Source organism: Astatotilapia calliptera, chromosome 4 (assembly GCF_900246225.1).
Source record: "Astatotilapia calliptera chromosome 4, fAstCal1.2, whole genome shotgun sequence".
In the NCBI taxonomy this organism is placed as follows: domain Eukaryota; kingdom Metazoa; phylum Chordata; class Actinopteri; order Cichliformes; family Cichlidae; genus Astatotilapia; species Astatotilapia calliptera.
This window is the reverse complement of record NC_039305.1, coordinates 7530933-7601286: the sequence shown is the minus strand read 5'-3', so window position 1 is coordinate 7601286 and position 70354 is coordinate 7530933. Positions and strand designations below refer to the sequence as shown.

Below are 70354 nucleotides of genomic sequence, written 5' to 3'. Positions count from 1 at the left end.
AACAAGGTTCTTCAGAGATCTGTATAGCACAGGATTAATCACAACTGAATGTTAAGGAGAAATACTTTTTAAAAAAAACTTCAAAATGCAATTACAAGAGAAATACCACTGTAGCCTTTTCTTCTGAACATGTTCTGTTTAAAAACAATTAAATAATACAAAGTGCTAATTAATTAAGAGTTGACAAAGCTTAAAATAGTTGTTACAACTTTTTACTTGCATGCCGCAGTTTCAAGTTTTTGGTACAAAATAATTCATGCAGCATCGATGATTTCAAAGTGCAAAACAGATCCAAAGTCACTTTACAGAGCAGTTAGCGAGCATGCCAAGTAGGACCAGAGTCACTCCATAAAGCTGTAACGAAGTTTGTTGAAAACCCTAAAGGCTTTTCATACTCAAGGTGTACCAAGCAAGAACAAGAAAAAAACAAACAAAACTTTGTATAGAGAATACACACATACACATCCATCACGTCCACAGAGTACACTGGCAGGCGTGGAACTATAAAAATTCACAATCATGCTTTTGGACTTTTTTTTTTAAACCAAATATTAATAATCATTCGAAATTTACCAGAAAAAAAAAATAAATCAAAAATGAGGTAACGGCTTGTAAACATGTTTTTTACTTTGTTCAAGTTGGCAACGACAAATTCACTCAAAATATTCAACAGATCGGCCCACGTGTAAACAGCTGCCCTTATTTTACGCACAGACTTTACGCACAAACATTGGTCGTTGGACTACTTTCCTGTAGTCCTTTTTTTTTCGGTAGGTCATGTTTTTGCATATCTTAGTCACAAGGACACACTTTGATAAGTACATGCAGATGTAGATCTTGATCTGCTGTTCGAAATGTGCAACAGATCTCCATACCGGTTCTCCATCCATCTCTCCATCTAGGTGAACTAGCTGAGCCCAATCATAACAGTTTCCACGTCTTTGGAGGGTCTCCGGTCTCTTACCAGAAAGTTAATCATACTTTCCGACTTAATCATCAGGTTGCACCCAAGAAAAAATACACCGAACACTACAGTGAGTGACAACACGCACAGCACTGCGATTTGCACCACACGCATCACGAAGAGTTTGCGCTCGTCTTGCAGCAGTACCAGGGACCCTCCGCCGTCGCCGGTCACCACGCTGTCGGTTGCATTGCCGGAGTATGTTGCCAGTGTCCCAGCGAGGCTCTGACTGCCGTTAAACATTGCGTCCTGGGTAACGTTGAAGAGGGAAACATTCATCTTTTGTTGTGGGTTGTTAGCAGCAAATCACGCGACTCCAACTGGTAGGCAGGGAGTTTCACTATAAAACCCCGACACCGAGCAAAACTTAGTGTCATATGACTACTGAGACAAAAAATAAGAGGAAGGTATCGAGAAATAACTAGCTTTTGAAGTCCAGTTCTGCAGCCAAACATCGAGGTTTGCCAAAGCTTGAGTGCGTAATGACCACATCCACATCACCGCACCGCTACAGTCAGAGAGTGTCGATCAAGTAATAACCCAACTATGGTAAGTTTCTTTAATTCAGAGTCCAAGTTTCTCTAAGTCTTAGCGAGTCTTCTGCACAGGAAGGAAGGTGCAAAATGGTGTTCCCCGATGGTGTATTAAGAGACACTCCCTGCGCACCCGAGCTCGCCTGCGAGCGTTTTCTTCCACTGTGCCAAATCTCTCGTGCCTTTTAAAGTGATGATGAATTCTCCGTGGACCACAACACCGCTCCTCAATAGAGAATGCGGTCAGGTGGCTTTCCATAAAGCGCTACTGAATACACAAAAAAGGAGAGAAGGAAGGAAAGAAAGAAAAAAAAAAGAAAGGAAGAAAATAGTTTTCCCTACTTGTTTTTTTACTGCCACCTGTTTCAAATTCATTTTTATTGTTTGTTTGTTTGTTTGTTTGTTTTTATACGGATCTGAGTAGTGTAACAGTTCTAGCTTAACAAATATGAAGATGTTTGTTAAAAAGCATGTAAATGTATTTCAGGTACACCACAAATGGGGTTAAATTGCTTATTAAAAGATATTCTGATCTCCTTGAGGAACATAGTATCCATGTATGCACATTTTAAAAGCTGTATAAATCTCCCTAGTACTGATTGGGGCATTAACTGTGGTGGCTTCTTGGGAAAATATTTACCTTGATGAACATTGTGTTCAGTGAGAAATAAGTTGACCGCCTGCACTGAAAAATAAATGAGAGGTGTTAATTGATTCTAATTGGGTTTTTTTTTTTAGTTGTTGTTGTTTCTGAATAAGATGTGACTATGGTTTAGGAGGTGAGAGAGGCAGCAGTATTTGCAAGCTGTAACTTGGAAATGAAGACTTGAGCTAATAAACTTCTCTGTGTTTTCCTCCAGGCTGCTGCTGAAATTCAATTTCTGAGCTCATATTTATTGGAATGTGTTACTCAAATATTACTTTGACGTTCAGGTGTAAACTGTTGGTGGCATGAAACAGAAATGAGAGCTTTCATGCAATTGTATCAGTTAAAGATTTTTTTAATATACTGGAATATCGTTCTATATTAATAATGTTATCCTCCTTCACTCGTTCACACATAATGCGAGGTTTCATTTTGGTCAGTGACTAATATATGAAAGTATTTGTGTAGTTTCTTATTGCGATGTAGGAGTTTTAATCAGAAATTAACCTTTAAAAATTGCTGAAAAGAAGTACTATAATCAAAGTAGAGAGTATTAAGCTGCCTTGGCTGAATAGGCACCAATTCAATATTTATTATCTCACAGCTGCTGTGACTTCCTCAAACTGCTGATATACGACACAGTTATGCATGAGCACATTCAAATTTTAAAGCAAAGAAAAAAATGTTTTTTCTATTTTATTCTAATACCTCACTTGTTTGGTTGTGAGATAACCGCGATACATTTCAGCAGATTAATGAAAGAAAAGAAAAGTCATCCTCACGCATTATAAAACTTACCAAGAGTTGTGTGCAGAGTCTGTCAGATTAATCTTCTGTTTGTCTAAAAACAAAGGCCATGAAATTCAATTTGGGGTGCTCCTGATTTCTGGGTAAGCAGCTTTCAGCCAGCGACTGACAGGCATGTGTACAAACAATGATTCGCTCAATCACAAATACTTTCCATGAGCCTGGGGGTGGTTTACTTTCAGATAATTTATTAATGGCTGACAACAGAAGAACAATGAGTAGTTTTTTGTGTACAATAAGATCAAATCATCTCATTAGCCTTTCGATTTGGTTGCTGCAAATTGATTGCCAGCATATAAATCAGTGCTGTACAATCTGACTTTGTTCTATTATTCACTTTAGTGTGATTATAGAAAGCAGCTTGTACTAACACCTAATCTCTCTGTCAATATGTACCAATGCTTCCTTGAGGCTTTAAACTACAGAACTTCAAAGAATGTGCAAATGATGAAAAAGTAGTTGCAAAATCAGCAGGAGGAAACTTCAGTTATTCTTCTGAACTAATTAGCAAATTCTGACGCACAAGTACAAAGAGCTCGTCGTGTCATTATATTAAGTGGTTTTTCAAGAAGTTTTGCACGTTAGAAGCTTCTTAGACTTCATTAACCTGTTGCATATTTAAACTTCAAACTCAGCAGAGCGTCAGAGGCTTTCCTGTGAATGCCTCAGATTTCATTGATGCACCAGTCACAGGAAGAGACATAACTGGAGGTTATTGTTAGTATAACTGTAGATGAAAATATATTCATATGAGAATGCATACATGAATGTGAGTGCCCGACTTGTTCCTAAGCAACAGTAGACCTGTGAGCCCAGTGACAGATGGTTGGTGAAGTTATTTTGGTTTAGAGGAGAAAGAGAGGGAGGGAGCGGTGAGGTGCCTGGACGGAGCAGAAGGGGGGAAATGTTTCCACTTAACATGAGGGAATTGGCAGCCTAGCAACACAAACTAAGTGAAGACATCCCTAGCAACAAAGATTTGGTGTTTGACCCCACCCACGTCCCTACCGTTCCTTATCCATACATCATTTTTTCTCTGAGTTGCTGACACAGGGCCTACATTCACCTTTTCAAACCCTTCCAACACAAAGATAACCAAAATTCCTCAAAACATCCTCCCCATTAATTATGAGATTTCTAATATGTCCAGTTATTAGCAAATCAAAAAACACATGGAAGGATTCATTTCCATTTCCATTTAAAAAGTGTGTTTTGATATTAAATATGAATAAATACATTATCACAGAAGAAAATGTTTTCGGCATTTCTTGTAGATTAAACACAGGCTGATAAATTTTGTTTTCTTTTTTTTTTTTTTTTTTTTTTTTTTTTTTTTTTTCTAAATTTTGTTTTCTGTGGATGGGGTCAGGCAGGTCATCAAAATTCAGGGGGCTGATCTGGTGTGAAATAACTAAATTCCCGCAGTGTAACCAAGTTACAGCTACTTGGCCAACCTTAGCTTGATACCTGAAGAAAACTAATATCTGGGAGGAAATACTTGCTGTCCAGCTAACTTGTTAAACTACTTAATCAGCTAATTATGCCCCATAATATTAACTCATGTATTATTTGTGGATCTGTCACATCAAAGTTAACTTTATTATCTTGATCAGGTATACAATATAAACTTAATTAGGTACACCTTGCCAGCAGTTTCATCCCCCCTTTCCTTCAGAACTACTTTAATTCCTCAAGGCATGAATTCAAGAAGGAGTTAGCAACATTCCTCTGTGATTTTGGTTCATTTTGACATGATTGCATCACACAGATGCCAGCTGCACATAATTTTGTTTTATCTGCTCCCTCATTCACAAGTGGTCACAAAGCAGATGGATAATCATATTTGATTTGGGGGAGATTTTAACACCAAATTCCCTTCCTGATGCAACCCTCCCAGGGATTTTTGTCTCCTCTTGGTCCTTAGGGATCTCTTATGTGATAGCCAAATGTGCTAACCTCTATGTTATGGAGCCGCAGTTCTCAGTTGCATATCCATGCCATGAATCGCTTGAAATCTGGTGACTGTGGAGATGATGATTTGAATAATTTAAGTACCTCATTGTCATGTCCAGGAAACCAGTCTGAGTTGATTTTGTGACATAGCATGTTATCTTGCACCCATCAAAAGGTGGGTACATGCTGGTTATAAAGGAGTGTTTGTCAGCAATACTCAGGTACATTCAGAAATTTAAATCTTGTCAGCCACCCAGAGTGCACCAAGAAAATATCTTCCAAATGTTACACCACTCCATATTGACAAGGTAGCTTCACAGAGTTGCTGAAGATATGCTGGCTGCTCTATTGGATTAAGAGCTGGTGACTGTGGAGAGTATTTGAGTACTTTGAATGCACTGTCATATATCATATTCAAGAAACCAGTTTTAGATGATTTGAACTTTGTGGGAATGTATGTTATCCTGCCAGAAGCAGCTACTGGAAAATGTATATGTTGCAGTGAAGTCAGATGCAGAGACGTCAGCAACAATACTCAAGGCTAAAGGGTCCAACATGTGCAAATAAAATGTTTCTCACACCATTACACCACCAACAATTGCAGCATAAATCCAAACTATTCAGGCAAGGCAAATTTTCCCAATTTCGTTTAAATTCACCTGAATCCCCGTTCTGATGCTCAGTTGGAATTCAGCAGGTTTTCTTGGCCATGCTTAAATGTCTAAATGTTATTGGCTCCTATGTGTTTGGCCAGTTAGACATTTGCCTTAATGATCAGTTGATAGGTGCACCTAACAAAGTGTTTGGCAAATCAAAGCACAACATAAAACAAGGCAACAATACATATAACAGTACAGGACTGTCTCGGGTGGTTTATTTCTCATCATTGCTTGGCTCATGAGAGCTTGCTCGCACATACTGCAAGCTGCAGCTCCCTTTGCCTGTCATTAATAACAGTGGATTTACACCACTTGCACAGAAAACCTGGAGGAGCTAAACACCTATAGGACTCACAGTTACACATGATTATATTATAATAATTATACATTGACGTAAATGACATGGATACAGACCTTACACAAAACAATCATTAAAGTTATTTTTAAGAAGATAGTGACTTCTTTAGTTTATATACAAGTGGATATTAGACTCTCTAAGAATGTGTGTTGTCTGCTGTTTATTTAAGACACAGTTTGCAGAACTTATAAATTTAATTTAAGAATTTCCTCTCCTGTGCAGACATCTCATGCTCTCAGATGCCACCCATTAACCTCATTTCCACTTAGTCATAACCCCACATCTCAGTAAGCAGGCTACCATGATGTGCCTCGTCATTTCTGCCTGTTTACTCTCAATGTTCAGCCACTTTGTCATCTTCAAGCCCTTTTTTCCCTCAGCTGTCTCTATATGTAACAGCAGGCAACATTAGAGTTCCCACGGTTCTGAAGTCTTTAAAAAACAACAACAGAAAATCCCCCTTTCCATTTGTCCACCCCTCGTGTGTTCTCAGTTGAATGTTTTTTTATTTATTTTTACTTTTTTCACATATAAGCTATCATCCCCCGGGAGGCAAGTGTAAGCCGCAGAGCCGGAGGAGCTAGTGTAGGAGGAAGATCAGATAGCAAAACTTCATAACGCATATACACATTTTCCCACGTCAGTGACTGTGGGGCGCATTTCATAAGCTGGCTGACCACACACCTGAAATACACCTTAAAAGCTCATATCCCCGATTTGACCTTCCCACCTGCCAGCTAAACCCACGAAAGCAGGAAATGGTAAGCTGAGTGCAGTTAACCAAAAGCTGATTTTGCCCGAGTGTGATTGTGTTTGGATATTGGTCCAGTGTGACAGCATTTCAGACTCAGCGAAAAGCTTAAAGGGCTCCAGATAGATCTGTAACATAGGTCAGAACCCCTCCACCCCCTTTCTTCCTCCTGCTCCACTCCTTGCTTCTTGTTCAGTCTTAATTGGCTGCCATCTGACCCAGTCGGCAGCTTTTTATTCAGGACAACTGGCGCTATGCTCATCCCAATATGTCACTCATCTGTGGGTGAAATCTCCACAGATGGCTCTAGAGCCAATAGATCCAAATCAGTCAATACTGAAGTTTGGTTTTCATTGCCTGCAGTGTATTACCTGCACACTGCACCCACACCCACAGCTTAATACCAGTAGAACAGTTAACTATTATAGCTTTTCTACTCATTTCTCTATTTCTGTCATTTCTTCTAGTGGCAATTCTTGGACACTGATAGCAGTATCTTAGCAACCAGACAGAGATTAAGAACGGGACACAGGGATAAAGATTCAATAAATGGACAAATGTTCAGATAAGAAGCATTGTCTGCTTCTACAAGCACGACCATACATAAACACACCGCTGCCACCACAGACTTCCCAGGGTTGATTTCTGTAGGAAATTGTTTATCCAATTTCTTCCTCATTTTTAAAATGTATTTATTTAAGTAACTTACTTGTTCGATTGTTATAGAAGCTGGCACATGTCCAAGTCCTCCAACATTTACTGGAATCGAAGGAGGTCTACCGTGGCATGAAGCTGTGAAACTCAAGTCTCTAGTGAACTTTTAATAATAGCTTGAAGCAAAGCCAGACATTAAAACAAAATCAGGAAAGGCCTGCAAGTAGTTGCCACTTACTTATTGCTGTTAATCTATCGCCATTTACTCTATTTTCTCTTTTAGGGATTCTATAAAATCTTATAGAACCCCACATGATATGTCATGTGTTTCTAGTTTTGCCAGAACACATTTCACATTTTGAGGCGACTGTTATATGCTGTACTCCTGTCGGTCCAGTAGAGGGCATGAAGGCATGCAAAGCGAATAACATTTAACAGGATTTAACAGCCACTTTAAGCAGTTTTGTTTTGTTTGTTTTTTTGCATATACTATTATATATTGTACATATATTTATTAGTTTCAGATTTAGCCATTCGTATATTTTGCCTGTTTATGTTATTGTATTTTGCACAACTCTGTTACTTGTGAAGCTCGCACACAAGAATTTCACTCGCATGTGCTGTACCAATGTACCTGCACATGTGATGTGACAATAAAAGTGATTTGATTTGATTTGACATGCAAAGCAACACAAATCACCAGCTGAGGTTTTCACAGCAAGCCACCGTACAAGCTCTATTTAATCACAGGGCTCTAATGAGTAAAGCTTAAACTTGTAGTCTGCCACTGCAGTTCAGGTTTCTGACTAATAGGCATTTGTAGTCTATGTTGTAAGCTCACACTCGCAAGTGATAAAATAATGCATTCATTCTGGTGGGAACTCTTTTTTATAGGCATTTTTGCAAAAGTTGACCATTCTTAGAGTATAATAATCTAGTGATTAGCGCAATTTTGTTGCACGTGTACAACGACAGTGAAGAGCTATTTTATTCTGTTGATGGAATTCTCTTTGACGTCCCTCATATCATTTCCACCAAAAGCAATATTTAACTAAAAATGTATTTATTTCTTATGAAGCGTTGCCAAACCGCTGATGTTCTCAAAATCTAATCACGGTTTCATTTCATCACTTGTTTGAGCCACAGCTTTCAGAGTTCTGCAGACCTGCTTAAGAAATGTCTCTAGAAGGTACAAAGACTCCTAATTTCAGTCCGATGAGTCACTTTCTCTACTTCTGCGAAATGAAGAAGGATTTGTGTGCTTGATTTCTGACGACACTCGTTGCTCTTGTAACCCTGCAAGTAATCCATCAGCACCGATGGTTATCAAACAACTAAGAGAGCAGTCTAAACATGTCACGGGACAAATACTGTACACACTGTGGATGGGAGTTTGTTACAGTATTAGGCGGTGGGTTATGACCCAACATGCAGAATGAGGAAGCGTGAAGTTGCACAGACACATACGACTCACTTCAGATCCCGGTTCATTTGCTGTCCAGTCATGGGGACTTTAACAGACCGTCTAGCTATACTGGTTCTCCTTTTGTCCACAGCATCAAACGTCTGCGGTAAGATGGTTTAATGAATAATATTTTATTCAGCCTTAGGCTATTTTTTTTCACCTGCCGATGTGTATTTTTGTCTCATGTCTCTGAAAGCATAAAGTCGATACATGTGCGTGTGATCACAGTTATTTAATAACCTACAATTTTCTGAAAAGGAAAAATAAAACCGCAGCTGAATATCTTAACTAGATAGGCGCTGCTGTTTAGGATCTGTAATTGCGCTGCTTCCTCGTAGCTTTCACCACCTCTCCTTATAAGGGAGTGAAAATAGTCGGGATGTGTGTCCCATTGGAAGGTGACCTGCTCTGGCTTCTCTGTACTCCACATTATAACGCTCATTATTTCAACTTAACTAATATTTTTTTCTTTTCTTTTCTTTTCTTTTCTTTTCTTTTCTTTACTTTTCTTTTCTTTTCTTTTCTTTTCACTTGTCATCAGTTCAACTTAAATACCTTAGCACTCACACTAACTTTTGATTTCACTGATGATCATTTTTGCTTGTTACAAAACAAAGCCAATCAATGAATGAACTTAAGTTTTGTGAATGAAAAGCAACATACAATCAGGTGAGTGTAGTAAGCAAGTGCATTTACATGAGATGATCTTTGACTATGTCTGACTATAATTACTTATTGGCACTTATTTATGAACTGAATGAACTTAGGTCATGTTTTTATATAATGCTTATTCTCTCAGATCATTTACTTTAGCTCACATTTAACAAACTTGTCACTGCTGACCGTGTTTCAGTGTTAATCTACAATCAGCCACACCCAAAGGCCTCACAAGAGAATGCACTGAAAAGGGAGTGGACTTCATTATTCTTCTAACTTTTTACACATTCAACTCAATTTGAAGAATTTAATTATATCCTCTTAGACTGTATCAAACACTTAGAATCTTATAGTATCTGAAAAGAGCTAAGTAGCATCTTAGTGCTACTTCGTGTAAAACCAGTCAACAAACTGGTTGGAAAGTTAGAAAGACACTATACTCTATAGTATTCCATGTATTTTTACATTTTTCTGGGTGTCATTTTCACAGATTCCAATGTATGCACATCACGAGGGGTCACAACATGTCAACAGTGTCTGGCTGTTCACCCGAGCTGTGCATGGTGTTCTCAGGAGGTAAAAACACACACATAGACACGGTTTCTACTCACTCCTCCCCCTCACTCCTCAGTGAAGCAAGTTAGAACTGAAATCTCATTCCCCACCAGCTTGCTTCATTCCATCACCCTCTAAAGCTTTTTCATGGTACCTAGTCAACACAGATATACACCCTAGGCTCTCAAGCATAATTAAGAGAAAATTGTCCTGCTGCGTCCAAATAGCCAGGACAGGCACCTCCACAGATATTGGTTATTTGTTTGGCAATTTTCTTGTTGTTGTTTTTTGTTTTTGTTGTTGGGGGGGGTTAACATCCAGATGCCTAAAGGGATTCATCATAATGTCTGGAGACTGGGGTTCTTTTGTTTGTTAAGAAAATGTATAAACCACTACACTATGGAGCCACTTACTGTTGTATTATATACATTAAATTAACTAATGAATGCAAAAGGCCCAACAGAATGGCTGTGATTGTTTCAGGAGTTTGGGAAAGGGGCATCTGGCAAATCTCGCTGTGACCTAAAAGAGAATCTACTGAAAGAAGGATGCAGCGCAGCGTCACTGGAGTTTCCCTCCAGCACCCTCACTATTCAGCAGGATGTGCCGCTTAGTGACAAGGCATCAGGAACAGCTAAAGATGTTACTCAGATCAAGCCTCAAAAACTCCAGATGACTCTAAGACTAGGTATGTTAACACCCAACCAGATATCATCTGTATAAAGATCAGGAGATACATGCAACAGCACCATTATGCAACCAGCCATAAAGAGTCATTATTATTGTTCTACATGTAGAAATAGCATGACGGATGTAAACTGATATTAATATTACATCTTTTTCTCCTGGTAGTAGACACCTTTTGAGTTAATTGTGCTGTGTAGTTAATCAGTTTTATCCTCTGTCCCTTGTCCAACCCTGTGGTCCTCTTCTTGTTCCCCTCAGGTGATGCCAAACGTTTCACTGTGTCTGTGAAACAGGTGGAGGATTATCCCGTGGACCTCTACTATCTGATGGATCTCTCATATTCAATGAACGATGACTTGGCTCGCCTCGTCACCTTGGGCAATGATCTTGCTGCAGCCATGGGCAAAAAAACAAGCAACCTGCATATGGGGTTTGGGGCCTTTGTGGACAAGACTATGTCCCCATACATGTACACTTTTCCTTCACAGGCAATCAGTAATCCGTGCTATGGGTAGGTATGATGCAGGCTGTTGTTAGGTTTAAAGTAGATAAGGAGCTCTGGTGGAGATTTTTCTACCAGATGTGTTTAGCAACTTGAAATTGATTTTCCTTTTTCACTGATTCACTTTCCCACTATCTCACGCTTAATATAAACAGGATTGGTGTACAATGCCAGGCTCAGTTCAGTTTCAAGAATGTGCTGTCACTGACAGAGAAGGTATCTCGTTTCACTGAGGAGGTGAGGAAACAGCAGATATCGAGAAACAGGGATGCTCCAGAGGGTGGATTTGATGCTGTCATGCAGGCGGTGGTGTGCAAGGTATAAATAGCATAAATATGTCAACTACAGATACACGTCCTCAGAGATTTTGCAACACAGTATGACCCTATGGAAAAGAAAAAGAATGTTTTCTTTTCCTATTAGCTGATGTTATATACACATAAGTCTCTAAACATATACTTTTCTATTATCAGCTCCTTTTGAGTTTTTTTTAACACATATTGGTAGTTTTTTCAACTTAATTATACATTTGCTGTATGCTTTATCTTTTTTTTATGGTATATTTAACTTTTTATATTATATTTTATATTATATTTGTGTATCCATCATAATTAGGATAAGATTGGCTGGCGTCCGGATGCGTCACATCTTCTGGTGTTTACCACTGATGCCAAAACTCATATTGCTCTGGATGCGCGCATAGCTGGTGTTGTCCAACCGAATGATGGAGAGTGTCACCTTGATAGTGACAATCTTTACAACAAATCTACAGTGCTGGTAAAGAGAGACAGTTAAATGCATAATTTTAAATGTTTTTGGACAAAGTGCTGCTTTTCCAAACTATGTTCTTCTGGTGTCTTCCAGGACTATCCCTCTTTGGGGCTATTAACGGAAAAAATGACCGCAAACAACATAAATTTAGTTTTTGCTGTGACCAACGAAGTGATACCAATTTACGATGTAAGGAAAATGGACTGCTTGTGTCACGTGATAAATTTACTATTGTAAAAAACTTTCACTATCTTACCACCATGTCTCTATTGCCAGGAATACAGTAAGCTTATTCCAGGCACAACCGTGGGAACTCTGTCTGGTGATTCTGGGAATGTTATTCAGCTTATTGAGCAGGCATATGCGGTAAGGAGTTTTTGAGGTTGGAAAGACAAGTAGAATTTGCAAAATAATGTTGTCTATTTGATCTGTAAAGGTACACTAGAACCAATATGTGATTTATACCTTTAATCTGAGCAGAAAATTCGGTCTAAAGTGGAGCTGGAGCTGTTGAATGTCCCAGAGGAGTTAAATCTTTCTTTCAACGCCACTTGTCTAAATGGAGAGGTCATCCCTGGAATTAAGTCCTGTACTGGCCTCAAGATTGGAGACACAGTAAGTAACGGTTCAGGAATCTTCAGTATGCATCCAGTATTTCTACACAGACTATCAAAGAGGCATTTCTTCCTCTTCAGGTGTCATTCAGTGTTGAGGCTCAGTTGCGGAGCTGTCCTAAGGAGAAGAGTCGCACCTTTACCATCAAACCTCTTGGCTTCAAAGATGCCCTTGAGGTTACGGTGGATTTTGCCTGTGGTTGTGAGTGTGAGGCAAAGGCACAAGCCAACAGCCCCCTCTGTAGCAACGGCAACGGGACCTTCAGCTGTGGTGTTTGTCAGTGTCACCCAGGTCGGCTGGGCCCGCATTGTGAGTGCTCACTTGAAGACTACAGTCCATCTGATAATGCCAACTGCATCCGGGAACCAGAGGGCCCAATCTGCAGTGGAAGAGGGAACTGTCTGTGTGGACAGTGCTCGTGTCATACAAGAGAGTTTGGTCAGGTGTGGGGAAAGTACTGTCAATGCGATGACTTCAATTGTCTGCGCTTTAAAGGAGCTCTGTGTTCTGGTGAGTAAATTGTCGTTGTTGTTTTTTTTTTATCGTCAAATCTTAAACCATCAGTTTAACATTTTGCAATAGCACAAAACCTGATGCACAAACTGAAATCAAAGTAAACCTGCAGTGGTATGTGCAAGTATATTATTCTAAAATCATGACATTTAAAAAGTCTGTAGTAAGGATCTAGAGAAATTCTAGAGACTTTGCAAAAATGTCCAGGTTATTAAAACATCAAGCATATTTTCTTAGTTTTGCGGTTATGTTTCCATGCTGATTTGGGGATTTACACAAAATCCCCCTTCACTCAATCAGCTTTTGAAAATATCAAATCATGGGCATTGAACTACCTGCAGGGCACTAAAGATACACAAGATAATATTATATCATATTAAAAGCTGTTTTCTTCACTAAGAGCAGGAAAAATGAAGTTTCTCTTCCCTTTTCTTTCCTTGCTCTGAGGCTTTGTTGTATGCTTTCTTCCTTTCTCTCTTTGTATATAAACATATCTCAGTTGGTTTACATAGTTTTCCTATTACATAGGTAGATAAGCCAAAAAACTAGGCTACTTAAAGTGCCTGTGCCATCATTAAGACAGTCTTTTCTTGCTTATAACAGACATGTAAATTAGTACAAAATTATTAAACATAAGCAATCATACTTATCAAATGACCAACGCTTTGTCAGACCTGCAAATATTATGTCTGTGCTCTGTAGAAGGCCAGTCAGAGAACACACCCATTTACTGCTATGTTTTTGTGATATGCAATTGCTATCTCTATCATTCCCAAATGCAAGTTGGTGCAACTCACTACAGAGTTACTCAATTACAATAATAAAACTTTAGTAAGCTTTGTCCTTGAGTAATTTATTGTTGCAGCATTTTGGCTCTATGATTGGTAAGAAGGAGTATGACTAATAGTAGAACAGGAAACTGCTCTTTAAAAGAAATAAGGAAACTTTTCCTATTAGGGTTAGTACTCATTCTGTGTTTACTCAAACTTTGGAGTAAACATGTCAAGTACACGGACTTGTGTTACTGAGGTACCTCTTCTTTCTACGGTAATGAGGACGCGAATACCATGAATCACGTACTTACAAGCAAAGCTCATGGAGCTATAAGAAAGTGCATTCAGACACAATAAGTTAGCCTGAAAGATCCTGTCAGCTTTCATTACAGGACGTGTAAGAAAAATCCATTTTAGAGATGTTAGTCAGTCACCCACATTTTTTAAAGTATATTATTGAAATTGGAGACAGTTAGTAGTCCACTGTAATTTTCAGTAAAGTGCAGAAATATGACACGAAAGCCCCAAATTAGGCATGCATCCTCTGGAATCAAGTTTTACCTGAAATAAACATACATTGCCAAGCTGATATCCAAATGTGACATACTTGTGTCAACAAGGCAAATGCTCACACAGGTTCTTTCTTAAGGAAGATTAACTTTTGCAGACACAAAGCCAGCACTGGTGTAAGTCAGTCTATAGAGCATTAGTGCTAAACCGCAGTGTGCAGAAGTGGTATTTAAAGCATGAGTGTCCCTTGTCTGCATCTTAGTTGAAGCTACCACGACACAGGGCATAAAAAAAGTTAAATCTCTGTGACGTTCCCTGTGGGTGTGCAGATCTCCTACTGATATGAAGCTGTTTCAGGGCTCAAGAACAGGAGCCAGCAAGCACAGCCCCAGGGAGCACAAATAGGAGGGAGGAGACTACAGCAAAGTTTACATTCCTCTGCTGATTTTTGTTTTTTTACCTTTCCTCATCAGTACACGTTACTAGATTCTGTTTCCGCTTGTTCTCCAACAATGTAAGGTTATGTTTTAGTACTCTGTCTTTGTCCCTGTCCTTGTCCTGTTATCGTGGCCCCACTATTAACCTGTGCTCTGGGATTTGTTTAATTGACTGAATTATTGTGCTTGCTCACAAAGAAATGAGCATGATGTAAAACTAAAAACCCCTTTTCATGTTTGTGAATCATCTTTCAGTTAATGAAAGCAGCACAAATACTGACTCCTATTAAGTGTTGTGTAGAGAAAAACAAAAACTAACTTGTGACTCAAAGCATTTTTCTTGTTTCCAAAGCCTTTATACATATCTCAGCTCTTATGTTGTTGACAGAGTTACTGAGAAAGATTACACAACAACTCCACCGCCGGGCTTTATATGTGAAATTGTTAACCATTAACACGGACGGCCCTGCTTAAAACACATTTTAAAAAGAAAAGCCTCAGCTGACAGGGTGAACACGGTGGAATTGTTTGTCGAAGCTTTGTTGATTTGTTTTGAGCTCTGGAATTAGTTACCCTTACACCTTCTGTGATCTTTCAGCACTAGTCACTCCCCCTGTCTGATCCAGATGGACTGTGACTCACTCGCTTGGCTCATAATCATCCAATGCCAGTTTAGTTTCCTACCCTGTTGTCGCTGGAGCTCTGCAATAATATCCAAGGTGGTGTAATGTGCTGATGTGGGGTGTTGCACAGTAATGCAGGAAGAAAAGCTCACCAACCAATCTTCTCAGGAAATGGATGACAGCTTCCTAAAATGACTGGATATTTCCATGCTTTCATGTGCTTCACAACATCTGAGGATGTTTGTGTCACTCTGTGTGTGCCTGCTTGCCCGATGGGATCAGGAATCATTAAACTGTACTTTCACAATAGAACATTTTCTGCCCTTCTCACAGTGGGGATGATTAAGGGAAATGCGTGACTCCCATTGCTGAGTAATTCAGATGCAAAAACAGCTACCAAGTTATTGCTTAACACAGCAGCATTTTCAAGGGAAGATTAGAATGATGTGGGAAGAAATCTGAAACAGATGATTGTTTTCAAACGCTGACTAGTCTTTTTTATTATTTAAACAAAACAGTTCAAGCAAAGGTCATGACAAAGGAGGCAAAGTTATCATTTTTTACAATGAATGACAATGAAGACCTAAATATAGACCTAAAACAATTAAGCAATAAAACCACATCACTTAAAACATAGTACATACACTCTTTACTTCTGGGGCCCCCCATGTGCAGCAGCCTGTTACAGCAGCTCTGCTCATTTCTGAGCTTCTTTCTTATTTCATCTTTATTTTCTCGTAATTTTTAACTGAAGTTTTAGCAATTGGATTCTGCATGTACTACTGTTTCATGCTAGTTCTGGTCATTTTTCTAACAAATTTCCCACGAGTGGGTCTAATAAAGGTTTATCTCTCTCTCAAACACTCACTCTCTAATTCCACTTCCTTCAAAGAACATTACAGTGACCTTGCATTCATTTCATGAAGAATAACACTCATCCTATCTAAGCACACTAATTAGGTAAGTATACACACAGACAAATGTGCACACAGATTCATTTATATTTATGCAAGTAGTATTTTGTAGGTTTGTGTCCCTCTTGTAGTTGTGCACTTAAACTGTATATTTTTGATTTCAAGTATTACAGAATAAATTTGAGCACTTTTATAGTCTAACCAAAAACTCACTTTATACCACAAATGACACTGTCTTTTTACAGAAACGTGCACACCTTACAGTCACACCTTGACCTAAATGAACCTACCTAGGTCTAGCCAGTCAGGCTGAAACCTATATTTAATCCCAGGATCTTTTTGCTGTGCCTCTACCATGTTAGACACTGCATCACCATGCTGCCACAAAGAATTAGCTTTTCATTCTTTTTCATTCTTTCAGGTCACGGGAAATGTGATTGTGGGGTGTGCAAGTGTGACGCAGGATGGAAAGGAGAAAACTGCAACTGCACCACGCGCACAGACACCTGCATGTCCAGCAGTGGTTTCCTGTGCAGCAGCCGGGGTATCTGTGATTGTGGAGTTTGCCTTTGCACTCAGCCTGGTGCCTACGGAGCCACCTGTGAGAAATGCCCCACCTGCCCTGATGCCTGCACGCTAAAAAAGTGAGTTAATCAGAGATGAAAAAACAACAGAAAAATCATATGAGAACTTGTAATTTTCAACCAAATGTAGACACATTTTCCTTGGACAAATTGATTAACCCTAAAAACAATTTCACTGGATTAGTGAGATATCTTGTTTAATTTTAGGGTAAGTGATTGATCAACTTATTGAACAATTATCAAATCATCCCTATGTGTAGACAGCATACTTGGCTTCTCAGGGCCCTACCTGTTGTTGGCAAAATAATGTTCTGCAAATAACTCACGTTTGCTTACGTTTTCCACATTTCATAACACAAACTACTCCTACATATTTTTTAGTGCAGACGCTATCATGTATAAGAGATGTAATGTGTGATGTCCGCTGAATGCATACGAAGTGAACCACTTACTGTTTTTGCAGGGAGTGTGTCGATTGTCTGCACTTCAAGAGAGGACAGTACATCAAAGACAACAGTTGTAATAGAATGTGCACCGATGAAATTGAAGTAGTGGATAACCTGGGTGAGAACTCCACCATTTCTAGTCTCTTTATTGCTGCTATCCTGGCCTGTTGTGGTAATGTTGTATTTCTGCTTCAGATCATATGAGCATAATAAAATTAAAAGTATTTGGAGGCCTCATGAAAACATTGTGGTCAAAGAGTATTGTGGACTGCTCGATACTTTAGTCTCATAAACATACCTTAAAACAATGTATTACCTTGTTCTTCATCTTCACACGATCTCGTCCCACACAAGCGGAAAAACGCAATGGAGTAAACTGCTCGTACAAAGATGAGAACGACTGCGTGCAGCACTTCCAGTATTACGTAGATGTTGCCGGCAAATCCATTCTGAGCGTCGTGAAAGAACCAGGTACTGTGAAAGTTTGTGTGCATTTATGGGATTCTTAAACTGCCAGAGAACTGAGCGTTATAATTTAGGCACATTATTAGGGGAGAATAGTGTGTGCTTGAGTTCCATTTCAGTCTGTTTTTCTGGACAGCCATAGCAACAGGGGAACAGTGTGTGCATCTTGTAATGTGTTATTATCTAAAGAACACATGATCAGCCAGTTACCCACATCCACACTCTCCCACACCACAGAAACTCAGACACATTGCATTGATGCTTCAAATAATTGTGAAATGTCTGTCACCAGATTGCATTGATTGCTTAACTTCTGATTGCACTACATTTCTTAGCAAACATGGTGCCAAAAACTGTGAATTAGCTCAGTTTCTCCCTCTCTCATGTCTGTCAGAGTGCCAGCCTGGTGCTGACATCTTGGTGGTGCTGATGTCAGTGGCTGGAGCCATTCTGCTACTGGGCCTTGTTGGCCTGCTCATATGGAAGCTGCTGGTCACAATCAAAGATCGCAGAGAGTTTGCCAAGTTTGAGGAGGAGAGAGCCAAAGCCAAATGGGATACGGTGAGAAATAACTCCATTGAAACACCAGAGTACAACAAAAGCAATATCGTTTGGCTTTCTATAACCTCTAGTGCTTTTAACAAATCTTTTTTCAATTTTAAGACCCAAACATGAATATGTATAGGGTTTTTTTTTCTTTTTATTTATTCTTTTGAATTTTAAATTGTTTCCATGATATTCATTTTTTACTTGCTTTTATTATTGTTCAGCACTTACTTTGTTTGTAACTTTGTTTTGAAAAGTGATTTTCTAAATACAAGTAAAGTAATGCCAATACACTGTAATAACAGAATATATCTGCCCTCTAGTCTAGCCTGCATATGGCAATGTTACATATCACCATGGAGCTGAAGTAAACACCACTGTTTTATTTTCATAGGCTAACAATCCTTTGTACAAAGGAGCCACCTCCACCTTTACCAATGTAACATATCGGGGAAACTAACGACTAATGGCCAAGAGGAAAATCTCAGGGGTCAACGACAAAGAGGGAATGTAGCAGCACAGAAATGGATTGCAAATGAACATACTGTACACTGTCATGTGACCAGCTACTGTAGCTGAAAAAGCAGTTAATGTGGTCAAGAACTTGATGTAATGATTGTACATAATATAAAAGGAAAAAACAAAACAAAATGTTTTGTTATAAAGAACAGATGGCTGTGTTCTTAGTCATTCTGTTTCTACACTGTTTCACTTCTAGTGTATTCTAAAATACTAAATGTGCATTTAAGAAAAGGAGATTGGTTGTTACTGTGGTTTCTCATTTTTGTGGTATTGTGTCCACCACTGCAATATTTTTTAAGATGAATATTTCTGTACACCCATTACCACTTCTCCTTTTTCCTAATAGTCAGTTATAACAGTAGCAGCAACGAAACTGCAAGAATGCAGCTACTGCAGATCTAGTTTATAGTGACGTCTGGGATGTACGTTGTATTTAAACCTCCTAGGACCTGAACGTCCACATATGTGGACATCACATTTTGGTTTTCTAGACCAAAATACTAAATTTTGCTCTACAAGGTCCTGATATCCACTTACGAGGACATTATAGTTCCACTGTTCTATCAAAATTTAAAGTGAATGTCCTCATATGTGGATCTCATTTTTCCCAGAAACAAAAATCAGGTAAAAAATAAAATCACATAATTCTTTGTTTTTACATTCATCAGGTCCCAATCAGCCCAAATAGCAAAGAGCAATTAAAAATGCATGCTATGAAAAAGTTTGGGTCTTAGAAGGTTAAATGCAAAAAAGAAATTGCCACTTCAATAATCTTATAACATAATTCTATAAAGATTTTCTTCTATTTTGGTGCTTTTGGGGATTTTTTATATATATTTTTTTCTTTTGTAAAATATATAACTTATTCTGTGCTCTGTTGTACCTTTGCTTTTGTAAATGTAAGTCTGATTTGATTCAGTTCTCTACTGACCACCACTGTGCCACACCTTTTTAGCCTCTCTGAAATGTGACGTACATTTTGGTTTTACATTCGTGGTTCTCTCAGGATGTTTGCATTTTTTCACATCTTCTAAAGTTGTTAGCGGTTAAGTTGAAGACACAAATATTCAAGCAACTTTTGTGTGTCACTTGTGTGTTCCTTTGAAAAATGTATATATATTTTTTGCTTATTAAGATCTGACTTAAAACAGAAAATTGAAATTGCAATAAACATTCACTCATACACTCTTCAGCAAGGAGCTAATTGTTTTTGTTTGTTTTCTCCCAACTCTATTCATACGAAGAAAAATAATAAAATGATTTTGTTATGGAGGCATTGCAAGAAAATCAAATCCCTGCACAAAGAAATAGAAAATAAGCCTATAGTCACTTGATTTTATGCAATACTTTAATAATGAATTAGCTATGATCATGCACACAGTTTCACTGTGATGTGTGTTTTGGAAACTATATTCTGCAACAACTTATCTGCTATCAAGTTAGTCAACACTTCCTGTTTTGAAGCACACAGGATATTTTTTCACATATCTACAGTATGCAGTTCATGCAATATGATATACTTCTCTTCTATCTACATATTGCTGTCATCACTACAAGTATCCAAATTGTTACCCAGTACTGCTTTCAACTGCTTTGCATTCAGCATTTCAATATCCTGGCTTTGTTATGTCCCCAGGCTAGTCCAGGGGTTGGGGACTAACATAAAGTTAAAACAATGAAGGAGGAGTCAAAATGGTATTATTTAAAAAAAAACAAAAAAAACAAAGGTTTATGGTCTGCTAGTGTTAAAGTTCTGGTTCAGACTGAGGGTACAAGGGCAACATGACAAACAAAACATCCCTGATACGAAAATAAAAGAAACTTACCTAACTCCAAAGGAAACAAAATATACAACCTATAACCATAACAGGATCACAAAACAAAAGGCAGCTCTCCCCTACAAGCAGTCTGAACATGGAAACACAAAATGCACATACACGTCAAAAGGTAAGCCTGACAAATATGTCAACCACTACATTACAAAATTACAACCCTTACATAAACAATATATTGTTTGAATTTACTGTGTTTTCATATATTAGGAAAACGGGTTAGATACTTTATCCCACTTGTAATTTAATTGTTCACAGCCACATGCAGGTGCAGGTTTATATCTTAACTTCTGGCTTATTTCAAAATTGGTAAACTTTACAATTGGCCTAACATTATATGCAGTTTTAGCTGTTACAAAATGTTGAATGTTTATTATTTGCTTCTATTGTATTATATTTACCTGAATGTAGGATTAGTGAAGCTGTGATGTCACACAGGCGGTAGGATTAATAGTGATCCCTGTATCAACACAGCTAGGCGTGAGTAAAATTTGCTCTACAAACTAGGAGAATAAAAAGCTGACAGTTCTGCTGTCCTGCAGAAAATGATTGATGAAAATGAGTTAAAAATGATTCAGTGTTTGCCACAGTAATTACATGCTAATCAAAAGTAACAAGAAATGATTGCATTTGAATTTCAGTACTTGTGTTACATGTTGCTTTCAGAAATAGTGGAATTATGGTACTGTACAAAACTCTTGAGCCACCCCTCATTTCTTTAGATTTTGCTTCCAAGGATCCAGGTTAATTTTTTAAAGCAGTCTTGAGCAATAGTTCTACAAGCCTTCTAAAAGTGTTTCAAAAACTTTCTCAGTTTCTTCTTCAGTCCAATCCTTGTACCTGACCATTTCCATTTCTTTTATGAATCATTAAGCATAGAAATGTACCTAACTCACTCAGGGGATTCAAGATTAGGTTTATTTTGTCACACACAATTATGCAAGTGCAATGAGAAAACCAAATCCCTACACAAAGATATATTAAAGTCTGACTGTGCATAAATAAGAGGAAAACACAAATAGAGACTGGAAAACAATAAATGTTTTGGTTTGGGGTTTTTTTTATAACTAGTAGGGCAACTATAGTCGAGTGTAGATGAATAGATGTGTAGAGGGTAGGTAGGTAGTGGTCGAGGTGGGCTAAAGTCACCGTCTCATTTAGCAGCCTAATGGCCAGAGGGTAAAAGCTCATTCTCATTCTTAGCCAGCACATGGTACTGTATCACTAATGGAAGCATATGAAATAGTCTTTTGCTGGGGTGGCGAGAATCTCTGGTTCTTTGTGAAATTTCACATTTATTATTTGCTTAGGTTGTATGGATTACCATCCTAAGGGCAAAATGGTGCTATCGGGTGCAGCTCCCCATCCGGGTGGTCATGCCCGCATTCAAACTGATCTCCATGCTGCAAGTGTTTCTGAGCAGTCAGGAGTCTGTAATTGTCTGAGGTAATAGAGGGATTGATGGGCTATCTTTACCAGGGTGTTAATGTGCTAGGACCATGACAGGGCCTGAGAAATGTAAACACCGAGTTTCTGAAGTTATCCACCCTTTCTACATGGGCACATTTTATGCTTAGAGGGTGAAAGCTTTTCTGCTGTTTTCTAGTGTTGTCCACTACTGGCTCCTTGGTCTTACAGACATTCAGCTGAAGGTTATTCCCTTTATACCAGCTCACTAGGTGGTTGAGCTCATACTGGTCGACAGACTCATCATTATTTGAGATCAAGCCTACTATCGCTGTGTTGTCAGTGTGTTTGACTATGATGTTGGAACCTGAGGTGATCACACAGTCACAGTTGTACGGGTAGTAATTGAGCACCCACCTACATGAACATTGTTTTAACTTGATCAAGCAAGTGTTTAATTAGTGTCCCTTGCTTTTGAAGGATAGGTAAGTATTGTAGTTTAACACATAAGGGTCACTGCAGTGTCTAGCCTTGTTTCTACTATCAGATATATGAGTGTGTTATCAAAAATGTTTCTTTATTATTCTGTTTCCTTGCACCATTAGTGTATTGAATTGTTTGAATGGACCTTTTATTCTGGGAAGAAAACGTAGCTCAGTTTCTGATAATATGACACCCCCTGTTGGTTATTTGTTAGATTTGTGATAAATTGTGTGCAGCAACATGAGTGACATTTCTTTTAGCTCTGGAAATCTGCCTATAATCTATACTAAGACCAAGTCCTTTGCACTACCTCCAAGAACTTTGTTCTCCAGTGATCCTTTTCTATTGTGTGCCTTTCTCTTGTTTTGTATACATTTCTCTTGGTTGTATATATGTCTCCTATTTTTTTATTTATTTATTCCTGCTGTCTTACTATTTATATTTTCCACAGTTGGCATGGAGCACCCATAATTTAACATATATAATTACAATAAAGGGCTGTTGTATTCTGTTCTTTTCAATTCTATTCTATTCTAAATGGATGTAAGAAAGTGTTCACACTTAAGGCACAAAGTAGTAGGCTGATTCTGAGATGAGATAGGTAAAGGCTAAACTGGCTAGCAAGGTAACTTCAGTACAAATCTCAACAACAAAGATGAAGATGTCTTTGACATATAGTGAAAAATGCCATGTTTTCCCATTGCCTTGATAATATTAGTCTTTTAGAACCAGTTTAGTTGAAAATCAAACTTCATAATGGGTGATGCTAAGGTAAGACTTTTATGTGAAGGCTGTCTGGTGCTTTTTTAAGAGATGCAAACAAATGAAACCTTCCTTCTTTTCAGTGAGCCACAAAGGCCCGTCCTGAAGCATAATGTGCTTTATTCCTCTTTTTGAATCTAACTGGAATTATGATTTACAAAAAGAACATCATGTAATTACGTTATCATCATTTTTGCAACCAAAGGTGTTGTCTCCTGCTTAGATAACAGGTTTAAGGCACTTCTATAATGGCGGCACTTTTCAGACTCGGATGTAACATCCTTTTCATTATAGCAGTCTATAAGTAGTTCTATTCAGAGCAGTTGAAAGTCAGACTGAACAGATGAGTGGGCATGATGCAGCTGAGCTTCAAGAAGTATTCTGCTGTATATAACTACTCAGCAGTTTAAAACTTCAGCTTTTGGCTCACGCCTCAACTTTGGGCATGTGTAACTTTTGAACATTTGAACATTATATATATAAAAGAAAAAAAACATTTTAAACGAATATTCATATATGGGCCCATTAACACAATGCTATATAAAAGAATGACATACTACTGGTTTATTGGAAATTTTGATTTACATAAGAGTTGTTTAATGTAGATTATCTCAGGGCAAAAGCTGTCATACCTCACAGAACGCTCACAGTATGTGAGGACACAGGGCTGTGTCTCTGATACGCTGGTCTGCAGTACAGGGGCCCCACAGGGAACAGTGCTGGCACCGTTCCTCTTCACCCTCTACACTGCAGACTTCTCCATCAACTCCCCACGCTGCCACCAACAGAAGTTCTCTGACAACTCTGCCATAGTCGGCCTCATCACAGGTGAGGACGACTCAGAGTACAGACAGTGGACTCTGGACTTTGTGGACTGGTGCCAGTAGAACCACCTGCTGATCAACACTGGGAGAACCAAGGAGTTGGTGGTGGACTTCCGGAGATGCAGACCCACCACATTGACACCGGTGAACATCCAGGGAGTGGACATTGAGATAGTGGACTCGTATAGGTACCTGGGTGTTCACCTGAATAATAAACTGGACTGGAGCCACAACACTGATGCTCTGTACAGGAAGGGTCAGAGCAGACTCTACCTGCTGAGGCGACTGAGGTCATTTGGAGTCCAGGGAGCGCTTCTAAAGACCTTCTATGACTCTGTGGTGGCATCCGTTATTTTTTACAGTGTGGTATGTTGGAGCAACAGTTTATTGACAGCTGAGAGGAAGAGGCTGGATAAACTCATTAGGAAGGCCAGCTCTGTTCTGGGATGCACCCTGGACTCAGTGCAGGTGGTGGGAGACAGAAGGACTCTGGCCAAAATAACATCTCTGATGGACAGAGTCTCCCACCCCATGCATGTAAATGTTGCTGAACTGCAGAGCTCCTTCAGTGGCAGACTGCTGCATCCTCGATGCATGAAGGAGCGTTTCCGCAGGTCCTTCCTCCCTGCAGCTGTCAGGCTGTACAATCAGAACTGCTCCCAACAAACATAGATGTCTACATCAGTGCTGCAACAACTTCTACTGTTATAACTGCACATTACTTTTTCTCAGCTTATATATACACTAACTTATTGTAAGTTACATGTCTACTTTTTAATGCACAGGTACAATACACAATCTGCACTTTTCTAATTATTCTAAATATTCTTAACTATTTAAACATCTTTCAGTATCCTGCTCTGTTTGCACACTATCTGTACGCTAATTTTAACAACTGTACTGTACTCTGCTCTGGTAACTATTGTCCATGATGTAAAAATGTAAAAATTTTCTACACGATCAGACAAGAGTATTTTTAAAGACGGGTTTTAGTAAGTTTTTCTAAATTAACCTCCCGAAAATCTTCCTAACATATGTTTCCCTCTAGTGTATGAACACCTGTAAGTGCTACCAGAAAAATAACAAAGTGAAACGTGAAAAAATAGTGTAAAGAATTAAAACTAGCCTCTTTTCTTTTTTTAAAATACACCGTAAATCTCCCGATAGTTTTACTATACGAGCTTGAAATATGTATCATTATTGTTATTTTATTTTATTTGTTAAATACAGCTGTTAGGGCTTTTCACATTAGTTGTAATATTTCCTCTCGCCTTTGAATGCATCATAATTAAACGTCCGCCCCTTCTTCTGCACGTCAGTTCCAACATGGCGGCGCCCCACGCTGTGGACGGGGTGGAGGGAGGCAGCGGCGAAGCCGGATTGACGCTGTCGGATTCATCTACCTGTGATGTGAAGAGACCTCAGTTCGGGACACGTTTCCTTACAGACCCACGACAGGTCTTCCAGCATAACGCATGGTCGGTATCTTTTAAAAGAACTCCCCCCAATGGAGCAGACATATGTTCCTGTGCATCTCTGTCAAGGCTGCTCACTCGGACACTGTTATGACTTGCCATAGATTGTGTGTAATTCTGCGAGCCGTTATTTTTTTAACATTGACATTAATTTAATGTTAACATAACATTATGTTAACACTTAAAATAACATTAACTGAATATGGATTTCTCCTACAATGTAATCACGGGACATGGGTTGAACTGGTTGCTGAATAACATTCATAAAATTATTGCCAAGTATTTCTCTGCACCTGATTGGTCAGCCTTTCATATCTAAATACGGAGTTATTTAAAACATCTTTAACATGTAGCAAAGATTTGTGTAAAAATGTTCAGGCTACATGTCAAAGTACTTTGCAGATTTTATTACACCTGCTTACAACCCATCACCAATCTGAGTGTGAAAGTGTCATATCTTTAAGTATTTCAGGACTGAGAGTGTTTTTGTGTGCCACGTTGCTTTGGGATAATTGGGGTTTCTCACCATCAGGGACAATGTGGAGTGGACCGATGAACAAGAAGCAACCGCTAAGAAGAAAGTCTTAGAAAACAGTCAGCCGCTACCTCCAGAGAAACAAGGTTGCATCATTGCAGTTATACACATAAACCGCACAGTGTGACTGACAGTAAAGACCAGTAAGAGATGTATAGCTTATTAATCAGGAGGACAGCCATCCCCAATGTTGCATCCACTTTCCTTTCATTTTTTGTTTCTTGTGAAAGCGACCAGATCTCTGTTGCTGCTGTTAGCACAAAAAGATTGTTGCTGACATTAATTTGTAACCACTTTTTTCACCTTCAGCTTAACTTTACAGGTTATGAGATATTATAGTTTGTTTTTGTTTTTTTTATTTTGCTTTTAAATAGACTTACAAGAATTTCAGGCAAACTTTTATTCACCTTGTCATTATGAAGTATTATGTGTAGAATTTTGAGGCAAAAATTAAAGGCTGTAACATAACAAAATGTGAAACAGATGAAATGTTATGAATACTTAGTGGATACACTGTATATATAGTCTTATTAAGTACTTTAAAGTGTTTTGTGGTGATTTGTAAGCAAGGCAACATAATGCTCCATTACTTAAACACTTGCTTTACTTTGCTTTGCTTTACCTTTGCAGAGGAATACGACAGCCGGGCCAATGAGTACTGGAACGGCTTTTACACAATCCACGAGAATCGTTTCTTCAAAGACCGTCACTGGCTCTTCACAGAGTTCCCAGAGTTGGCCCCACAGTGCAGCCTGAACCATGAATCGCACCCTGGTGCCTCTGGTGCAGTAGAAAGTCAGCAGAACAGTCAGGATGGAGAGCAAAGCGGGGAACATGCAGCTTTGTCTCACACTGATGGTGACTTTCCTGGCTCGTCTGCCACCTATCGCATACTGGAGGTGAGACAGCATAACGAAAGCAAGTTAGCTAAACTTAGCTAAATTTTCAGTTAAAGGTTTTAAGAGGATTTGTTGTCATGAAACAGTTTTACTGTTTTATTTATATAAAACTCTGTACAGGTTGGATGTGGTGTGGGAAATACAGTTTTTCCAATACTAAAGACCAACAAGTAAGTGCTGGCAAAACATTTCAATCTATGTTTAAAAAGCACACATCTTATTTATTCTCTTGTAGTATAATGTGCACCATAAAACAATAATTTGCCCTTTGCAGTGATCCAGGACTCTTTGTTTACTGCTGTGACTTCTCCAGCACTGCTGTGGAATTAGTCAAGGTGAGATAATGATGATGGGATCATGAAAGGATGATCATTTCTCAGGTTGTAATCTAGCTAATAAATTAAAACTGTCCTCTTGTCATCAGAGTAATCCAGAGTACGACCCAGGGCGTTGTTATGCCTTTGTTCACGACTTGAGCGATGTAGAAGCCAATTACCCCATCCCTGATGGAACCCTTGATGTTATAGTGCTAATCTTTGTTCTATCAGCTCTGCATCCCAAGAAGTATGAACTTCTTTTTTTTTCCCCTCTTCCCTTTTGTCTTTCCTTTGGTTTCACTCGGTGGAAGTAATTAAATTGTCACTGCTTCTTATACTTTCACCCTAACTTCAGGATGCAAGCATCCATCAGTAGACTAGCACGCCTCCTGAAGCCCGGTGGAGTGATGCTGCTCAGGGACTATGGACGCTACGATATGGCACAGCTCCGCTTCAAGAAAGGTTAGTTCTGCAAGACACTGGGTTCAAAATTTTCCACAGTTTGGTCTTTAAAAATTTTTTTTACCTGCTGTAACATGCTTTTTTTTTTTTTTTTTTTTTTTTTAGGTAATTCCAAATCTGTAAAACCCATGATAGTGAATTAGAAAAGCGGTTACGAAAATGAGTGAGAGATGGTCTTAAATATGTTTAAAATGCATTAAGAACTGCTTAAAATGCAAAAAGTAACAGTAAATCCAGCTGTGCAAGAAGTTCGAATTTGAGGTTTGAAAGGGCGATATATTAATGGATGTAATATTATTATGTAATATTACCATGTTCTGGCTTATTATTTACATGACAATGATATGTTATTTTCTACAAGTTGCTGGAAAATAATGTGCTTGTGGTTTGGTTTTTTTTTTAGGAAGGTGTCTCGCCGAAAACTTTTATGTCCGAGGCGATGGAACGCAAGTATATTTTTTTACTCAAGGTACAAAAAAGGTCTTAATAAAGATTTATTGGGGTTTATTTTTGTAGAGTTGCTTTCTGATGGTGTATCCAAAAAATATTTCTGTGCTCATTTTAGATGAGCTCCATGAGCTGTTCACTCAGGCTAAGCTGGAGAAAGTGCAGAACCTTGTGGACAGAAGGCTACAGGTGAACAGAGGGAAGCAACTCACCATGTACAGGGTGTGGATTCAGTGCAAGTACCGCCAGGCTCCAGTTTAGCCACCTGGGTGTGAAAGTGGGGAGAACCCACCTGACTTGACTGTCAACTACAGCCAGAATTTAGGAAGTGAAGAGAAGGTGGTGCTTGCTTTTTCCAGTGGGTGTATGGAGTGGACATGAAAAGCTTTGTGATGAAGGGAATGCAACAGAATATTTACATACTGTAAAGGTTTTACACTATCCCAGCTGCTAAACTGCAGATGGACACTTTTTTTATGCGTAAGTTTCCTGATGGTGCAGCAGTCCTAGCTGCAATAGTCATGTCTTGTCACTTTCTTATGGAAGCCTGTTTCAGCCACTGGAAAGAAAAAAAAATTACCAGGCAGAGCTAAGTCTAAATTTCAAGTTATCTCGAAGTTTTAAGTTGGGTTGCTGAAAATTTCAATTTACTAACTAGATCTCTTAAAATATCACCTTTAATAAGTCAAAAATTTCGAAGTACTAAATCAAAACTTTGACTTGAGAAAGACAAAAACATTTTTTTCAGTGATTGTTCAGTTCAATTATTTAAGAAAGTGCTGGTTACCTGTATGTTTCTCTTCTGACATATTGTTCCTGATGTTTTGAAATAAACTGAATGATTTTTAAGATTTTCCCTTTTGTACATGCAAAATAAAAAGAAATTTTAAAAAATGAAGTTTATTTTTAATTTAGTATTTAAAATACCTTGAAAATTTCAAGGTTGTGCTTTTTTCCGATGCTACTTTGCTTTCCATCTCACGTTTAGTGGTTGACTGGCTGGTTAGGAAAAAAGACAACAAATCAGTTAGCAATTGGTTATATTAAGTCCGTAAAGCATGTGGGTGTGAACATGATGGGAACTTTCTGATAAGTGATCCTTTTAGTAACTGTGGGTGGGCGCTGGTAAATTGTATTGTGTACAGAGGCATTTGCCATTGGTCCAGACAAGAGATTTGGAGCAGGCGTGGACTGGATGAAGGTGAAAATACTTGACCAATCTCACGAGAAAATATGAGATTTTACTGATTATTGTTTACATTGCAAAAAACATGAGAACCGAACCGAATCGATCCGGATTCAGCTGAAACGCCTGCAACAGCACAACTTCCGAAATAGATTGGTTTCTTCCCTGAAGCGAGGAAGGCGACTGGAGACGAACTTTGTTTTGGTCGAGCTGACACCCAGGACCCTAAATTCATCACATCACCGGGGGAGATAAAGATAGGGGGGTAACTAACGCTAGCTTAAAGACATCATTTATACCTGGTGAAAAACGCAGGACCTCGAGGGTCGCCATTGTGTGGAACGAGATAACCCGACCGATGCACGGTATGGTCCTCGGAGAGAGGGATGTGATGGGGATCCCCGCCTAACTGGTATAGAAAGGCGGGTTTGGGATACCCGGAGTTGTCGAGGCCTCCGAGGGAATCCTCCGTCGTCAACCCTGAGCTACGCAGCGCGCTCCCGTGTCTTGATCGTTGCAATAAGCACGCGAGGGACGCGGCTGTGGATGCGGCCTAGCCTGGGAGGGTCTGCCGAGAACAGGGGGAAACAACAGAGACAGTTTCGGGGTTAACAGGCCCTTCAGAGGACCGTGAAAATATTAAATTACAGTAAGTATTTCGGTTGGTTATCGAACAAAATGACATATCTGGGCATGCCTCTCGCTAAATGGAGACTTCGTGGCACGAGCACCTGGCAAAACAGAACAGAGAAGATGCTTCTTTTTTGAGTTAGCCCGTTGGATACCTAACGCTAGCCATGTAATATGTTCGCAAAACCCCTTACTGTTTCGGGGTTCAATTTACTATTTATTTGCTTAAGCAGCCATTTGATCGAGCAGGAATAATCAACGTTTGTCTGTTCTGGGAGCATTAATTGTTTGTCAAAATCCAATCTTTATGTTACTAGCTAACGTTAACTGTTAGCTGCTGTATTGCAATGCTACGCTAAGTGATGTCCAACATCGGTAGACTTGTAGCTCATTTAGCTCATTTTTCAGTCTTGGCTGATTACTTCGCGGGTTATTCACAGGGGATCTTTTAGATCAATATGTTGTCATTATAACGTTGAGCCAGCCAAACCTGTAATGAGTAGAATTAAGGGCTGTTTGACATGGATTGACATGGACACCACAGGTTGCACTTTTTATTTCAATCCATGCAATTCATAGATAACTGACTTGGAACACAGTATTGGGCGTGTAACGTTAACCTTTACACAAGCTAGCAAGCTGGACCCTTATTGTCTATTGTGGCCATTGCTGTGAGTGTACTTGGCAGCCCCTCCATTAGTGACCTTTCATAACTCCAGCGCCATGTAACTTAGGCCTATAATGCCAGGGCGTTATCACATGATGCTATAATTTCCAAGCAATCACTACACACATCTGGCCCACGTCTTTAATGCCTATTAAGTGTGTGTTATTAGCTATATGTTGGGCTAGATTTTGCAATATATTATTGAGTAACAAAGTTTTATGGCCGGTACTTGCTGAACACATGATGTATAACATTGTTGTCAAGCTTATTGATGACTCAGAACAGGAATTTTCCACATCCATATAGTTAAAAACAGCCATGAGTCATCACAAAAGATGGCTTTTGAAACAGTGAACCCTCACTCCCACTTGAATATTCCACACTCTTCAACACCTTCCTTAATCTGTGCTCTTGTCTCTGCAGCCATGATGGAAGAACTGCATAGCTTGGACCCCCGACGGCAGGAGCTGCTGGAGGCTCGCTTCACAGGGGTCGGTGTGGCAAAGGTTTGTGTTACAGCAGATGTCACAAAGGTGAAGCATCGGAAGTCTAGTCAGAGAGCTTATTAGAATTACAGATTTTCTTAATTAAACATTTTTGTGAATCTCTTCCCTTTCTTTGTCTAACTCAGCCTCAGTATCATTCTGCTGTTTGGCCTGGACAAGCTTGGCCCCACTCCTTTTCTTTGTCTGTCTCTGGAGAAGGTTGAGCTGTGTCTGTGTTTTTTGGCTGGTGTGATATGGCATCTCTCCCTGGCTCATGATGTAGCGGCTGTATATGCAAGTGGTGATGCCTGCCAAAAAGGCCACAGACGGGACAGGGGTGGTAGAGGGAGGAGGAGTGAAAGCAGAAGAGGAATGCAGAAATGGTTCTTGACCAGGTGTAAGTGAAGGCAGCATTTAGCCTCACACCCCTTTCTTGCTACATAGATGGAGCTGTCTTTGTGGAAGGTGATCTTGGAACAGTTAGGGAGTGAGAGTCAGTGCCAGGAGTGGGCCCTGTGCCAGCCATAGGCAGAGCAGAGCCCAGAGCATGGCATGGCTGCTACCGCAGAGAAGATGGCGGCTCTTGCTAAGGCATCATGCCACAACCACCCTGTATGACAAGACAAGCAATGTGTGTGTGCGTGGGGGTTTAGAAAGTGAGGGACAAGTAATTCTACAAATCGCTCTGAAGAAATATGGGTTGGTGGTCTAAAAGCCTTCAATCTTACATAGAAGTTTTGAGTTTTTTCTTTGACCTTGGAAAGCCTCGTGGCACTGCTACTGTATTTGTTATCACTGACTTGGCATGAAAATTGTTGTCCTTTGCAGACAAAGATGTAGAGCACCTTTTGATAATGGAGCATAGGGGGGTTAGAATCTGTTGAAAAGTGCCCCCTTTTTTTGTAAAACAACCAAGATATGAATTTGGAGGGGGTTAAAAAGAAACCATCATTCGTAAATGATGCAAGGCATCTTTTCAATGTCTTTCTCTGGAGAGGGGCACTAGTTAAGACTATAGTGAACAGGAGAAAAATAGATGACATTATCTAAAGGTGACGGAGAGACAGAGGAATACATCCCCAGCAGCATGCCTAATGTTCAGCCATTTTAGGAGGGTTCAGTGAGAGAGCTCTAGTGTGCTCTGAATGACTAAGTATCTCTCCCTGATTGGACAGTGCCTCCTGAATTTTGATGTGAATCACTTGATTGACAGGCATCACCTAGGGAACCAGCATTAGAACCGATGCAGGTCTACATTCTGTGGGAAGTTAATGGTGATGGTATTTAGCCAAGCCTCCGCATCCTTTCCCTCAGTTTGTCACCCATTTTACTCTCTTTTCAAACTCGTTCTCTCTCGCTCTTGCTCTCTCTCTTTCTCTCACACACGGGCATGCATTTTGAGGATGAAATTTTATTTCTACATGTCTCTTGCACCTTTTAAGCATATGTGTGGTTATTTGCTCTCTGTAAATTCTCTCATGTATTTTTACCTGATTTTTAATAGGGCTCAGGTCAGAATCAAAATGAGTCATCCAATCAGAGTCTATGCAGTGTGGGCTCTCTCAGTGACAAAGAGCTAGAGGTTAGTCTCAACCCTTACAGCATTATTTTTTTGTTGTTGTTTATGTTTTTGTTTTTTTAATGCCAACCCCATCTCTGGGTGTTACATTGTAATGCATTTGGCTGATGCATGCGACTTTCCTCACAGACTCCTGAGAAAAAGGCAAATGACCAGAGAGTGAGGAAACGCAAAGCAGACCACTTTGACAGCCAAGGTAGGATTGTCTCTGAGTTCTTTTTATCATGTATCCCACATTTCCTCAGCTTTTTCTGAACTCCTCGATTCTCTGTTCCAGCCAAAGCAGGAGCAAGAGGACATAAAATTAGTGATTATTTTGAGGTGAGTGGCAGAAAATGTTCTCCCTTTTTTTGTGCTGGGAACAGCTAAGCTCACATCCCCTGGAATGCTTCAGTGTGGGGGATATAATATTTCACATATCTTCTAACACCTTCTTATAGCCACCTTGGTCTTTTCCATTGAACTGCTTTTTTCTTTTTCTTCTTCCATTCGTTCTTCCTTTACCTGTCTATCAGTTTGCGGGAGGTAGCGGTCCTGGTACCAGCCCTGCCAGGGGAATTCCACCAGTGGTCCGCTCTTCCCCACAGCACTCTCTGTCCAACCCCCCTGTCATGGTGAGCATGTTTGCTCTATGGTCTTTCTTGTGCTTTTCTTTACTCTTATTTATTTATTTATTTATTTTTCAAATCTCAGCTCTTTCCATTGTCTCTTTCACTTGTCTTATTAAGAAGATGTGAAGAATCAAATGTGGTCTATAAATGCCCCTGTACAGAAACTGTGTTTAGTGCAGTACAATGCAGTTAGCAGTTAAAACCAAGGAAAAAAAAGTATTGAATGAGAAATGGCTTATTTAGTACCGTTTGTCAAACATAAAGGCAGCTATTAATGTTATAATCAAAAAGAGTTTAGATAAACCTGTTGCACATTTGCTACTTTTGTAAACCAGAGGCCGTGCATCTCTCCAAGTAAAATGAATTGTTTAATACACCTGAGCTTCTTTTTGTCATCCAAAACTTTAGACTTGCCTATTTTATCTCATATGCTTCTCGTTTACTCTCAGATTGCGGTTTCCATAAATGTTCTTGTTCCAGATTGCTATCATGTTTTATCACAACTATTGTGATGAAGGCGACTGATGAGTGTTTCTATCTTCCAGGTGCAGCAAGGAAGCCCGTCATCCGTCAGCTCCAACACAGAACACTCCTCTTGTTCACTGAAGCCTCCTTCTCTTCACGTGCTCCACAAAGCCACACAGGTACTGGACACGCTCTTCCAGCTGGTTGTTTGTCTGGTTTAACTCTTATTTGAGTTGTAAGTTGGTAAATAGTCAGCATATGTACCAACAAGTCACAAGCAGTCATTATAAGATGGAAGATATTGTTAGATGAAACTACTTGTTGCACTGCATTTCACTGTGATGTAGACTGAGCCAGCATTAACCGACACTTTTGTGCTCAATGTACCCTTTAGTCTGACCTTACTATAGAGAAACTAACAGCAATGGAGAACAACAAGAACTCTGACCTGGAGAAGAAGGAGGGCCGCATAGACGATTTGTTGCGGGTACTAATCTCATTACACTTCACCCCTGCTACTCTGCTTGCAATTTTCATTAGTTTTGAGAATATCATGTTTTCTGTCTTGGTTTTTTTTTCACTCAAGGCATGTTAGAGTTGACATTTCTGCTTTTATAAACAAGTATTCTTTTTGTTCATTCTTCATATATGAACGTTTTTGTGCTTTATTATATGTTCTCTTCCAGGCCAACTGTGATCTGAGGAGGCAAATTGATGAACAACAGAGAATGCTAGAGCGATACAAGGAACGTTTAAATAAGTGTGTGACCATGTCCAAGAAGCTTCTGATTGAAAAGGTATGTTTATGCATTGATGTAATTTTAAACTATTAGTTTCCAAAGTGAATAAGTCATTAAATTAATGAGCTACTTGAACAAATCCTGAAATACGGCACTTCACAATAAATATTCCAGCTTTAATGCCTGCCTTTCTTCCCTCCCCTTGTTTCAGTCTAAACAAGAGAAGATGGCATGTCGGGATAAAAGTATGCAGGATAGGCTTCGACTGGGTCATTTCACCACAGTGAGACACGGTGCATCTTTTACTGAGCAGTGGACAGATGGATATGCTTTCCAAAATCTTATCAAGTGAGGCTCTTCGTGTTTAATGCATTAAGTATTTGTGCTAGTTTAAATGTCAAAATCCAACTGTAAAAATTATTTTCTTTGTTTTTCCAGCATTTGTAGCAAGCAGAATCATAGTTTGAATGCTTTGTTGTGTCAAACACATTTGCTTTCCTAACAGGAGCACCTTATACTCTCTGTAGGCTCCCATTGTTAATCTTTTTGTATTATATATTTATTTTAGTTTATTTTATTATTCATATTATTCTCTGTGTGGGGATTATGCTGGAGCGGCTAGGGGATGAAGGACAGGTTGGTGAACGATGGGAGAAGAAAGCAGAGGAATAGAAAAAGAAAATGGACAGAAAGAAAGAAAACTCAAATGATACACAGCACATGAAAGACAAAACAATGGGAGGTGCACGGTCCATTTTTCCTGCTAATGTATTGTCTATTTCCAGACAACAGGAAAGAATCAACTCCCAGCGAGAGGAGATTGAAAGGCAGAGGAAGCTGCTAGCCAAACGCAAGCCACCCTCCATGGCTCAGACTCCACCACCAAGCCTTGAGCAAAACAAACGCAAAAGCAAGGCCAATGGAGCAGAAAGTGAAGCGTATGATGCTTTTGTTAATTTCTTTTCTCTTTTATACCAGATATCATCCCTCTGTATATTTATTTGGAGCTGCCTTTTTTATTTTTTCTTCTTTTTTTTTTGGTCTTGCAGGTTATCACAGGCAGAGTACCATGAGCAGGAGGAAATCTTTAAACTAAGATTAGGCCATCTGAAGAAGGTAATCCTCCATGTTTTTGATGCCAGTTGCTCATTATGAACTTTTTCGTTAGTTGTTTTGTTTTGTTGCACAGCTTCTGACATTTATATTTTGTTTTGCAGGAAGAGGCTGAGATCCAAGCAGAGCTAGAGAGATTGGAGCGAGTGCGAAATCTTCACATACGCGAGCTGAAAAGGATCCATAATGAAGATAATTCCCAGTAAGATTTCTTAGTCCCATTTCAGACATGGAGTACAGTCAAGCTCTGAAATTTTCTGGGGATATGTTCCTAGAGTACCTGTGAATTTAATAAAAATAAAAGGCCTATAAGTGCCTATTTTTATTGTCGTTCAAAGGGCCATAAAAATTTGTGGAGGATATTTGCCATTTCTGCAAAATTGCAGAATGTCTACGAACGCTTATTAGTTAGGTTCTAAGGAAAAATTCACGAATGACTGAGGCCATGAACTCTGAACTGTGATTTTGCAGGGGTACAATGTACACAGCATTGCTGTTAAAGTGACACCTTAGTCATTCTTAGATAAGGTGACTTTAATTTTAATGTGTTCATACATTCCAAATCCATTTGATTAATTCCTGAACTTCACCTGTGATAATATATGCAGTTTTTTCCCTTTGTTCTCTTACTAAAAATGAATAGAGCAAAATTTGTTTATTGTGCATACAGACACAGAGTGAGTGAAGTAAGGAATCCTTGTTTTGGAGAACCAAGCTGTCTAAAAATAAAATGTTTTATGATGACCAAAATTGTAAATCTAATCTGATTATACATTGGGATTGACAGCACGGTAAGATGGACTGTTATAACTTAAAATAAGTAATGATAGTTAGATGGTTTAAAATGCTGTGTTCAAATAATTGATTAGGGTTGTACCCATTTCAGACTTCACTTCCTGAATTTTGTTTTTTTACTTATATTGGTGTCTAATCCTTTGAAAGCCTATTTGTCAGTGTAACTGGCTTCACTCCAAGTTCTATGTTAAAACGGATAACAAGTTTCTGGCTCCAGGTCAGTAATGTTGCTTTGTTACCAAATTGTTTAGTTGGGGTAAAATGCCCTCAGTGTTGGATAGTTCTTTTATTTTCTTCATCTTTCTCCTCCACCAAAATAATCTGGGGTGTCCTTCTGCTCCTAATACTTTTTTTTTTTTTTTTTTTTTTATAAACTCCGTTCTGTGCAGATTCAAAGATCACCCTACGCTAAATGACCGATACCTGCTACTCCATTTACTTGGACGGGGAGGTTTCAGTGAAGTTTACAAGGTGAGTGAGTAATGAGGAAAGAGACTGATCAGTCTTTCTTTCTTTTCTTGCATTTTCATATATATATATATATTTTTGTCCATGTTTTGCTGCCTTTACAGCATTTTCAAGTAAACGATTACTTGAAACGAAAACGAAATATTAATAAACAGGACTTAAATCTGAAGTTCTGCTTTACCTAATGAAGCAATGGCTGCTACAGATGCTTACTGATTCACTTTTTTCCAGGCCTTTGACCTAACAGAGCAAAGGTACGTTGCGGTCAAAATTCACCAGTTAAACAAGAACTGGAGGGATGAGAAGAAGGAAAATTATCACAAGTGAGTGCTTTGCCATTTTGAGGCAATACTTTGGTATATTTAACACAGCTTTGACTGATCTTCTGTGCCATTGTAAAGTCACTTCATTTTAACTTCATTGCATAAATCCTTTATTTTCAGACATGCTTGCAGAGAATATAGAATCCATAAAGAGCTGGACCACCCACGAATAGTTAAACTTTATGACTACTTTTCACTTGACACTGACTCGTAAGTCATTGCTTTTAAAACAAATACTTGAAACTTGCACCACATTCTGCCAAGGTGCTTAAACACTTCTTCTTTGTTTTGAAACAGGTTCTGCACAGTCCTGGAATACTGTGAGGGTAATGACTTGGACTTCTACCTGAAGCAGCACAAGTTAATGTCAGAGAAAGAGGGCCGCTCCATCATCATGCAGATCGTTAATGCCCTCAAGTACCTCAATGAGATCAGACCGCCCATTATCCACTACGACCTTAAACCCGGTAAGTCTTCATTTTTGCTTTTGCATTGTTAGAGCTTGGCACATTTCTTCTTTATGTTCAATAAATAGTAATACCATCAGTAAAATTAACTACTTGCCTTCCTGCTGCAGCAGTTTTTAAACTGCCTAATAGAGTGCACCGCACTGGTTATTAACAAGGAGCAAACCCTCATTCATTCATAACCAAGTAACTTTCTTTTTCTTTTTTTTTTAATACCTTAATCAGAAAAAAAAAAAACATCTAAGATTAGCAATGTGTTTTACAAGAGTGTTGTGGGTTGACTTAGGTGTCATTAACCTGGCATGTTTTTTGATGTTGGAAGAAACTGGAGGTTCTAGAGAGAGCCTGTGCAAGCACAAGGAGAAACATGAAAACTCCAGAGAAAGACCCTGCCTGGGTTTGAACTTTTTGTGGAATAGAAGTGCTAAACATAGATCCACTGTGCTAGCTACCATCTTATTTTATATTGGATATTTTCTTTCGTGCCTGTGAATCTTTTCCCCTCTCTTTTCAGGTAACATTCTGTTAGTGAACGGCACTGCTTGCGGGGAGATCAAGATCACAGACTTTGGCCTGTCAAAGATCATGGATGATGACAGCTACAACTCGGTGGATGGGATGGAGCTGACTTCACAGGGAGCAGGGACGTACTGGTAATATTTGCGCTGAAAGATAACGGTGTTTAGAAAAGTCAGAAACGAATGTACATGAGTGGGAAACAAGTCTTATCGAGCCTGCTGTTAATTGTTAAAGCTTGTATAAAAATTAGCCAATGAATTTCTGCAGATAAGTAGGAGAGAAATTTTCACACAACAGCTATCCGGTCTTTAAATGATGACGTGATGAATACTGCTCTGTATGTTGTTCTATTTAATTTCAACAAGCCCCTAAAAACAGTCAGTGATCACTGTCGGCTTCTCTCGCTTTTTATTACTGCTAATCATTTTAAAGCTACGTTTTTAAACCCTTACGATGTAACTACAGCTCAGCCCATGCAGCAGTATATTGACTAACCTCGTATTGTGGATGGATTATCTCAGTTGTTCTCCTGACTGAAATTTGGCCCATTTACAGCATCCTGCCATCCGAGTGCATTTGCCACTAACCATTGGGAACCCTCACATTAACGTTTATCGAGTGGAAAAAAGTCCTTGTTCGTTAGCGTTCGCCCTCCAGCCTCACTGTTTATATTATGCTAACATAGCTGTGTCGCTAGCGATCACGTAGCACATCATTATATACCAGCTAGTCCAACTTCAGTAACCCTACAAACGTCACTGCTGTTTACTTTCCTGTCTTCATTTATGTTGGAGGTGATAGCAGAGCTGTACGTGTTATTTTTTTCAGAAATCTCTCAGTCAGAACATGGTATATTATATTTAGATGGAAGCTAGCGAGCTAACTTCCTGCTAACTTCTAACTCTGTTAAATTTCATAAATTCTGTTTTCATGGATGCCTGGATGTTAAATTTAACTGTTACACCCGGTAAAGCAGCAACGCTGATCATTTTATTACAGATGAAAGAATTTAGACAGTTTTTCAACTCTTAGTAATGCTGCAGTGATCATTTGACTTGGTGACCTGCAGCGGAGTTTGGGCCCAGACATGGCTAATGACGTCAGACTTAAAGACTGAATTGGTAAAGAGAAACCATAGAGTGTTTCTGGTAGGTGGGACGTTGCTAAAATATGACACAGCTGCACAATGAAAGCTGAGCAGGCTTATAGTCAATGGAGACGGGAATTTTGTCAGATTGTCCAGCACACTGTCTGGATTGTCTGAAGGGAATGAAATTGCAAAGGAGTGAAATTAAGGGGCACTTGCAGTCACTTATGTTGAATAACTGCATTTCTTCTTAATATTGGCAGGGTAGAAATATTCAGTGTTTGTGTCATTGTAGTTGAACGGTCGAGGAATAATACCATAACAATGGAGAGAAAACATAATCAGGATAATGCATGTAAAACAAAAAACTGAAGTGAGGTTGTGGCTAAAAAGCATTTAAAGCAGTCCTCTACTGGTAGTAGTTGTAATGTTTTTGTTAATGGCTGTTTCTGCAGTTCTGGTTTGTGTATAAGTGCATATGTAAAGGTCATCTTGCAATTTAACTCTGATTGCCTGGTTTTTATTTAGAGTGCAATGTTTATTTAAATAATTGCTATGCTATTGAATGCACCTTGAAAGTCCAGACAGTATAATTGGGCTTGCTGAAATTCATGAATATTAACATAGCTCCCGTCTTCTTTTTTAGGTACCTTCCCCCAGAGTGCTTCGTTGTTGGCAAGGAACCACCCAAAATCTCCAATAAAGTTGACGTGTGGTCTGTGGGAGTCATTTTCTACCAGTGTTTGTATGGCCGCAAGGTAGGAAACTCGCGCTGAATAAACATTTTAATAAGACAGCTGAGCTGCAGTTGGGATAATTTTAGATTTTTTTTTTCCACATTTATTTTTAGAGAAAAGAAACTTAGTGTAACTGCACTGTATAACAGCGCATGTGCATTATTTATATTCAGTTTTTGTAGATCAACTTGGTATTGTTGGTTTGGTTTTTTTTGTTTTGTTTGCATCATCCATTTAATATCCCAGAAATATTGGTGTTATTCCCTTCTATGTTTATATTTATGCCTCTTTGTTTATCTATTTGTATCTCTAGTTCTACACTTCATTTTATTTGCTTTGTTGTCTGTTGTATGTGTGCTGCTATGACAACTCAATTTCCCTCTGGGATTAATAAAGTTTAGCTGATTCTTATCACATTTAACACATTCTAAATGGCACGTAGAGACTGACCTGGCTCAGGCAGAAGCAGTGTTTGTGCATGCCTACATTTTATTTCATTAAAGCTAACATACTGTCCAACAACAACACAAAAAATATCAGCACAAACATTTACACTTGTAACTTTCAAATATATCTGTAGGCCATTCTTTTTAAAAGGTAAACTGCACATTTGGTAGTTTCTCATCCTTATTCCTCAAATTAACCCCTTAGAAATATATTGCAAATGCCTCCCAAATTGTTTTCATTCTCCTGTGTCAAAAAAAAGCCTTTTGTTTTGTTTTGTTTTAACTGCTTTTTGCTTTTGCAGCCTTTTGGCCACAATCAGTCCCAGCAGGACATTTTACAGGAAAACACCATCCTGAAGGCGACAGAAGTTCAGTTTCCCCCTAAACCTGTAGTCACACCTGAAGCTAAGGTATTGCACTCATGATTTTTGGCTTTGCATTTTCAAATACTTCAACTGTAATGCTTTTTTTTTTTTTTTTTCTTCTCTCCTTAAAATCTCTGCAGTCAAGTGCACGTACTGTCCTTACACCCTGTTTTTTGTTCACTTTCCAGGCCTTTATAAGGCGCTGTCTAGTCTACCGTAAGGAGGACCGCATTGATGTGCACCAGCTGGCCAGTGACCCCTTCCTTATGCCCCACATCCGCAAGTCAGTGGCCTCGTCGGGCACCTCAGGCATGGCAATGGCTTCCACATCCAGCTCCTCCAACAGCAGCGCCTCAAACTGAGCCCACGCCCCTTAACTGACTAGTGAACTGAATTCATTTAAAAGGGTGGGGTGGGGCGGGAGCGACGCTATACTGTGTCACCCCCCTCCTAACAGCATCCCACCTTGCCATGAAATGCCCAAGGGGAAACTGGTCAGATGGCAGCAAGGGGTGGGTGAGAAGTCATGGATGGTTTGGGGAGACAACATGTCACCCTTCATCCTTCTCATATCCATCTACCCCAGCCCACCTGTCCTGCTTTCTCAAAAGGGTGACATGACATCGTTCTAGGGGTCAAAGCCCTGGATGACTCACATAGCAAGGGGTGAGTTTTTGCAGCGTGTTGGTGAAAAATGGGGTTCAATGTTCCGGAGCTTTCTTTTCTGCTTTAGGGGAAAAAAAGAGAAAATAAAATGAAGTATAGAACTGCTTCAGCTTGGCCAGATGGAAAGGACTGTGGAAGACCTCATACCTATACACACTCACAGATACATCCATGCATGAGCCATTCTGGTCCAAGGTAGTCTGAATTCCGCTAGCTCAAATATTTTTGTTTTCATTTCCCTGAACTTAACTGAGGGAACCAGTCGGGGGGCTGTTATTGTATTGAACCCTAAATATCTGTGGCACTATGTCATTCAACCTGCTGTTCTGGGAACCCTTGCCTCGAATAAATTCCAGACCTGAATAGTCTGTGACGAGGAGGGACAGAGTTGACAGTCTCATGTACCCCCTCCCTCGCATATCCTCGTCAAACTCCTGTGACCAAAGCGTATAACTTCCAGATGGTGGCAGTGTTTCACCTCTGTTTTTATAATGAATGGTTTTAGAGTTGTGCTACTTGATATGGGGTGGAAGCTGTTGAGAGGAGATCCCTTTTAACATTTTTTTTTTTTTTACTTCTCAATTTAAACCAGTTTAATGGGGAAAACTGTTGTTTTTCAAGTTGCCTTTAATTAGAACTGTTAATGTTTTGTTTGCCCCCTTCCCCACTCCCCCACCATAAACACACATATTTATTTAGGTATGTTTGAATTTATTTTTGGACAATAAAATGCAAGGGACTGGTTTACTTTATAGTACTGTTGGGGGAGATTGGGCCTTAGCAGAAAGTTGCATAAAACATTAAATACTATTGGTTAAAATGTGTCTGTTGTTCTTGTTTTCTGTGTGTGTGATGGGGTTACCATTGCATCTTTCTTTCGATCTTCATTTTAAATGCAGGTGTATTCATGAGCATATGTATCTTTTTAATTATTTGTCCCTTCGATGTTCCTTTAGAATCGATTTAATTGACTATGAATGAAATTTGCATTCAGCCCCATTTGGCTGCAGATGGGTTGAGTCACTATTTCCAGTCATTATGCAAATGTTCTGTTTATAAAGTTAGGGAAACCTGCAGTCATAAAGTATTTTTTCCCACTGAAAATGCTACGTCCAGATGAACAGAATCAACTTTTTGGGACTTATAATTTATTCTTCAATAATTGAGCAAATGAAAGTTGTGGCAAGGAAACAAAGAATGGACACAAACAGTCTGAAGAAAGTTTACTTAATAGGGAAGCTCAATGCAACAGTTATAAATCTGATTACAATTACAGATTTTTCTGACTTCTGCTTTTCTACAGTTGCATGAAGGTCAGTATTTATACAGCTATTTTTAAATGCAGGTGTATTCATGAGCATATGTATCTTTTTAATTATTTGTCCCTTCGATGTTCCTTTAGAATCGATTTAATTGACTATGAATGAAATTTGCATTCAGCCCCATTTGGCTGCAGATGGGTTGAGTCACTATTTCCAGTCATTATGCAAATGTTCTGTTTATAAAGTTAGGGAAACCTGCAGTCATAAAGTATTTTTTCCCACTGAAAATGCTACGTCCAGATGAACAGAATCAACTTTTTGGGACTTATAATTTATTCTTCAATAATTGAGCAAATGAAAGTTGTGGCAAGGAAACAAAGAATGGACACAAACAGTCTGAAGAAAGTTTACTTAATAGGGAAGCTCAATGCAACAGTTATAAATCTGATTACAATTACAGATTTTTCTGACTTCTGCTTTTCTACAGTTGCATGAAGGTCAGTATTTATACAGCTATTTTTAAAGCCCACACTCAGTGGGTTCTCATTTGTGTCTGCGGTGACAAGCTGAGTAATAGTTGATGTATTTTGTATTTGAAGACAACTGGAGAACTCAGTCGTAACACACCTAGTTAAATTTTCTAATATCTGATTTATTTTTTTTCCCCTGTACACAGAGTTGGCAACTCACTCCTTCTAATTCAGACTTTATCCTATCGTTATTAAAAAGCTTTATAAATTAGTTGTTTTAAGTGGTACTTGGTGTGAAACCCTTGTAATGTAAAATCTTTAATGCTGCATTACAGGTTATTTGGCATGTTCATATCCTTCAACTCAAGGCTCTCTACTATAGCAGGTCTCACGAGTAAGCCATGATAACTTTTCTGACGAGTTCAGCTCTGACAAAGGAGCTTAATAAGCTGATTGGGTTGGGTTTTTTTAACAGGGTTTTCAAAACATAAAATTGAAAGCTCAGATTATTATTTATACATTTTTATTAGCACTACTTTGCGGTCAAAAACACTGAATATGTGTATAATTTATTTAAAATGTAGATATCGGCCTTATTACTTTTTTAAAAAATTATTGTTTTTAGATTCCAAAGACAGTACATTGTCCAATAACTGAGTTCCGTCATGTGCAGTGTTGGGGAAACCTGTAGTCAGCTGAGAATGAAGAAGTAACTTGGGTAAGTGACGAAACGTTTCTCCCTTTGGAAACGCTACGTCCAGATGAACAGAATCAACCTTTTGGGATTTGCTTACCTGGATGATTAAGCAAACATTAAGACATTACATTATAGAAGTACAACTCGACGTCCTGTATGACACGCTCGGACCTCATTTTGGGAACCATATCAACACCGTCACACACTCTCAGTGTTGACTCTGCTCCATTCATTTCACTCTCCTCTGACTGAAAGGCAGACGGAGCTCTAGCGGTCAGACTCGCCACCACCAGCTCTGCATCCTCCGTCCTCGGAGTCAAACAGTCGGGCCGTGAGTTGCTCCGACGTTACTTTGTTTCTCCACATTTGGGTGTTTTTGCAGCTTGTGCTGGCGTGTGCGGCTTCGAGCATGCAAAGCAAGCGCAGTTACCGAAACAAGGAATCGGGGGCAACATGGACAAATCGGCAACTTATACTTTACAAATGCACTTTATATTTATTCATCTTTAGTCTGGAACTGAAGAAGAGCGTAACGGGTGAGCATAAAACAGCTCTTGCTTGATTTCATTCATGTAAAGTCGAGAAAAAGCAGGAAGGCAGTAACCATATTGTGCATGCATTTGTTTTGGTAAAGACTTCCACGCGGAAAATACATTAAAAGCTTCGCATTGTGGCTTTAGTGCTTTGGTATGCCACGAACCAAAAAGGCCAAGCAGTGAGTGGAACCAGATGTGGAGAAAAACTGGGGGAGGAGGAAAGAGGCTACAGGCTTAGTGTCTGTATAGTGATTCTTATTTATGCGTAAAGTTAATCAGAAAACACAAAGAAAGGCACCTTTTTGAGAGGCCTGTTTGATCTATTTTGGTAACGGATGGGAATCTTTAGACTGCTTTGTAAAATCGACTTGGAGAGACGCTTCATTTGGCACCCTGCGGGCAGATGTGACCTTTGCATCCTGTTACAGGCTGCAATTAACACATTCAGTCCGGCCCTACATAACTGTTAGGTCTGCACATCACCTAAAAACCCACATATTCTCCAAAGATTAGAAAAGAGGTAGATAACATTATTGTTTGCTTTTAAACGCCTGGCTTTAAATCAGATTTGCTTAATTTCTCTCAATTTCATGCTTGTCATCTAGAAGTTTGTCAGACTTACTAGGCTTAACCTGTCAGTGACTATTTTGCTTCATTTTGTATGAATGATTAAATACTGTGTACAAGCAGCTACCACAAAGAAATTCAATAAGTTAGGCAATGCATTCTGACCAATCTTCATTTAATATTTTCCATGTGATTAAATTGCTTCTTATGCTGTTTAACACTTTGAAGTTTGAGGATGTCAGTCTGCACACCAATCCATGACAAAATGTGAAATAGGCCTGAAAAAGCCTTTTGTGTGTGCGTTTGTGTTTTTCTTTTCCCTTTGAATTTGTGATCAATATAGTTCAATATGCAGTATATTTTGTGTTGAGAAACACAAAAGAACTTCAGAACATGAGTCAGTATATTGAAGGTCGTGGTTAGTTCATGAACTGGATTATGCCATATAAATATCCTTTTTTGTTAGTTTTGAACTGACTTGCACCTCTCTGCCATTGTCAAGGTTTTTTAGACCAAATGGATGAGATGTGAAAAGATTATGATAGTTTACTGATTTTAAAAGATGACATGCTGCCTCCTGATGTCCTGCTTTGTGGGTGATTTTGCAATTCATAGCCACCGGATTTACCCCCAAAATATCTTTGGTCTAAAATAGGCCAGCATTTTGCAATTGTTTTAAATCTTTCATTGGATGTTGTTTGATTTTTAGTAGATGCTCAAACAAATGATGGGTTTAAAAGGGATTAAGATATGTTTGGGTTTTGTTTTGTTTTTTGTTTGTTTTTGTTCTTTTTATATAAGTGGCAGAAAATAGCATGGCATGCCATTTCAGAATAAGTTTCACATCCATTTTCAGTATTGATGTAACATCCTCCAGCGCTAAGCTCTCACGCCAAGCTTCCATTAAATTTATTTTAAAAATGTTTTATACAAGTCTCACAGTTAACAGCAGAAATAGAGCCGGCTTGTTTCTCACTTGATTTAACAGCTAAACCTACACTGTGATAAACTGTTATCACCATTACAAGTGTGGGAGTGATGGAAAGTTTCAATGGGGTGCACTTATTCTCACTCTGGGTTCTAAATTTGATCTGCACTTTCCCAGAGGTTCCTGTTCGCTCTGTTTCAGAGTGTGGCTGCAAAATGCAAATAGACTCTTTTCTCCAAACCCCTTCTCCTCAGATGAGGTAAAAGCCCATCCACAGTCAGGGTTGCTTCAAACGCCAGACCACCATAAAACGCCAATGAAGCAAAAGCAGCCAGCTGGAATTTCCTGTCTGTTTGTTGGTTGTCATTTTATCACACTGACCAGTTAAAGATCTGCTTTTTTTGTTTTATCTCATACATCTGTCACATTCAAAATAGTGTAATGTTGAGAAATTTGTTGAACAATGTTTTGAGCCAAGACTTGCTACTGACTTGTTGCCCGTATCTCTAAGTATTATTCTCCAGTCTGTTCCAACAGATGACTGCATTCAAGAATCTGAGGTTCTGGGAATATCTGGCTTTCCTGGCATTTGTTGCTAGTTGTTCTTGGCCATGTGTTTCAGCCTGTGTCTTCGGTAGGAAACCATTTTCGGCTTTGAAAAAGGGGGTGACAGGGCAAAGAAAAGGATGAGATCACAGCAGGAGAGTTGTTGTGGCTTAGCTTTCACAGGGCTCAATGACTTAAAGTTAATCTGGAATTCTGCACTCTCTCTGATTGCCCGGGAGTTTTTCTCACATCAAACATTCAGTCGTGTCGCCTCCAGGCTGGAATTAAAACTGCGAGTCTGCTTCTTGATGTCTGGAACTTCAGCTTCAGGTTGTCTAATGGTTCAAAAGCTTATGAGAGGAGAGTCTCATCCTGTCACTGTATTAATGTTAACCATATATTCACACACTGAAATTCATTCAGTGCAGTGTAATCCAGATGTTGACTGGCACGGTACTGTGTGAAACTCTTCCCACGGGCACTCTTCTGCTTAAAGCACTTCATTATTATTATTAATATTATTATTATTATCATTATTATTATCATTATTATTATCATTATTATTATTATTATTATTATTATTATTATTATTATTATTATATAACTCCTATTGTTAAAGGCTCAGAATAGCATCAAAGTGATTTACTTCAGTTTATCCCTCAGCCTGTTAACAAGTCAGCACTGTGTAACTTGAGCTACTCAAGTGTTCACACAACTTTTTATTTACAGTGAGACATGTAACTAAATCCTGAAAAAGACTGGAGCATAACCTCTTTGAGGCACACATCACTCTGTAATTGGAAAGCAGGAATGATTTACCGTTTAGAGCTGAGAACAAGTCAATGATAGAACATTTTATATGAGCTGGAAAGAATTCTTAGTGAGTCATTTTTAAGCAAAAATCCCTGCATTTTACTGGTTTTACTCCAGAAATGTCTCTGTTTGGTAGATTTCTAACTTCTAGGCAAAGCAGCACAGTTAAAAAAACAGAATCAGAAGATTAAATAAGTTAGAAGCTGCTAATTATAAAATTAAATGCTTTGGTTTGTGGCTGAAGGAAATACCGAAGAGACAGAAGACACTGGTCACAGAAAAGTCAGAAGTATATTTACGTTTGCCAGGCAGTGCAATAATAGAGTGAGTAGAAATACAGACACATGGAAAGATAGTTTTGCCTCAGAAGCATTCAGAATGTTTTTTTTTTTTAACTTGGACGATGAAGTATAAGCTCCCACTTGCTTTTACCCTGAAAAGAAGTAAAAGCAAATGGCTTTTGTGCCCCATTCAGGCAAATTACTCCCTCTGATCTAATTCTTCTCATGATTAGAAAAGTGAGCTCGTAGTAAATAAGCCTATTGTCTCGCTGTTGCTGTATGAGTGGTTGCTATAACTTAAGAGCAGGTTGGCCTCATATCTGATGACATTGTACTTCAAACTGAACTGCTCTGCCACTGAGCTTTGGCCATTTTTTTTTGCAATCAGAGCGTATATTGCTTTTGAGAAACACAGCCACAGAGGCTGAGAGCCTGTAGAAGGGCGTGTTGACTCCTTCAGATTATAGGGATGTGTTTTTTATGGCACTCATTATGAGTCTTCATTGTTTCGCCATCCATAAAATCAGAACGGGAGGTTTGTAGTGTTTTAGCTGAGCAATGGTTTGTCTAAGGTATCTATATAGAAAGAAAAATCTGAACCCTTGACCCCTTGACAGTGAATTAGTGATGACTTTTGACTTGAACTATTCTGAGTTGTCCCAATAAGGATTATTTTTCAGATAGTCCCTGTAATTGATTTGAGTTCCGTAAACTCTGAGAATCAATAGATGAATGGATTCATTATTAGTGGTAGGACATGGTGGCCCGACACCTTTCTTTGACACTTCATGTTGCCATTACCACAGTGCCCAGGGATTTTTCCATTTCTTACCCTTCTTCCTGGTCTCTTTCAGGAGCCTGCTGAGTAGGAATGCTGAGGGTCTCGCTTTTGTCCCTCAATCGCTAAACCCAGAACCACAGAGAACATATTTCTGTTTATTTTGGAAATATTTGTTCTGAAATACTTTTAATTTTAGGTCAGTTTTATGCTTCTGACTTGCCTGTTTTTGTCTGTTTTTTGCCTTCACCACGACACACAGCAGTGCCTTGACTGTCCTGATTTCTTGGTTTGTTCTAAAAAAGAAAAGAAAAGAAAAGAAAAGGCAGACTTAAAATAAACCACAAACATTTTCTGAAACAGGGTGCTGGGTTTTGTTACAGAAAATCTTTGTCATTGAAGCTTGCATCCAACCACACAGGATGTGTTCTTTTTTAAATAGCTTTAGTTTTATGGTAATGTTTTATTTTACTTGGGGTAATGGTAATATGTGAATACTGTAAGGCTCTGTGCAGCAACACCAGTCTGCAGGCATCTGCAGCTTCTCAGAGAATCATTATAAAAGGGCCATAATACCAATATAGACATCAGAGCTGAGAAATCTGAACAATATGAGAACTCCATGTTAAAGCGTGGGAATGGCGTAAATTCTTGAAACCTGAAGGATGGAGAAATGATTCAACCTCTATCACTAGCCTTGAATTAAAGACATTCACAGCCATTTTTTAACAGTTTATAGCAGGTCATTTTTGCAATTCCCCCCTGCCTAAGACTCTAATATAACTTTTATGAAGGATTTTAGGGTCACTTTAGGATTATTAGCAAATTAATTCCACTGCAGTGTGTCACACTTGGACATCAGAGTCCACAACTTCCACTAGTTCTACACTAGATATTGATCCTGCCTCTGACCTCTGCTGCTCCAGCAGTTGCTAACAAGATATTGTTTTTATCAAAAGCTAGATTGAGTGCTAATGTTGTTTCTATCTCTCTCTTTGCGCAGCGCCTGCCAAGTCTGATGATTTTGCTTTCTACCTTGAGGGCCAGGGCAAGTGCCTGGGGGTGCAGGATCGCTCCCTTGCCCTGTCAGCCGCTTGTGAGGAACCCAACCAGCGCTGGAAATGGGTGACTCGGAGGCGGCTGTTCAATTTGGGCTCCTCCTTGTGCCTGGGTGTGATCGCTAATAACAGCAGCTTGAAGTTGGATAAATTTCCTTTAGGAGTATACACCTGTGATCGCGAACCCCCCAAAGTACGCTGGAGCTGGAACTGTGGCCAAGTGCTGGACAACTTCAACAGCTATCCTCTATCAGATCTACCCTGGAATCTGACAGTAGGCCGTTCCAAATGGACTCTACATGGTGGGCTGCAAGATCTGTGCTCCAAAACAAATCAGGGTAGGTGTAATTGTTATCAGTTCAAATTTGCAGTATTTATCTAATTGGTAGATAGTCTTTATCTGTGTTTGTGCCAATACATCTGTCACTCTGAAATAACTTTGTTTTTAAAACTAGCATTCCGATAAGCAAAAATTTAAATAGAATTAATGAAAGATTAAAAAACAATTGAAAACACACACGAGCCAGTTCTTTTGAATTAATTAGTCATATAATGTTTTCTGATTTTTATAAAAGCCACAAATAGTTAATTAATTTAACACGCATATACTAATTAATTTCTAGTTGGTTGAGCCTCTTTTGCCTAAATGACCTAAAGCAAATGATTCCAGTAGCTCAGTTCTGTGAAATAATCAGGAGGAATTCTAAATCATTCATCCTTCAGCTCAACTTAAGAATGCCTGGTGGGAACTGTTCTCCTCGGGTTATTCTACTGTATTTTTGTATTGGATTATGTGCTGAGGAGCTCCTCCAGAAGACAGTTTCTTTGTGTTTTTATGAGTATTTTTTGTTGTTATTCTGATTTTTAGGGTATTTATCCTCCTGCATTACACAACTTCTCCTGAGTTTCGGCAGTCTCCAGAAATGTTGTTAAAATGCTATGAAAATAATGAAACCCTTGGTGAAAATCAAAAATTCTTAATTGTAAGTCTTCTTATATCTGATATGTTCATTTCAGAGTGTTTTTAAAGTAGCTCTAATATTCATGTTATAAGCCAATGCATGCCATATATTTACTCCAAACTGCAGTAAGCTGTTAACGTTCAAATAATTTATTCCTTTTGCACAATAACAATAAAATGGTTTATTATCTAATAAGATTGTTCAAAGGCAGCTTAGATCAAGATTTAGTTTGGGGGTTCACAAATGTTGAAGACTGAGTGATGTTTTAGGAATCCAGCATGATTAAGAGACACACTGAGAAAAACATACTCACACTAAAGAGTGTGTTTATGATGTGTCTGTGCCAAGAATGCTGTATTATGTTGGTATTCTGTGTTAGTATTAGTCTACTTTGATTGCTGGAAATGAAGAGTATAAATTGAAGAGGAATGCACAGTTGGCACCCTTCTGCACGGCTGCGTCATAGCATGACATAAGCTGTGGATGAATTAAATGTTGCAAAGGCGCATTCTTTCCTACGGCCTTTGCAAAATCCCATAAAATGTTACAAAGGGCTGCAACTGCAACAGGCAGCACTTTGAGAAACCCTTAAAATCACAAGTTCGCTTCTTCTTGCTCTCGCATAGAGATGAATATATATTTCAAAATCATGTAAGCTTCACAAAAATACAATATGAAATCAGAGATATTATCCTTTAAAAATGTAGATTGGATTGAATGTTTGTAATTATAGACTCACCTGTATGACTACATAACATCATATGAGGTCATTGTATGATCACACTGAGTGAGGTCATCATTCTCTGCGTGTTTTCTGCGTCTGTGTGGCAGATAGACTTACTGCTGTGGATGCCACAGCTGTATCCGATCAAATGGATTTTAAAACATGTTGCTTTTAGGGAATGCTAGAGGACTGGCTGCCAGCCGGAAATCCAAGGAAAAACATTGTGTGTTGTGTGTGTAAACTCCGGTAAACACACACAAGTTGTTCTTGACCTAAAGTATATTTGTATTTCGTATATTTAGTTTTCTATCTAGATTAAATCTGACCATTGTGGTTGGTACCCAAGCCCCATTTCCACTTTAAGTTCCATTCTTACCATTATCAAATGTCACAGTTGTTCTTTGACAAAATTTTACAGCTAGAGTCGGTCAGCCATATAAATCTGTAGTTAACATGCTGTGCTCAGCTGCAGTTAACACAAAAAAGAAAAGTCGCCCTTTTATATTTTTCTCCCCTTTTCTTGTTTTGTGGCATGCAAACTGGGAGGATTGACATTTTTAACTTTCAAGTGGCAATCTTTACAACTTCCTTTATGAAGTCTGCTTGCGCATGGAGAGGAATGCCTCTGATATTAGTCAGCCGAGCATCGGCTCCTCTGCAGCCAAAGAGCCGGTCAATGCTAAAGGCAGAGAAGAAAGTCAGGGAGGGAGCTTCAGAAATCTTTCCTCTCTCATTTAACATGTCTGCCTCACTTTCCATTGGCGTGACTTGTTTTGGTAGCACCGCAGATCCAGCCTCTCCCTCTCACACTCCCTCGCTTTCACCCTGTTTTTCACACTGTACTATACTTGTGGAATGTGGAGACTAAAATGGCGAGTTTAGGATGGAAAAAAAAAGTAGAAATCAGACATAATTTCTTGTTAATGTATAATTTACGATTTTGCTTTGGAATATAATTAGTTGGGGCTAATCGTTTCTAATATCATAGGAATTTCTGAACTCTTTTTGCTTGATGTTCATGATAAAAGACACTTGGCTTTCTGGAAACCCCGCCTGTTTACTCTTCCTTCCGCTGACCACTATTTGACTTTACTGTCTTGACTGTAAGCTCATCCTCTGTTTTTTACCCTGAGTTTGATTATAAAAGCTGCTGAGAAAACATATAAAGTATTTGAGTTCAGAAAAGTTCACAAGCATAGCTCCAGAAGAAAACAAACACAGACTTTCTCTGCTGCTCCATGCAGGATTTTAAAGTCTCTCTTGTGTTTACTCTGCAGAGATCTATACAATTCAGGGGAACTCTAATGGTCGCCCCTGCTACCTGCCCTTCCTTTATGATGGCCAGTGGTTCCACACTTGTACCAGCACTGGCCGTGAAGATGGCCATCTTTGGTGTGCCACCACCTATGACTATGGCAAAGACGAGCTTTGGGGATTCTGTCCTGTCAAGAGTAAGTTATAGTCTTATATGTTGATGTTACAAGATACTGTAGTCTTACATTTATATTTCTCAGTCCTCAACATTAAAGTGATTCTTTCACTTTCCTCTAATTTTTTTGTTAATTTCTTTGCCCTGTCAGGTAATGGCTGTGAAACTTTCTGGGATACTGACCCGGTCACAGACAGCTGTTACCAGTTTAACTTCCAGGCAACCCTATCATGGAGTGAGGCTCGGATCAGTTGCCGGCAGCAGGGGGCAGACCTGCTAAGCATCACCAAGCTGCATGAGCAGACCTACATTAATGGTAATGTGCAGAGGTTCACTGCTGTTTGAAATATGCTTTATTCTTGATTCTTTAATGCAATTATATAAAGTGAAACCCTATCTTTACAGTTCTATGCCATTACATTTTTATGCTGTGATTCACAACATAACAATTGATCACAGTGGAAAAGTAAAATCTATTAGAATTTGGGTTTTCTGGGAGATTCTGGGTGTTTCTTGCACTTCTGTTAGATGTGCTTTCACCTTCTCAACTCCACAATCAGTGACTATAAAAACCTTACAGTTCTGGTGACATGTGATAGATTGGCCACTTGTCCAGGGTGTACCCCATTTTTCGCCCAGGGACAGCTAGGATTGGTTCCAACCCAACTGAGACATTTTACTGGATATGTTGATGGATGGATGGATGGATGGATGGATGGAAGGATGGATGGACAAAAACAGGCTTTGCTTTGTATAGTGACCATAAAAATAAAAGCAATATGCAGATGTGCCTGGTGTGATCCCACTGGACTCAGTACCTCAGGCTGTGTAACATATTGGCAAACAGAATATTTGGTTTGCAGATTCACTCTGCCAACAGGAATATTGAATTTTGTGACTGTCCTGCCAATATTAGGCTACACTTAGACTGTTGTTACATAACTATTGTGTAATCTGCCTGGTGCAGTGGTGATTGTTAAAGTCACAGCTAATCTGACAGAGTTGAGTAACTTTTTACTTTCACATAGCAAAACCATTTTCATTTATCTTTTTACTTATTTTAAGAAGATGTTGTTGTTGTTTAGGTTTACTCACTGGTTACAGTGCTGCTTTGTGGATTGGCCTCAATGACCTGGACATCAGTGGAGGCTGGCAGTGGGCCGACTCCTCACCACTCAAGTATCTCAACTGGGAGCAAGGTTGGCCTGTAAAAACAGTTCAAGCTTTTCTGTCTTTTTAAAGCTTGAAGTGTCTGTGATCTTTCTTTTTTTGAATGTTTATTTCCTGCAGATGGCTGAGAAAAAATGCATGCTTGTTTTTAGTTCAGTTCTCAGTTCAAACACCTGCTTGGCAGCTCTCTGGTGCAACCACAGTATTTGAGCCTGAGAGTATTTTGGGATTGACACCCTGGAAATCAGTGATTTTCTGAAGAGTTTGTCTCTCTTACTCATCTTCAGAACAGCCAAATCACGCTGAAGAGAAGAACTGTGCTGTAATAAGAACTGAGTCATCAGGTCGTTGGCAAAACCGCGATTGTTCAGTTGCTCTTCCGTATGTCTGCAAGAAAAGACCCAACGCCACCCTTGACCCCTTCACCACTGGTTCGTTTTTTTATGTTTCTTAATGCAAACAGTAATACCACACTGAAAAAGTCCAACTTTGATGGGTTTTATCTCTCTGGTTACACAGATTCGTGGGCAGATGATGAGAAATATGAGTGTGATGTGGGCTGGCAGGCCTTCCAGGCTGGTTGCTATAAGCTTACTTCAGAGAAAACTGACTGGAATACAGCTCAGAAAACGTGCCAGAAAATGGAGGCCAACCTGGTTAGCATCCACACTCTACCTGAGCTGGAGTTCATCATACGTGACCTGAAGAAAGGTGTGTTTGTTAGTGGGGGTTTTTTTGTTGTTGTTGTTTTTTATAGTACTGTACTATTTCCTCTCAAAGTCAAAAATGAATCAAAGTTAATGTTTTTCTTGATGTTACCACACTTTTGTTCATCAAATGTTTCTCAAATAGGTTTCAGCTTTAACTGGACATCTATGTAATGCAGATTCCTAGTGCCTCTGCAGCAGACTTCCTACAAATAACCAAGTTGAGGGAATAAAACCTTTGTTTTCAGGCATAATGTAGACACAGGATTTTTGCCCAATAAGGAGAGTTTACATAACTGATGTTAAAGCCCAGTAGATTCACAAAAAAATCCTCAAAATTTAACCGAAATGTCTGAAATTTTATGTTTTGTTTTAAACACATGGGAGAGAACATGCTGGTATTTTAGCAGTGATTATGGTGTGAATTTTAAAAGAGAATTTCATTTTAAAAGCTTGATTATTTACTCTAATATACCATGTTAAAAATAAAGTAAATAGATAGAAAACAAATACTGTTTTACAATTTCCCTGCTGTGAATCCAGTGAATCTTTAAAATGTCTTATATGATGAAAAACTTTAAAATTCTGCTTATAATGCAGTTATATATTAATATCATTGGATATAATAATTTACTCAGCAAAATTGATCAGTTTTAGACAAATTTAGAGAGGCAAGGCTGAGATGGTTTGGACATGTGCAGAGTCGATATGTTGAGCAGAGGATGCTGAATAATGCTGCACACAGGAGGAAAACACGAAGACAGCAGAGAAGGTTCATGAGTGCAGTGAAGGTGGACATCCAGAGGGTTGGTGTAACAGAACAGAGTGCTAGGAATAGTGTGAGTTGGAGGCAGATCCCTGTGGTGACCCCTAATGGGAGCAGCGAAAAGAAGATCAAGTTAGTGTTTTTTGTTTTACTGCCATGTGCTGAAAACTTTTAAGTTTGGAGCTATTAAAAAGAAAGCAGTTGAAGCCTTTATGAAACAGTCATGTTGCTGCAGAACAGTAATCCTCTTTTAAGACATTCTGCACATCATAAATCTGCATCACAGTTTTGAACGTTAACAAATGTGGCAGTGGTGATACAGCATACACTGCTGAAACCAGTACTGTTAGATTTCATTGCTTGAAAAGTTCTAAAATTGTCCTTAACTTGATTTTAAAAAGATTGCAGCAACCCTCTATATGCCTCCAATCTTCATGATTAAATAAAGAGGAAACCAGACAGTTCTCTCCTTCCTTCTCACATTCTTTCCTGAGCTTGAAAACAGCACACAAAGTGTGGAATCATATTTTTAGTCATGAAACCGCTCCAACGAATTACCAGACCTAATGGAAAATGTCACAGTTGGAACTTAAGCCTATTTCTTTTGTCCATAATCATCTTTTTAACCCAACAGTCTGTTTTTTGTTTTAGACACTGAGCAATTGTGGGTAGGGCTCCATGACACTGACATGCAAATGGACTTCCAATGGACTGATCACACTCCTGTTATCTTCACCTACTGGCATCCCTTTGAACCCAATAACTTCCGCAACACCCAGGAAGATTGCGTCTCCATGTGGGGACCTGTGAGTGATCCCTTCTGCACCCTCACATTAACCAGGGGGCCATAAGAATGCCACAGTAACAGACCCTGACTATCAGCCAGACTCCGTTTGTATATATTTACCAGCTGTTTTCTCTCTTTCTGTTTGTGTCTTGCCAATGATGTGCAGGAGGGCCGCTGGGATGACAGCCCTTGTAATCTGACCCTGCCCTCCATCTGCAAAAAACCAGGAACAAAGAGTGATGGGAAGCCACAGCACCAACAGTGTAAAAAGGTATAACTCCTTTCTTCTCTCTATACTTGATTTTCTCCTTGACATTTACTGTTTATGCTTTAGATTACTGGTAATTGTTTCATTCCTACTGTAGACACAGACTTTTTTCTTTCTATATTTCCCTCTCTTTTACCATAAATAATGTATTCAGAGCTATTCAGCATAGAATTCTAGCTGTTGACAGGATAATTATTATTCTGAATATTTCACCCATTCCTTCACCTTTGGCCTCTTTTGCATGTGCTCCGCTCAATCTCTCACTCTTCAACTCCACTCCACTGCCCCCAGACTGTAACTGGAATATAAATCATAATTTAACTTGGAAAGTAACAAGGTGCACCACAGAGACTGAGTCCTGCGCACATAAACTATTCTCTCGGACAAAAAAAACTCTAAATAAATTAAAATAATTGTGTTTCTTTGTTTCAACATGTGTGTACAGCAAATACAAAAAAAAAGATGTGGCATCTGTGCATCTGTCCCTGATTATACAGCTCATACTTCTCTCCACACAAGACTTTACACCACTTGTACCTGACCATCGCTGGAAGCATTCACTGTGCACGTACTACATTTACGGGCCTTTTGATTAATGTTTCACACAGCGGATCACTGTAGCGAGAAGAGAAATTACAGCTCATATCTGTGCATCTTTATGCCCTTCAGCAGTGTTTTCAGCTATATATTTTTCCCAAGTACTGATTTATGATGTAAATGATCTCAAGTTGAGGGTCGTGTTGCTTCTCAGCTGTTACATTCAGCAAAGCTCTGCATATGGACGGACCATTTGTTTGGTGTAATGAATCCTTGCCTCCCTGTCCCTGGGGACCGAGGCATCATGGGTGGTAATGTGACAGGGGTCATTTGGCATGGCCTGTGCTGCAGGGTCTTGCAGCCGTGCGGTTTGTCTCGAGCAGATGAGCTCACTTCACGCAACATGTGAAACAACAATGACAGAAAGCCCACTGACTGCTTCAGCAATATTGTGCTGCTTGATCCTGAAGCCATTTACCCCATCTAGTGCTGGGTTCATTTTTCAGAAAATGTAATGGATACTGCTGTGCTGTTGTTTCACCTACTCACTGAAGCCGTAACTTTCTGTGATAGCTGTTGTTTTTCTGCTTTTTTGGCTTCTAGTTGTACTATTTTAATTATCTGGATAATTCACTTGCTTCAAGACAGTGACTTTAATAACTTAAAGAAGTCCAGTCACCTTCCTTTCCAGCTCCTAAGACTACAATGACCTGTTTGACTGAGAACCCACACAGACACTTGCTTCATGTGTAAATAATCAGGGAGGAAATACATCAGATTTGATGCCACAGGCAGGATGGGTAATACAACTGGAACTGCTTATGGTCCTTCAACCAGGCTGTGTTGAAAGGAGGTCCTAAAATAATTGAAAACTGAACTTGGTGTTTCCCCACTTCCCCACATGTCCTTCCTGCACTCAAAAAATCTGTTGTTGGATGAACACAATTTAATCATGGCACCTTTTTCCACGTGATTTAACCAAGTACTATAACAGATTTCTGACCATGTCAAAGCAACACATTTGGGATTTGGTGGTTTAATGTAATCAGATTATGTTGGATCAACGTAGTATACTTGCATTGACTTGAAGTATGTAGAGTGAAATTTGTTTTAATTCATTCTACACAGGTTAAAAACTTTAGGAAAATGCAATGAAATCTTGTTGTTTGAACAACTACTATGTTAATCAAGGCAATTACTGCTAGTCATGCTTAATGAACCAATATGGGGGTTGATGATTTCATAGAGACAAACAACCATTTGTACATTCATTCGTAATTTAGAATCACCAATTAACCCAACTCTAATTACACACTGCAAACCAGCCAGATTGTGGATTTGAACCCAGGTCCTTCTTGCTGTGAGGCAACACCACTAACCATCATGCCACCAAGCTGTCAATCCAGGCTTACCAAAACTAGGAAAGCTATGATTACAAGGCTTGATGAAGAATTTTCTGTATGTTTTTGTCATTGACAGGTTAAACCACAATAAATAGCGATAGCATACACATGGTGTGGGTGTAGTTGTCTGCCTCTTAAAACTCCAGCGTTTTTCCTGCAGTTTGACATCTAATGTGATCTTGTGAACTTCATGAGTCCAGGCAACTAACCACTCTTACTAGATTGTATCATGTCATCTCAACAAGAACAAATTAAGTTGCTGAATTTCATGCAGATGCTACATGATTTAATTACGTTCGCCATAGAAAAATGCAATTATTTAGTTCAAATTATAAGCTTGAATCTTGTACATGTAACAACCACCCAATTTCATTTTTTGAGTGTGTATGGAATTACAGCAAACTGCAAAATGAAAAGGTGTCTTTACAATGTGATCCCAGACACTTTTTCATGTCACATAGCTCCCTCAGGCCTGTGAGATGGACTTAAGAACCGACCTCTGATGGCCAAGTGTGTCTGAGCTCACATTTGATCTGGATTGTTTCAACTCAGTACATTCATAGTTAGCTAACTGCCTCAACAATAGTGCTTACTATTTCAGTCATCTGTGTCTTTCACCTTTAGAGAGCCACCGTTCCTCATACTAATATACTCAAACTAACAGATTTTCCTGCAAGCCATACATTAGCAAGCTAAAAATATTACCCCCCCCCAAAGCTTCCCTCAGCTGCTTTAAAAAAGCTTCGGCTTGTTTTTCAGCTGTCAAGCCCACATCATTATTGTTTTAACTTACTTTCACTGCTACCATAGTGCTTTTTTCTAGAAAGAAAAACGCTCGGAAAAGCAACTTCATGCTAGCTTCTCAGTATAAAAGACACACATTAAGGAACTTGTTAAAGAAATGAAGGGAAGGCAAGTTATAGTTGTTGTTGGGGGTTTTTTCTTAGCTATATATGTGCTTTGTTACAGCATCAAAGGGACTTATCCCAATGTGCTCCATTGTTTGTGTCCATGTTTTGTGTGAGTAAGTGTGCTGGGAATAGTGTACTTCCATCTACAGAACATCAGCATACCATTTGTTGTCAAATGATGGATGGCATATGGGTGATTGTTTATGCTTCTATATAATTTACATATAAAAACACTGCAGACTAGCAGAAATAAATCATTTATGTAGCGTTCTGGAAATTTAACATCAGTCAGCACGGGTTGTTTAATGTTTTGAATGCAACACAAGCAAAGGGTGGTTAGCAAAGGGTTTTGGGGAGGTGTAAGTTTCAGGAAATAATGCTTCTCAAGCAGCTGAAACCTTTGGGGTTTCTGCCTAGATGGCAAATGTGGTTGTGCAAAAGGCCTAGGGTTGGGTTTATTCACACAGTGCTGTATATAACCTGTCTCTCTCTATCGTTCTCATGCAAAATCTCACCCCTTCTACATGTTGGCTGCACTCTGTGTCTGTACATGACCACAGCTACAGTACCTGAGGTGGCAGGAGGGACTGAGTCCAGGAAAAGGTTTTTTTTTCTTTCTGCAAATGGAAAATTATCAGCTTTCTGTTTTTACATACACTAATTTGTGTTTTGTGAAAAATATCATTCAAATGCTTTGCATGGAAACATACTATATGCTGTATTTTTCCCACAAAAAAGTACAGCGTGGTGGGTCTTGCATGATTTTACATAGTTCGTCTAACTCTTTCTGGTGAAACACAATGAATTTAAACTGCATAACTCAGTGGTCATGATTCTGAGAGAAAACATTTTCCAAAAATAAGTATGATTGTCTCCGTGTGTGCTTTGATGCACTTTGACGTTCACACTTTAAACTAGAAAATTTGAAGAGTTGCCCAACCTTTGTAGATGCTTGCTTTCTTTGACTGGTATATTTATTTTGTAAGGCTTTGGTTTTTTTGGTTTTATAAGTCTCCACATCCTGTTAAATTCCTCTCCTTTCTTCTTAGGGCTGGAAGTGGCACAGTCCTGCTTGTTACTGGGTGGGAGAAGAAATGCTCACCTTTGATGGAGCCAGAAAGTTCTGCGAGGACCAAGGAGCCACACTTATTACTATCACTAACAGGTAAATACTGCACTGACAGGGAAGCGATTTTACCCTGCACCGATTAAAAGTCAGTCCTAGTTCCCTAAAACACCTCGTCGCTTTTAAAGGTTTGAGCAAGCCTTCGCCAGCAGCCTGGTGTTCGGGCGCTCTGGAGATTCCTTTTGGATTGGTCTTCGTAACAAGGGAAATCACGGTGCTTTCCAGTGGATTACCAATGATGAAGTGTCCTACACCCACTGGAATCGAGACCAGCCAGGTGGGTCACACTTCAGATTTAAATTAGCAGAATGGCATGTACAGTATGACCTGATATTGTACTGCTGGTAACTGTACTGTTGTTACAACAATTGCAGAGCAACTTTAAATCAGTTATTATTGATATACTGTAAACCACTGACGATTTTAAACAATCTTCAAAAAAAATCCTTTAGCACCATACATCCACTGAACAAGTTTTTGCCAGTAAATAAGTGCTGAGTTTTTCTTCTCTGATAATATACAAGTAAATATAATATAATGGAATCCATCTGCTAGCTGGGGCTCTTTCTGCGGGGAGTTTCCATGGATTATTTTGTATTTGCTTGGGTTATCTCCAAGTGCTCCGGCTTCCTCCAACAGTCCAAAGACATGCATGCAAGGTTAATTGGTTATTCTACAGTTACAGTACGTGTGACCGTTAGCATGAAAGGTTGTCTGTCTCTCTGTGATAGCATTGCTACAGACTGTCCAGGATGTGCTTGCCTTTGATAGTTGGGATAGGGCTGTATTATCACTAAACTACTTACATTAGCCAATTAGTTTAAGGATTTAACTGATTAATTATCTCTGCTTTATTTTTTTCATATATTTGCTATATTATTTTTAAATTGTTATATTGGGGGGGGGGGGTCTTGTTTTGTTATAATAATAAGAATAAAATACAGCTGTGTTCAGAAATTTACATACACTCCTCACAGTCATGAATGTTATGCCAATTTGGGCCTTTTTATGTTTTTGTTTTTTGTTTTTTTACAATTCTTTTTCCAGGTGATTGAAAAAACAAGAATTGGTTGTACAGTTTGGTTTTATTTTTATTTGTGTCCAATTCTTGTTTTTTAAGGTAATTAAATACGTATGCTGTACAATCATTCCACCCTGGAGTTTTTGTATGGAGAATTACCTGTTTGATTGACTACAATTAACAGAAAAGAGAAAACAAAATGAAAAGAGGAACATGCAAAAGTTTCTTGTTTTCTTTTTTGTTGCTAGCTGCATTATGCTTACATAATAGCAGGTCATTTACAATAGCCCCTAAAATAAAAGTAGGTTAGTGAAGTCTCTTAATCAAAATGAATTCTGTTTCAGAGCCAATTTGTGATTTAATGTGCAAAGAAGAAAACAGATTGGTCCCAGGTGTTTTATTCTTTTGCCAAAATACAGATTTAGAACAACATTTAGAGGCATTTACTTCTTAGGCAGTCTTGATTAACAGACAATCTGCGTGTCTTGGAAAATAATCAGCAGCAGTTGCAATTAGCCTGAAGGGTGCTTTTGTGCTACTTTTAATTTAATGTTTTAAAATTGGACTACTTCTTGGGAAACTTTTAACAACCATCAGAGCAGCAGAGAAGGAAATTCTGTCAGTAAAATATTGACCATTGTGGAGTTTAGATCTACAATGGAAACAATTTCTAAATCAAACAGATGCACACTTGTCACTAATGGATGTAAAGATGTAAACTGTCTGAACTTTACTCAGTTTAAAACAGATGCTTGTGCTCTTTGAAGCGTTCTCTGCACTTTTCCTTTGCACAGTATATGCCTGCACCATAGTTCTGCCTGACATTTCTTCCTGATTAAAAGAGAGCTTGAAATTTCTATGTGCAGCATTCTATCACTTCCCATCAGCAAATATGTCATCCTTATGGATGAACCTTAAGGGAGGTGAGTAATAGAGCAACAAGTTATTTTAATGCGTGTTGTCTGTACTGAGAAAGGTTAAATACAAGATTCAACAGCCATAATTGCCCAATGAGTAATGCATAATCACATTTTTCCCTTTAGATCATTTCCACACATTTCCACAGTGCAGCCTCTTTTCCTCTCCACTCACCTACGTATCGCCCCTGTATCTATTTCAGCCAACATTAGTAGCGGCTGTGTTTCTATGGCGACGGACACAGAAGCAGGTCTGTGGGATGTGAGGGAGTGTGCATCATCAAAGGCCAAATTCATCTGCCGTCAGAACCAGAACACGTCTGTGAGCCCCGAGCTCCCCGTCCCTCAGCCCACCCCGAGCCTCAGCGGGTCCTGTCCCAGCGACTGGAAGAGCAACAGCAACCTACGCTACTGTTACAAGGTTCAAAATTAAAGTGTTATTAGAAAAGAAAAGAAAATAATTATACTTCTTTTATAACAAAGTGGTGTGGTGCTCAGACTTGTGCAGGTATGGAGTTAGTTATATCTTGGTGCCAGATGGCATCTATGGGTGGCATCTGCCAATGACTGGTGAATTTTTTGCAGCAGACCCTCCCATTGGTTCTAAATTGGGTTGGTTGCACAATTTTGTGTTGCCATGCTGGCACCAGGTTTTCTTTTCTTTTTCTTTTGCGTTTCAGTAGAAAGAAATGAATTTTTACTTATGGAAATTTTAATCTGCCACTTGTAACAGAATTAATTCTTTCAGCAATCAACAAGATTTGAAGAACAGAATTAATTCAACTGAATGACATCTTCATCATCTCTGTTCAGGTGTTTCATTTCTCCCAGCTGGAACAGAAGTTAACTTGGATGCGGGCTCATAATTTCTGCAGGAAACATGGAGCCAACCTGCTGAGTATCAGTGGCCCTGAGGAGGAGCAGTTTGTTTTGCAGATCCTACATGAGGCTTTTGGGTGTGTGTGGATTGTTGTTTAGATGATATGCCACATTGACAATGGCATGGATAGTGGTGGTGAGGCTGATGGCGATGATGTGTCCCCACAGGGAGTCAGAGGAACATGAGCAGCACTGGTTCTGGATTGGACTGAATCGCAGGAACCCCATGGACAATGGAAGCTGGAAGTGGAGTGATGGACTAGCTGTGAGTCATGATAACAAGCAGCCTACATGTCGAGTGATGAAAAATACTTCAAATGCAATCTGTTTAATCCTTGCTTGTGTCTCAGTTAACATACCAGAACTTTGGTCGGTACTACTACAACATACGGCAGTGTGCTGCGGCAGACTTGGGTAGTATGACTTGGCTGGCCATGCACTGTGACTCTGAGTTAGACTGGATCTGCAAGATCCCTAGAGGTAAAACAGCCGTGGACTTTAAGCATAAATCGTGTGTTGGATCAATACATATTGTCAAAACATATACTTGTTGGTCGTCACAACTTTTGTCTTGTATTTTTAGGTAGTGTTGAGAAGGTACCAGAAATCACTGAAGGTCTGTCTTATTTTCATAGCTTTCTTTTTATCACCTTTGTTTTTATTTTAAAACCTTCCTTCTACATGTCAACGTTTGTTGATGTTTTTTAATTTCCTGGCTCCATTCAGGCACCAGTTCACCTGAATGGATTGGCTTCCGGGAGGCTGAGTATAAGTTTTTTGACCACCGTAGCACCTGGGACCAAGCCCAGAGGATTTGCTCCTGGTTTGATTCCTCATTGGCCTCGGTTCACTCAGCAGAGGAGCAGACATTCCTGGCCAACACTTTACGCAAGGTATGGTGCTCGTCATCATTTACAGGAACTAATTTAGTCCAAAAATTGAAATTAATTGCCATTGTCTTGGCAAGCAAGTAAAGTCCAGCTTCATCATTACAGAATCTAACCATTACACTATATATAACTACAGTTATTTATATAATTAGACATTTACAGTGATACTGTGGTATAAATCTGTAGTACTCTTTTTTTTCTATAAACAGACCTCTTATGCCTAGACACACTTTTTCACAGTTTGTGTCCCACCTTCAGATGTCTAAGGTGGAAGGTGACCTCTGGTGGCTGGGACTTCACACCTATGAAAATGACGGCCGCTTCCGATGGTCTGATCACTCGGTGTTAAATTATGTGGCCTGGGCCCTTGGCAGGCCGCTCCCAATCAGCAGAGATCGGAAATGCATCTGCATGTCAGCCAACAAAGGTAAGAGCAGCTGGAAAGAGATATAGTGAGAAGCTCATTTAAATCCAGAGTATTTCCATTAGCGTGTCTTTCTCAAACCCAAACAGAGGACTGGGCTGATCAAAAGTGCCACTCTGACCTGCCTTACATCTGTAAGAGAGTGAATGTCACAGGGACCGCTCCTCCAACTCCACCATCCCCTCATCCACCATCAGGGTGTCGTGATGGATGGTCTTCCTTTCAGCATAAGGTAGAGCTAAAAGTGTAACAGCATAACGTATTATGGTCATTTGTACGAATGATGACTCAAATGAATTTTGCATGCAGCCAGTAAAGTACAAGAACTACAATAACAACAGAGCACATGCTGTATTTCAGGCATCCTTATGCAACTTGACTACAGTAAAACAGCGATATTGTCTGCTTGTGTAGTGTTTCAGAGTATTTGATCAGTCAAACCGAGTCACATGGTCCGCAGCCAAGCTCAACTGTGAGAGTCAGGGAGGTGTCCTGGCAGTGATATCCAATCATTTGCAGCAAGGTAATTAAAGGAGAATACAAATGGCATACAGTCAAAACCTGGAGGTGGACGAGGTGTGTCATCAGACTGTCGTGCAACTTATTCTCTTCCTCACAGCTTTTGTCACCACTTTGCTGAAGAACGCCAGCGCTGAACTTTGGGTGGGTTTGACTTCAGACTCTAAAGCAAATTTCAAATGGGCCAAAGCTGGCCTGCTCAGCTACACAAATTGGGCACCTGGCGAGCCTCTCGACAACAGCGGACCACACCAGAACAAGACGCCGGTACTCACATTACTTTTTATGTCATGGCTTTGTCATCAGTCTGTTCCTCTTCTAAATATTTCACTGTCACCCTTCAGGGAAACTGTGTGGTGATGTATCATGAAAACTTGCAGAAGAAAACAGGCATGTGGGCTTCTCGAGCATGTGAGATGGAAAGTCATGGCTTCATCTGTCAAAGACAACAAGGTCTGATAATCACTTATTACTATGACAGTGTAATTAAGAAGTGCTATAATAAGAATTACATATGTTAGTTAACTATCATATCTGACTTCAGAACAAGGTCTCCCTCCGGCTCCGGCCCTCATTCCTGCCTCCCTGTCTAAGCCCGTGGAGCTGGGGGGAGTGACGTATCGAGTAGTGAAAAAACGCCTGGATTGGACTGGTGCTCTGCACCTCTGTGAATCTTTGAATGGGACTCTTGCCAGGGTGAAGGATCCGTTCCAGCAAGGTTACCTCACACTGCTTATAAACAGCTTGCGCCAGCCAGCCTGGATTGGGCTTTACAACTATGGAGTAAGCCGATTATAATTAAAAATACAAATATCAGTTGAAAAGCTTTTTATCAGTGTGAGAGAAACTGCAGTGAAATAATTTTTTATTTTCTGGTTCAGGGAAGGAGCTTTACCTGGCTGAATAATGAAGATGTCACATATTCAAACTGGAATGATGGAGAGCCTAGTCTGATGGCTGGATGTGGTCACATGACCACCACAGGGCAATGGACTGTGACTCCCTGTGATTCGAGACTAGATGCTGCTATCTGTCAAATGAGTGGTATGTGTGTATCAACAACCAAATATAAGACTGCATTAAAAAAGAATGCTAATAACAATTTAGTAGGACTGAATATTCTTTGACAACATTTTGACTTACATTCAAATGTTTTGTTTTTGCCAGATGAGCCTGTGATTCATCAGTGGATCTACCCTGGCATGTGCCCCCAGTCTCTGGGAGAGTGGGCTTGGGTCCCTTTCAGAAACCACTGTTACGCCTTCAATTTGCAGCTGCTTAGACTGCAGGATGATGCACATAGATCCTGCAAAAAAAGTATGGAAGCATCTCAGAAACCACACGTCTCCACTAGCTTTATTGTACAGCTTGTACAGCTTATAACACTAAATTGAAAACCAATTAAATACAAAAGCCCTGTCCTTGTCCACGGCAAACATGATTGACAAAATACATCAATAATACTAAATTTAGCAACGTTGTCATTCAGCCTGGGGCAGAACTGTTCTGTCTCCCTAGTAATCAATTCAGTTTGGTTCCATCTCTGTTTCTTTCTTTTTTGTCTCTTCTAGTCGGAGCAGAACTTCTCTCTATCATGGATGAGACAGAGAATGGATTTGTATGGGAGCACATCCAGAGTTATGCAGAACAGGCACATGGAGCTTGGCTGGGTGTCAGCGTGAAAGGTCCAACATTATTGCCTCAGCCTGTCTCTTCTATGTCGCTCTATAGCAGCAGATTTAAAATCCATGCTGACAGACTTGTGGAAGGGAAATGCTTGCAGTTTATCTTTTGTGATTCAGTTTATTTAGTATAATTACTAAATGCAAGCGAGTCTCCTTATTCCAGAAAAGTTCATTTACTATCTTATTATTAGAGTAATTTGATAATTTATATGAAGTGCTACAAAACATATTTGGTGAGATGGTGAGAAGATCGAATTTTTAAGCAGAGTGTTTTTTTCTTTTATGCAAAACTAAAGACAAAGTCCTTGAAAACTGCACTCTGAATATGTTTATGCTCATGCTCCTACCACAGGTAGAGGTCTAGTGTGGTCTGAGGGCACAGAGATGCTGTATACCAACTGGGAGGGACATGATGTCGTTTCTTCTGTGCTCTCCATCAACTCCTGCTTCTGGATCCAGAGCAACACTGGTCGGTGGAAGCCGGGCTCCTGTAGAAATCGCACACACGGAGTCATCTGCAAACGGCCTCGCAGTAAGCACAAAGAAGTTAATTGAACTGTCATGTTAAGCAGCATTTGCCAGTCATTATTATGTTTCTTAGTAATTTGCTAAGGGAAATGCCTAAATTATGATGCAGATTCTTAGCACACTACTGACTGTTCAATATTCCATCCGCAGGTGCTGAAATCTTAACTTCGGACGGTAAGTTTTGTTCACAACTGCTAAGTTATTCAGCTCATTTGAAGCCAGAATTGTGTGCGCTTATCCAGATTTCCATCTCTCCTTCTCAATCTCTACCCAGTAGATAGTCACCGCCTGCCCACGCTGATTGTTGTTATGGTAGCGGGCCTGGTGCTTGTGGTGCTGATTGTTGGCGTGATCTACTTCTACCGACACCGAACTGTTGGATCGCGGGGCTCTTATGAAGGGGCCCGCTACAGCCGCACCAACTCCAACAGTGCAGAACAGGCCGAGAAGAATATCTTGGTGTCTGACATGGAGTTGAATGAGCAGCCAGAGTAGCCCGAGCCGCCCTGGACTGACGGACCAACCCGGGACTGAACCCGACCTGACACAGTAGAGGCTGATTTCAAAGTGCTGAATACACGTTGTGGCATGTATCTGTTTTTGCTGCCACTTTTGAAACCAAAAAAACCGAGAAAAAAACAAAACAATAAAAGATTTTTAAAGTGCTGAAAGGCTGTGTGGAGCGCAGCAGATGTTTATTTTTTAAATTGAAACCCTGTCTTCAAAATCCCGTTTTGCCAAAATCTAACAGTTTAAGTGATTTTTCCCTTCACAAATCAGATACCTCCATCTGCACAGCTCTTTCCTAAAAAGAATTCAAGAAGGCCATAATGGATCAGATGGGAATAATTTGTCCCAGCTGGAAATATTCACCATAAAACCAGTTTTATGCAAAAACTCTTTGCTGCCTTCCCTGGTGCCAAAGTCAGGTTTTTTCTCACATTGTATATTTTCTTCCTATTTTGATTGACAAAAGAAAATTGCACAGCTACGGATCAGTTTCAACAACATTTTTCTGTCATCTGAATATCTGCAGTCTTGTTCGGGATCAAAGTCATTTTTCTGATTTGCTTTTTGGTTTTTTTTCTTTCATTTTTTTGCCACGTCAGTATTAACCTGAACTTGAACTTGTTTTTTGTTGGTTCTTGTGTAAATGTGTCTTTCCCACTGACTTTTCAGTATCTGTGCAGCTGCAGAGAAGTGTAACTCATAATGCATGTGTGGTTTTGTGAGCCTGCCTCCCTCCTCTTTCCTGATGTGACACGTCGGCACCAGCTGTCAGGCGAGCAGAGGAGGAGGAAGAAGTCTAAATGTGAATGTGTGGAAGGTGAAAGGGACCAGTGACCTCAAACCGTCTGAGGGCATACACTATAATTGTGCACATAAGTAGAAGTTTGTATTGAAAGCTGGTCTTTAAATAGACTGCAGTGTCTTTTTGTTGGTATAGCAGGTCTGAAGGTTGTCATCAAATGATCAGACTTTGAGCTTCCATGACTTTATGATCTACATTTCCGCACTTTCTTCCATTGTCTTGATCTGATTCGGTCTTACTTGTTGCCACTTGCCTTTAGTCATTCTCCTTAAGGCTCAGTAACTGCTCCCAACTTGTTTGTTTTGGCTTCTCACGCTGCCATCTGGAGCTGATTCAGCATTTTTAAGGGCAGCAGTTTCTTTGTATGCAAAGCAGTTGTAATTTGATATTTTCCTGATTAATCATTTTAATGACCCTTTATTCACTTTTCCCATTCTATGTTATATCTGTCTGTCTCTTCTCTTTTTGTCTTTTTAATGATGCTGGTTTGACTTATATAAAACCCTTAAAAGACATTTGGACGCATACCCCCCTTTTATGGAATGCTGGCCACTTAAACGTCGAATTCTCCTGCAACAGAAAACATCGTTCATGTGAATGACACAGTTGCAAATATGAGAGCCAAAAAAAAATGTCTAAAAACCAAATTCAGTCGTTTTAAGTTTTCACATTTGCCTCATCAAATATTTTCCTTGCCTTTTGAGTGCATTTCTGTCTTCCTGTTTAGAGGAATGCTTTGGAGCCATTTCAGTCTGAGGCTTTTGGTGTTTCACTGAAGCTGTTATGGAAAAAAAAAAAGAAAAAGAAAAAAATCACAGCCCTTTTTGCTCTGTGAGTCGGACTAAGATTGAGGGGGAAGGGAGAAGGATAGGGAGTAAGTAGAAGTGTGTGTTTTAGTGTGTGCGCAGTCTCCAGCTGTGGAATGTTGAGTCGGCAAGAAGAGCTCAGTGGCACGTCTGGAACCAATCAGCAAAGGAGGGCTTTGGGACATGAAGGTCAGAAAAAAAACGGGAAAAAAAATAAGTAAAGAAAAGGGGGAAAGGAGGAGGAGTGTAAGGAGGAGCTAGAGATGAAGGTAGAGAAAAAGGAATGTTAAAGGTGCAGGGGTTTAGTCCGGGCGTGCTCTGTCCTCTGCTGGTGGATTGCTGTAAAGGTTTGCCTTTATGCGCAGTAGATGTGAACCTACTGAGGTGATGATGTAAAAGTGAGATAAGCATCGGTGTGATCCCCAGTGTGTGTGATGCAGGTTGGCTCATGTCCCTGTGAAGATACCTGAAGCACCTGATAATTTGTAAGTTTTTGTGTCATTTTTATATGAAATGAATAAAAGTCTATGTTCTGAAAACTTTTGTTTTCACGTGAATTATCATTAATTCCAAAACAAACTCTTTTGTGACTGTGGGAACCAGTTATCTGTCAAGGCCAAGTGCTGACTTAGTCCCACTCTTTTGCAGCGAGCAGGGAGGTGGATTCAACCATCAATGTGGAAAATGTGGGCTGCAGTGTTGATGTTTTTCACAAGAGGGCACACCTCACCTGCTGTATGAGACCTCTGCTGCTGAATGTTGTTATCTGACTCCCACACTTGTCTGTAACTGGTTATTGTGTGTTTCTGACATAACTACTTCTTACACTTTCCTCATTCTTTTAATAGATCAGCTGTTCTGTGCGACTTAGGTGTTTATGTCTGATATGCTGCTGCTACTGCTGGGAATTACTACATTCAGTTTAATTGTGTCTAGTCCAATTAG

The 70354-nt window shown here is 39.4% G+C and overlaps 5 protein-coding genes across 11 annotated transcripts; 4 read left to right on the top strand and 1 right to left on the bottom strand.

Moving 5' to 3' along the window:
* Positions 1–196: 196 nt before the first annotated feature.
* On the bottom strand, positions 197–1668 carry rprml (reprimo-like). Its single transcript, XM_026163656.1, has one exon. It carries the CDS (start codon positions 1241–1243, stop codon positions 908–910), a length of 336 nt encoding a protein of 111 aa, XP_026019441.1. The 5' UTR covers positions 1244–1668; the 3' UTR covers positions 197–907.
* Positions 1669–8697: 7029 nt separating this feature from the next.
* On the top strand, positions 8698–19397 carry LOC113020397 (integrin beta-3). The gene is given in 16 exon segments (XM_075410370.1): positions 8698–8771; positions 8773–8896; positions 9938–10023; positions 10486–10690; positions 10948–11200; positions 11347–11509; positions 11807–11968; positions 12056–12151; positions 12239–12328; positions 12443–12577; positions 12658–13087; positions 16769–16991; positions 17395–17495; positions 17732–17848; positions 18237–18403; positions 18783–19397. Coding segments are annotated over 16 exon segments (2436 nt in total). The 5' UTR covers positions 8698–8753; the 3' UTR covers positions 18849–19397.
* Positions 19398–25497: 6100 nt separating this feature from the next.
* Positions 25498–29237, top strand: mettl2a (methyltransferase 2A, methylcytidine). The gene is made up of 9 exons (XM_026163654.1): positions 25498–25696; positions 26226–26314; positions 26859–27127; positions 27248–27297; positions 27402–27462; positions 27552–27691; positions 27800–27906; positions 28310–28375; positions 28472–29237. Exons 1-9 carry the CDS (start codon positions 25545–25547, stop codon positions 28612–28614), a joined length of 1077 nt encoding a protein of 358 aa, XP_026019439.1. The 5' UTR covers positions 25498–25544; the 3' UTR covers positions 28615–29237.
* A 195-nt stretch (positions 29238–29432) lies between these two features.
* Positions 29433–42526, top strand: tlk2 (tousled-like kinase 2). Of its 5 annotated transcripts, XM_026164334.1 has the most exons (21): positions 29436–30188; positions 31260–31342; positions 32826–32903; positions 33030–33096; positions 33178–33221; positions 33416–33514; positions 34057–34155; positions 34371–34463; positions 34663–34773; positions 34928–35064; positions 35502–35654; positions 35766–35832; positions 35934–36031; positions 37014–37095; positions 37324–37415; positions 37536–37625; positions 37713–37882; positions 38397–38535; positions 40135–40246; positions 40974–41081; positions 41225–42525. In XM_026164334.1, exons 2-21 carry the CDS (start codon positions 31262–31264, stop codon positions 41396–41398), a joined length of 2094 nt encoding a protein of 697 aa, XP_026020119.1. In that variant the 5' UTR covers positions 29436–30188; positions 31260–31261; the 3' UTR covers positions 41399–42525. The 5 variants fall into 5 exon arrangements, with proteins under 5 accessions (XP_026020117.1, XP_026020115.1, XP_026020118.1 ...); XM_026164332.1 differs by having other exon boundaries at positions 29433–29554; positions 35502–35832; positions 41225–42526; XM_026164330.1 differs by having other exon boundaries at positions 29434–30188; positions 35502–35832; positions 41225–42526.
* Positions 42527–44233: 1707 nt separating this feature from the next.
* On the top strand, positions 44234–69948 carry mrc2 (mannose receptor, C-type 2). Of its 3 annotated transcripts, none has more exons than XM_026164327.1 (29): positions 44234–44667; positions 49584–49976; positions 52602–52775; positions 52905–53069; positions 53839–53952; positions 54211–54354; positions 54443–54634; positions 56048–56202; positions 56350–56454; positions 60352–60467; positions 60557–60705; positions 62570–62787; positions 63180–63322; positions 63414–63510; positions 63596–63725; positions 63829–63861; positions 63972–64138; positions 64376–64562; positions 64649–64791; positions 64974–65082; positions 65179–65345; positions 65423–65531; positions 65623–65861; positions 65960–66122; positions 66246–66395; positions 66650–66763; positions 67116–67295; positions 67442–67465; positions 67566–69948. In XM_026164327.1, the coding sequence occupies exons 1-29, from the start codon at positions 44541–44543 to the stop codon at positions 67784–67786; spliced, it is 4428 nt and encodes a 1475-aa protein (XP_026020112.1). In that variant the 5' UTR covers positions 44234–44540; the 3' UTR covers positions 67787–69948. The 3 variants fall into 3 exon arrangements, with proteins under 3 accessions (XP_026020112.1, XP_026020114.1, XP_026020113.1); XM_026164329.1 differs by having other exon boundaries at positions 44235–44667; positions 64394–64562; XM_026164328.1 differs by having other exon boundaries at positions 44235–44667; positions 67569–69948.
* Positions 69949–70354: the final 406 nt, after the last annotated feature.

Bases quoted from the DNA above. Each gene is read 5' to 3' on its own strand.
- rprml (XM_026163656.1), bottom strand. From the start codon at position 1,243: ATGAATGTTTCCCTCTTCAACGTTACCCAGGACGCAATGTTTAACGGC.
- mettl2a (XM_026163654.1), top strand. From the start codon at position 25,545: ATGGCGGCGCCCCACGCTGTGGACGGGGTGGAGGGAGGCAGCGGCGAA. The intron at 26,315-26,858 runs GTTGCATCATTG...TTACCTTTGCAG, and splicing joins GCTACCTCCAGAGAAACAAG to AGGAATACGACAGCCGGGCC. The intron at 27,298-27,401 runs GTAAGTGCTGGC...TGCCCTTTGCAG, and splicing joins CCAATACTAAAGACCAACAA to TGATCCAGGACTCTTTGTTT.
- tlk2 (XM_026164332.1), top strand. From the start codon at position 31,262: ATGATGGAAGAACTGCATAGCTTGGACCCCCGACGGCAGGAGCTGCTG. The intron at 35,065-35,501 runs GTGAGGCTCTTC...GTCTATTTCCAG, and splicing joins GCTTTCCAAAATCTTATCAA to ACAACAGGAAAGAATCAACT. The intron at 37,626-37,712 runs GTAAGTCATTGC...GTTTTGAAACAG, and splicing joins TTTTCACTTGACACTGACTC to GTTCTGCACAGTCCTGGAAT.
- mrc2 (XM_026164327.1), top strand. From the start codon at position 44,541: ATGCAAAGCAAGCGCAGTTACCGAAACAAGGAATCGGGGGCAACATGG. The intron at 56,455-60,351 runs GTATAACTCCTT...CTTTCTTCTTAG, and splicing joins AGCACCAACAGTGTAAAAAG to GGCTGGAAGTGGCACAGTCC. The intron at 62,788-63,179 runs GTTCAAAATTAA...ATCTCTGTTCAG, and splicing joins ACCTACGCTACTGTTACAAG to GTGTTTCATTTCTCCCAGCT.